Below are 70,144 nucleotides of genomic sequence, written 5' to 3'. Positions count from 1 at the left end.
GAGCTGAGCCATGACCGATGAGCTAGGAAGCCGTGGTCTGAGCCGTGTCCCGCAAGCTAAGAGGCCTCAAACATTGCTGAAATCGTAGTCTAAAGCATCCAACAATTTGTCATCCTCTCCTGCCATCTGTAGCCAGACCCAGTCAATATCGGACACTAATAAATATTTTCTCGAAATAAAAGACTCCTCGGACTCCTTTTTAAGAAAGCGATATTTAGAGAATTTTGTGCCTAGAAACCCAGCTAAAATAAAATAATACAATCTCTGGAGGGCAATTTTTTCCGCCATCAGATCACTCGAGGAAGGCGTGAGGTAGGAGGCTGTGAACAGCGCTGCGTGGCATGAGCTGGAAGACCACGAGCCGAGCCGCGTGGCGTGAGTAATGAGGCTCTGAGCTGAGCCGCGTGGCGCGAGCGAGGAGGCCGCAGGCTGAGCTGCATGTCGCGAGCTAGGAAGCCGTGAGCTGAGAGGCCACGAGCTGAGCCGCGTTCCGTAAGCTGGGATGCCCCAAGCTGAGCCGCGTCCTGTGAGCTAGGAGGCAGCGAGCTGAGCCATGACCGATGAGCTAGGAAGCCGTGGTCTGAGCCGTGTCCCGCAAGCTAAGAGGCCTCAAACATTGCTGAAATCGTAGTCTAAAGCATCCAACAATTTGTCATCCTCTCCTGCCATCTGTAGCCAGACCCAGTCAATATCGGACACTAATAAATATTTTCTCGAAATAAAAGACTCCTCGGACTCCTTTTTAAGAAAGCGATATTTAGAGAATTTTGTTCCGAGAAACCCAGCTAAAATAAAATAATACAATCTCTGGAGGGCAATTTTTTCCGCCATCAGATCACTCGAGGAAGGCGTGAGGTAGGAGGCTGTGAACAGAGCTGCGTGGCATGAGCTGGAAGACCACGAGCTGAGCCGCGTGGCGTGAGCAATGAGGCTCTGAGCTGAGCCACGTGGCGCGAGCGAGGAGGCCGCAGGCTGAGCTGCGTGTCGCGAGCTAGGAAGCCGTGAGCTGAGAGGCCACGAGCTGAGCCGCGTTCCGCAAGCTGGGATGCCCCAAGCTGAGCCGCGTCCTGTGAGCTAGGAGGCAGCGAGCTGAGCCATGACCGATGAGCTAGGAAGCCGTGGTCTGAGCCGTGTCCCGCAAGCTGAGGCCTCAAACATTGCTGAAATCGTAGTCTAAAGCATCCAACAATTTGTCATCCTCTCCTGCCATCTGTAGCCAGACCCAGTCAATATCGGACACTAATAAATATTTTCTCGAAATAAAAGACTCCTCGGACTCCTTTTTAAGAAAGCGATATTTAGAGAATTTTGTTCCGAGAAACCCAGCTAAAATAAAATAATGCAATCTCTGGAGGGCAATTTTTTCCGCCATCAGATCACTCGAGGAAGGCGTGAGATAGGAGGCTGTGAACAGAGCTGCGTGGCATGAGCTGGAAGACCACGAGCTGAGCCGCGTGGCGTGAGCAATGAGGCTCTGAGCTGAGCCGCGTGGCGCGAGCGAGGAGGCCGCAGGCTGAGCTGCGTGTCGCGAGCTAGGAAGCCGTGAGCTGAGAGGCCACGAGCTGAGCCGCGTTCCGCAAGCTGGGATGCCCCAAGCTGAGCCGCGTCCTGTGAGCTAGGAGGCAGCGAGCTGAGCCATGACCGATGAGCTAGGAAGCCGTGGTCTGAGCCGTGTCCCGCAAGCTGAAGCCTCAAACATTGCTGAAATCGTAGTCTAAAGCATCCAACAATTTGTCATCCTCTCCTGCCATCTGTAGCCAGACCCAGTGAATATCGGACACTACTAAATATTTTCTCGAAATAAGACTCCTCGGACTCCTTTTTAAGAAAGCGATATTTAGAGAATTTTGTGCCTAGAAACCCAGCTAAAATAAAATAATACAATCTCTGGAGGGCAATTTTTTCCGGCATCAGATCACACGAGGAAGGCGTGAGGTAGGAGGCTGTGAACAGCGCTGCGTGGCATGAGCTGGAAGACCACGAGCTGAGCCGCGTGGCGTGAGCAATGAGGCTCTAAGCTGAGCCGCGTGGCGCGAGCGAGGAGGCCGCAGGCTGAGCTGCGTGTCGCGAGCTAGGAAGCAGTGAGCTGAGAGGCCACGAGCTGAGCCGCGTTCCGCAAGCTAGGATGCCCCAAGCTGAGCCGTGTCCTGTGAGCTAGGAGGCAGCGAGCTGAGCCATGACCGATGAGCTAGGAAGCCGTGGTCTGAGCCGTGTCCCGCAAGCTAAGAGGCCTCAAACATTGCTGAAATCATAGTCTAAAGCATCCAACAATTTGTCATCATCTCCTGCCATCTGTAGCCAGACCCAGTCAATATCGGACACTAATAAATATTTTCTCGAAATAAAAGACTCCTCGGACTCCTTTTTAAGAAAGCGATATTTAGAGAATTTTGTTCCGAGAAACCCAGCTAAAATAAAATAATACAATCTCTGGAGGGCAATTTTTTCCGCCATCAGATCACTCGAGGAAGGCGTGAGGTAGGAGGCTGTGAACAGAGCTGCGTGCATGAGCTGGAAGACCACGAACTGAGCCGCGTGGCGTGAGCAATGAGGCTCTGAGCTGAGCCGCGTGGCGCGAGCGAGGAGGCCGCAGGCTGAGCTGCGTGTCGCGAGCTAGGAAGCCGTGAGCTGAGAGGCCACGAGCTGAGCCGCGTTCCGCAAGCTGGGATGCCCCAAGCTGAGCCGCGTCCTGTGAGCTAGGAGGCAGCGAGCTGAGCCATGACCGATGAGCTAGGAAGCCGTGGTCTGAGCCATGTCCCGCAAGCTAAGAGGCCTCAAACATTGCTGAAATCGTAGTCTAAAGCATCCAACAATTTGTCATCCTCTCCTGCCATCTGTAGCCAGACCCAGTCAATATCGGACACTAATAAATATTTTCTCGAAATAAAAGACTCCTCGGACTCCTTTTTAAGAAAGCCATATTTAGAGAATTTTGTGCCTAGAAGCCCAGCTAAAATAAAATAATACAATCTCTGGAGGGCAATTTTTTCCGCCATCAGATCACTCGAGGAAGGCGTGAGGTACGAGGCTGTGAACAGAGCTGCGTGGCATGAGCTGGAAGACCACGAGCTGAGCCGCGTGGCGTGAGCAATGAGGCTCTGAGCTGAGCCGCGTGTCGCGAGCGAGGAGGCCGCAGGCTGAGCTGCGTGTCGCGAGCTAGGAAGCTGTGAGCTGAGAGGCCACGAGCTGAGCCGCGTTCTGCAAGCTGGGATGCCCCAAGCTGAGCCGCGTCCTGTGAGCTAGGAGGCAGCGAGCTGAGCCATGACCGATGAGCTAGGAAGCCGTGGTCTGAGCCGTGTCCCGCAAGCTGAGGCCTCAAACATTGCTGAAATCGTAGTCTAAAGCATCCAACAATTTGTCATCCTCTCCTGCCATCTGTAGCCAGACCCAGTCAATATCAGACACTAATAAATATTTTCTCGAAATAAAAGACTCCTCGGACTCCTTTTTAAGAAAGCGATATTTAGAGAATTTTGTGCCTAGAAGCCCAGCTAAAATAAAAAAATACAATCTCTGAAGGGCAATTTTTTCCGCCATCAGATCACTCGAGGAAGGCGTGAGGTACGAGGCTGTGAACAGAGCTGCGTGGCATGAGCTGGAAGACCACGAGCTGAGCCGCGTGGCGTGAGCAATGAGGCTCTGAGCTGAGCCGCGTGGGGCGAGCGAGGAGGCCGCAGGCTGAGCTGCGTGTCGCGAGCTAGGAAGCCATGAGCTGAGAGGCCACGAGCTGAGCCGCGTTCCGCAAGCTGGGATGCCCCAAGCTGAGCCGCGTCCTGTGAGCTAGGAGGCAGCGAGCTGAGCCATGACCGATGAGCTAGGAAGCCGTGGTCTGAGCCGTGTCCCGCAAGCTGAGGCCTCAAACATTGCTGAAATCGTAGTCTAAAGCATCCAACAATTTGTCATCCTCTCCTGCCATCTGTAGCCAGACCCAGTGAATATCGGACACTACTAAATATTTTCTCGAAATAAAAGACTCCTCGGACTCCTTTTTAAGAAAGCGATATTTAGAGAATTTTGTGCCTAGAAACCCAGCTAAAATAAAATAATACAATCTCTGGAGGGCAATTTTTTCCAGCATCAGATCACTCGAGGAAGGCGTGAGGTAGGAGGCTGTGAACAGCGCTGCGTGGCGTGAGCAATGAGGCTCTGAGCTGAGCCGCGTGGCGCGAGCGAGGAGGCCGCAGGCTGAGCTGCGTGTCGCGAGCTAGGAAGCAGTGAGCTGAGAGGCCACGAGCTGAGCCGCGTTCCGCAAGCTAGGATGCCCCAAGCTGAGCCGCGTCCTGTGAGCTAGGAGGCAGCGAGCTGAGCCATGACCGATGAGCTAGGAAGCCGTGGTCTGAGCCGTGTCCCGCAAGCTGAGGCCTCAAACATTGCTGAAATCGTAGTCTAAAGCATCCAACAATTTGTCATCCTCTCCTGCCATCTGTAGCCAGACCCAGTGAATATCGGACACTACTAAATATTTTCTCGAAATAAAAGACTCCTCGGACTCCTTTTTAAGAAAGCGATATTTAGAGAATTTTGTGCCTAGAAACCCAGCTAAAATAAAATAATACAATCTCTGGAGGGCAATTTTTTCCGGCATCAGATCACTCGAGGAAGGCGTGAGGTAGGAGGCTGTGAACAGAGCTGCGTGGCATGAGCTGGAAGACCACGAGCTGAGCCGCGTGGCGTGAGCAATGAGGCTCTGAGCTGAGCCGCGTGGCGCGAGCGAGGAGGCCGCAGGCTGAGCTGCGTGTCGCGAGCTAGGAAGCCGTGAGCTGAGAGGCCACGAGCTGAGCCGCGTTCTGCAAGCTGGGATGCCCCAAGCTGAGCCGCGTCCTGTGAGCTAGGAGGCAGCGAGCTGAGCCATGACCGATGAGCTAGGAAGCCGTGGTCTGAGCCGTGTCCCGCAAGCTGAGGCCTCAAACATTGCTGAAATCGTAGTCTAAAGCATCCAACAATTTGTCATCCTCTCCTGCCATCTGTAGCCAGACCCAGTGAATATCGGACACTACTAAATATTTTCTCGAAATAAAAGACTCCTCGGACTCCTTTTTAAGAAAGCGATATTTAGAGAATTTTGTGCCTAGAAACCCAGCTAAAATAAAATAATACAATCTCTGGAGGGCAATTTTTTCCGGCATCAGATCACTCGAGGAAGGCGTGAGGTAGGAGGCTGTGAACAGCGCTGCGTGGCATGAGCTGGAAGACCACGAGCTGAGCCGCGTGGCGTGAGCAATGAGGCTCTGAGCTGAGCCGCGTGGCGCGAGCGAGGAGGCCGCAGGCTGAGCTGCATGTCGCGAGCTAGGAAGCAGTGAGCTGAGAGGCCACGAGCTGAGCCGCGTTCCGCAAGCTAGGATGCCCCAAGCTGAGCCGCGTCCTGTGAGCTAGGACGCAGCGAGCTGAGCCATGACCGATGAGCTAGGAAGCCGTGGTCTGAGCCGTGTCCCGCAAGCTGAGGCCTCAAACATTGCTGAAATCGTAGTCTAAAGCATCCAACAATTTGTCATCCTCTCCTGCCATCTGTAGCCAGACCCAGTGAATATCGGACACTACTAAATATTTTCTCGAAATAAAAGACTCCTCGGACTCCTTTTTAAGAAAGCGATATTTAGAGAATTTTGTGCCTAGAAACCCAGCTAAAATAAAATAATACAATCTCTGGAGGGCAATTTTTTCCGGCATCAGATCACTCGAGGAAGGCGTGAGGTAGGAGGCTGTGAACAGCGCTGCGTGGCATGAGCTGGAAGACCACGAGCTGAGCCGCGTGGCGTGAGCAATGAGGCTCTGAGCTGAGCCGCGTGGCGCGAGCGAGGAGGCCGCAGGCTGAGCTGCGTGTCGCGAGCTAGGAAGCAGTGAGCTGAGAGGCCACGAGCTGAGCCGCGTTCCGCAAGCTAGGATGCCCCAAGCTGAGCCGCGTCCTGTGAGCTAGGAGGCAGCGAGCTGAGCCATGACCGATGAGCTAGGAAGCCGTGGTCTGAGCCGTGTCCCGCAAGCTAAGAGGCCTCAAACATTGCTGAAATCATAGTCTAAAGCATCCAACAATTTGTCATCCTCTCCTGCCATCTGTAGCCAGACCCAGTCAATATCGGACACTAATAAATATTTTCTCGAAATAAAAGACTCCTCGGACTCCTTTTTAAGAAAGCGATATTTAGAGAATTTTGTTCCGAGAAACCCAGCTAAAATAAAATAATACAATCTCTGGAGGGCAATTTTTTCCGCCATCAGATCACTCGAGGAAGGCGTGAGGTAGGAGGCTGTGAACAGAGCTGCGTGGCATGAGCTGGAAGACCACGAGCTGAGCCGCGTGGCGTGAGCAATGAGGCTCTGAGCTGAGCCGCGTGTCGCGAGCGAGGAGGCCGCAGGCTGAGCTGCGTGTCGCGAGCTAGGAAGCCGTGAGCTGAGAGGCCACGAGCTGAGCCGCGTTCTGCAAGCTGGGATGCCCCAAGCTGAGCCGCGTCCTGTGAGCTAGGAGGCAGCGAGCTGAGCCATGACCGATGAGCTAGGAAGCCGTGGTCTGAGCCGTGTCCCGCAAGCTGAGGCCTCAAACATTGCTGAAATCGTAGTCTAAAGCATCCAACAATTTGTCATCCTCTCCTGCCATCTGTAGCCAGACCCAGTCAATATCGGACACTAATAAATATTTTCTCGAAATAAAAAACTCCTCGGACTCCTTTTTAAGAAAGCGATATTTAGAGAATTTTGTTCCGAGAAACCCAGCTAAAATAAAATAATACAATCTCTGGAGGGCAATTTTTTCCGCCATCAGATCACTCGAGGAAGGCGTGAGGTAGGAGGCTGTGAACAGAGCTGCGTGGCATGAGCTGGAAGACCACGAGCTGAGCCGTGTGGCGTGAGCAATGAGGCTCTGAGCTGAGCCGCGTGGCGCGAGCGAGGAGGCCGCAGGCTGAGCTGCGTGTCGCGAGCTAGGAAGCCGTGAGCTGAGAGGCCACGAGCTGAGCCGCGTTCCGCAAGCTGGGATGCCCCAAGCTGAGCCGCGTCCTGTGAGCTAGGAGGCAGCGAGCTGAGCCATGACCGATGAGCTAGGAAGCCGTGGTCTGAGCCGTGTCCCGCAAGCTAAGAGGCCTCAAACATTGCTGAAATCGTAGTCTAAAGCATCCAACAATTTGTCATCCTCTCCTGCCATCTGTAGCCAGACCCAGTCAATATCGGACACTAATAAATATTTTCTCGAAATAAAAGACTCCTCGGACTCCTTTTTAAGAAAGCGATATTTAGAGAATTTTGTTCCGAGAAACCCAGCTAAAATAAAATAATACAATCTCTGGAGGGCAATTTTTTCCGCCATCAGATCACTCGAGGAAGGCGTGAGGTAGGAGGCTGTGAACAGAGCTGCGTGGCATGAGCTGGAAGACCACGAGCTGAGCCGCGTGGCGTGAGCAATGAGGCTCTGAGCTGAGCCGCGTGGCGCGAGCGAGGAGGCCGCAGGCTGAGCTGCGTGTCGCGAGCTAGGAAGCCGTGAGCTGAGAGGCCACGAGCTGAGCCGCGTTCCGCAAGCTGGGATGCCCCAAGCTGAGCCGCGTCCTGTGAGCTAGGAGGCAGCGAGCTGAGCCATGACCGATGAGCTAGGAAGCCGTGGTCTGAGCCGTGTCCCGCAAGCTGAGGCCTCAAACATTGCCGAAATCGTAGTCTAAAGCATCCAACAATTTGTCATCCTCTCCTGCCATCTGTAGCCAGACCCAGTCAATATCGGACACTAATAAATATTTTCTCGAAATAAAAGACTCCTCGGACTCCTTTTTAAGAAAGCGATATTTAGAGAATTTTGTTCCGAGAAACCCAGCTAAAATAAAATAATGCAATCTCTGGAGGGCAATTGTTTCCGCCATCAGATCACTCGAGGAAGGCTTGAGATAGGAGGCTGTGAACAGAGCTGCGTGGCATGAGCTGGAAGACCACGAGCTGAGCCGCGTGGCGTGAGCAATGAGGCTCTGAGCTGAGCCGCGAGCGAGGAGGCCGCAGGCTGAGCTGCGTGTCGCGAGCTAGGAAGCCGTGAGCTGAGAGGCCACGAGCTGAGCCGCGTTCCGCAAGCTGGGATGCCCCAAGCTGAGCCGCGTCCTGTGAGCTAGGAGGCAGCGAGCTGAGCCATGACCGATGAGCTAGGAAGCCGTGGTCTGAGCCATGTCCCGCAAGCTGAGGCCTCAAACATTGCTGAAATCGTAGTCTAAAGCATCCAACAATTTGTCATCCTCTCCTGCCATCTGTAGCCAGACCCAGTCAATATCGGACACTAATAAATATTTTCTCGAAATAAAAAACTCCTCGGACTCCTTTTTAAGAAAGCGATATTTAGAGAATTTTGTTCCGAGAAACCCAGCTAAAATAAAATAATACAATCTCTGGAGGGCAATTTTTTCCGCCATCAGATCACTCGAGGAAGGCGTGAGGTAGGAGGCTGTGAACAGAGCTGCGTGGCATGAGCTGGAAGACCACGAGCTGAGCCGTGTGGCGTGAGCAATGAGGCTCTGAGCTGAGCCGCGTGGCGCGAGCGAGGAGGCCGCAGGCTGAGCTGCGTGTCGCGAGCTAGGAAGCCGTGAGCTGAGAGGCCACGAGCTGAGCCGCGTTCCGCAAGCTGGGATGCCCCAAGCTGAGCCGCGTCCTGTGAGCTAGGAGGCAGCGAGCTGAGCCATGACCGATGAGCTAGGAAGCCGTAGTCTGAGCCGTGTCCCGCAAGCTGAGGCCTCAAACATTGCCGAAATCGTAGTCTAAAGCATCCAACATTTTGTCATCCTCTCCTGCCATCTGTAGCCAGACCCAGTCAATATCGGACACTAATAAATATTTTCTCGAAATAAAAGACTCCTCGGACTCCTTTTTAAGAAAGCGATATTTAGAGAATATTGTTCCGAGAAACCCAGCTAAAATAAAATAATGCAATCTCTGGAGGGCAATTGTTTCCGCCATCAGATCACTCGAGGAAGGCGTGAGATAGGAGGCTGTGAACAGAGCTGCGTGGCATGAGCTGGAAGACCACGAGCTGAGCCGCGTGGCGTGAGCAATGAGGCTCTGAGCTGAGCCGCGTGGCGCGAGCGAGGAGGCCGCAGGCTGAGCTGCGTGTCGCGAGCTAGGAAGCCGTGAGCTGAGAGGCCACGAGCTGAGCCGCGTTCCGCAAGCTGGGATGCCCCAAGCTGAGCCGCGTCCTGTGAGCTAGGAGGCAGCGAGCTGAGCCATGACCGATGAGCTAGGAAGCCGTGGTCTGAGCCATGTCCCGCAAGCTGAGGCCTCAAACATTGCTGAAATCGTAGTCTAAAGCATCCAACAATTTGTCATCCTCTCCTGCCATCTGTAGCCAGACCCAGTCAATATCGGACACTAATAAATATTTTCTCGAAATAAAAGACTCCTCGGACTCCTTTTTAAGAAAGCGATATTTAGAGAATTTTGTGCCTAGAAGCCCAGCTAAAATAAAAAAATACAATCTCTGGAGGGCAATTTTTTCCGCCATCAGATCACTCGAGGAAGGCGTGAGGTAGGAGGCTGTGAACAGAGCTGCGTGGCATGAGCTGGAAGACCACGAGCTGAGCCGTGTGGCGTGAGCAATGAGGCTCTGAGCTGAGCCGCGTAACGCGAGCGAGGAGGCCGCAGGCTGAGCTGCGTGTCGCGAGCTAGGAAGCCGTGAGCTGAGAGGCCACGAGCTGAGCCGCGTTCCGCAAGCTGGGATGCCCCAAGCTGAGCCGCGTCCTGTGAGCTAGGAGGCAGCGAGCTGAGCCATGACCAATGAGCTAGGAAGCCGTGGTCTGAGCCGTGTCCCGCAAGCTAAGAGGCCTCAAACATTGCTGAAATCGTAGTCTAAAGCATCCAACAATTTGTCATCCTCTCCTGCCATCTGTAGCCAGACCCAGTCAATATCGGACGCTAATAAATATTTTCTCGAAATAAAAGACTCCTCGGACTCCTTTTTAAGAAAGCGATATTTAGAGAATTTTGTTCCGAGAAACCCAGCTAAAATAAAATAATACAATCTCTGGAGGGCAATTTTTTCCGCCATCAGATCACTCGAGGAAGGCGTGAGGTACGAGGCTGTGAACAGAGCTGCGTGGCATGAGCTGGAAGACCACGAGCTGAGCCGCGTGGCGTGAGCAATGAGGCTCTGAGCTGAGCCGCGTGTCGCGAGCGAGGAGGCCGCAGGCTGAGCTGCGTGTCGCGAGCTAGGAAGCCGTGAGCTGAGAGGCCACGAGCTGAGCCGCGTTCTGCAAGCTGGGATGCCCCAAGCTGAGCCGCGTCCTGTGAGCTAGGAGGCAGCGAGCTGAGCCATGACCGATGAGCTAGGAAGCCGTGGTCTGAGCCGTGTCCCGCAAGCTGAGGCCTCAAACATTGCTGAAATCGTAGTCTAAAGCATCCAACAATTTGTCATCCTCTCCTGCCATCTGTAGCCAGACCCAGTCAATATCGGACACTAATAAATATTTTCTCGAAATAAAAAACTCCTCGGACTCCTTTTTAAGAAAGCGATATTTAGAGAATTTTGTTCCGAGAAACCCAGCTAAAATAAAATAATACAATCTCTGGAGGGCAATTTTTTCCGCCATCAGATCACTCGAGGAAGGCGTGAGGTAGGAGGCTGTGAACAGAGCTGCGTGGCATGAGCTGGAAGACCACGAGCTGAGCCGTGTGGCGTGAGCAATGAGGCTCTGAGCTGAGCCACGTGGCGCGAGCGAGGAGGCCGCAGGCTGAGCTGCGTGTCGCGAGCTAGGAAGCCGTGAGCTGAGAGGCCACGAGCTGAGCCGCGTTCCGCAAGCTGGGATGCCCCAAGCTGAGCCGCGTCCTGTGAGCTAGGAGGCAGCGAGCTGAGCCATGACCGATGAGCTAGGAAGCCGTGGTCTGAGCCATGTCCCGCAAGCTAAGAGGCCTCAAACATTGCTGAAATCGTAGTCTAAAGCATCCAACAATTTGTCATCCTCTCCTGCCATCTGTAGCCAGACCCAGTCAATATCGGACACTAATAAATATTTTCTCGAAATAAAAGACTCCTCGGACTCCTTTTTAAGAAAGCGATATTTAGAGAATTTTGTGCCTAGAAACCCAGCTAAAATAAAATAATACAATCTCTGGAGGGCAATTTTTTCCGCCATCAGATCACTCGAGGAAGGCGTGAGGTAGGAGGCTGTGAACAGAGCTGCGTGGCATGAGCTGGAAGACCACGAGCTGAGCCGCGTGGCGTGAGCAATGAGGCTCTGAGCTGAGCCGCGTGGCGCGAGCGAGGAGGCCGCAGGCTGAGCTGCGTGTCGCGAGCTAGGAAGCCGTGAGCTGAGAGGCCACGAGCTGAGCCGCGTTCCGCAAGCTGGGATGCCCCAAGCTGAGCCGCGTCCTGTGAGCTAGGAGGCAGCGAGCTGAGCCATGACCGATGAGCTAGGAAGCCGTGGTCTGAGCCATGTCCCGCAAGCTGAGGCCTCAAACATTGCTGAAATCGTAGTCTAAAGCATCCAACAATTTGTCATCCTCTCCTGCCATCTGTAGCCAGACCCAGTCAATATCGGACACTAATAAATATTTTCTCGAAATAAAAGACTCCTCGGACTCCTTTTTAAGAAAGCGATATTTAGAGAATTTTGTGCCTAGAAGCCCAGCTAAAATAAAAAAATACAATCTCTGGAGGGCAATTTTTTCCGCCATCAGATCACTCGAGGAAGGCGTGAGGTAGGAGGCTGTGAACAGAGCTGCGTGGCATGAGCTGGAAGACCACGAGCTGAGCCGTGTGGCGTGAGCAATGAGGCTCTGAGCTGAGCCGCGTAACGCGAGCGAGGAGGCCGCAGGCTGAGCTGCGTGTCGCGAGCTAGGAAGCCGTGAGCTGAGAGGCCACGAGCTGAGCCGCGTTCCGCAAGCTGGGATGCCCCAAGCTGAGCCGCATCCTGTGAGCTAGGAGGCAGCGAGCTGAGCCATGACCAATGAGCTAGGAAGCCGTGGTCTGAGCCGTGTCCCGCAAGCTAAGAGGCCTCAAACATTGCTGAAATCGTAGTCTAAAGCATCCAACAATTTGTCATCCTCTCCTGCCATCTGTAGCCAGACCCAGTCAATATCGGACGCTAATAAATATTTTCTCGAAATAAAAGACTCCTCGGACTCCTTTTTAAGAAAGCGATATTTAGAGAATTTTGTTCCGAGAAACCCAGCTAAAATAAAATAATACAATCTCTGGAGGGCAATTTTTTCCGCCATCAGATCACTCGAGGAAGGCGTGAGGTACGAGGCTGTGAACAGAGCTGCGTGGCATGAGCTGGAAGACCACGAGCTGAGCCGCGTGGCGTGAGCAATGAGGCTCTGAGCTGAGCCGCGTGTCGCGAGCGAGGAGGCCGCAGGCTGAGCTGCGTGTCGCGAGCTAGGAAGCCGTGAGCTGAGAGGCCACGAGCTGAGCCGCGTTCTGCAAGCTGGGATGCCCCAAGCTGAGCCGCGTCCTGTGAGCTAGGAGGCAGCGAGCTGAGCCATGACCGATGAGCTAGGAAGCCGTGGTCTGAGCCGTGTCCCGCAAGCTGAGGCCTCAAACATTGCTGAAATCGTAGTCTAAAGCATCCAACAATTTGTCATCCTCTCCTGCCATCTGTAGCCAGACCCAGTCAATATCGGACACTAATAAATATTTTCTCGAAATAAAAAACTCCTCGGACTCCTTTTTAAGAAAGCGATATTTAGAGAATTTTGTTCCGAGAAACCCAGCTAAAATAAAATAATACAATCTCTGGAGGGCAATTTTTTCCGCCATCAGATCACTCGAGGAAGGCGTGAGGTAGGAGGCTGTGAACAGAGCTGCGTGGCATGAGCTGGAAGACCACGAGCTGAGCCGTGTGGCGTGAGCAATGAGGCTCTGAGCTGAGCCGCGTGGCGCGAGCGAGGAGGCCGCAGGCTGAGCTGCGTGTCGCGAGCTAGGAAGCCGTGAGCTGAGAGGCCACGAGCTGAGCCGCGTTCCGCAAGCTGGGATGCCCCAAGCTGAGCCGCGTCCTGTGAGCTAGGAGGCAGCGAGCTGAGCCATGACCGATGAGCTAAGAAGCCGTGGTCTGAGCCGTGTCCCGCAAGCTAAGAGGCCTCAAACATTGCTGAAATCGTAGTCTAAAGCATCCAACAATTTGTCATCCTCTCCTGCCATCTGTAGCCAGACCCAGTCAATATCGGACACTAATAAATATTTTCTCGAAATAAAAGACTCCTCGGACTCCTTTTTAAGAAAGCGATATTTAGAGAATTTTGTTCCGAGAAACCCAGCTAAAATAAAATAATACAATCTCTGGAGGGCAATTTTTTCCGCCATCAGATCACTCGAGGAAGGCGTGAGGTAGGAGGCTGTGAACAGAGCTGCGTGGCATGAGCTGGAAGACCACGAGCTGAGCCGCGTGGCGTGAGCAATGAGGCTCTGAGCTGAGCCGCGTGGCGCGAGCGAGGAGGCCGCAGGCTGAGCTGCGTGTCGCGAGCTAGGAAGCCGTGAGCTGAGAGGCCACGAGCTGAGCCGCGTTCCGCAAGCTGGGATGCCCCAAGCTGAGCCGCGTCCTGTGAGCTAGGAGGCAGCGAGCTGAGCCATGACCGATGAGCTAGGAAGCCGTGGTCTGAGCCGTGTCCCGCAAGCTGATGCCTCAAACATTGCCGAAATCGTAGTCTAAAGCATCCAACAATTTGTCATCCTCTCCTGCCATCTGTAGCCAGACCCAGTCAATATCGGACACTAATAAATATTTTCTCGAAATAAAAGACTCCTCGGACTCCTTTTTAAGAAAGCGATATTTAGAGAATTTTGTTCCGAGAAACCAAGCTAAAATAAAATAATGCAATCTCTGGAGGGCAATTGTTTCCGCCATCAGATCACTCGAGGAAGGCGTGAGATAGGAGGCTGTGAACAGAGCTGCGTGGCATGAGCTGGAAGACCACGAGCTGAGCCGCGTGGCGTGAGCAATGAGGCTCTGAGCTGAGCCGCGAGCGAGGAGGCCGCAGGCTGAGCTGCGTGTCGCGAGCTAGGAAGCCGTGAGCTGAGAGGCCACGAGCTGAGCCGCGTTCCGCAAGCTGGGATGCCCCAAGCTGAGCCGCGTCCTGTGAGCTAGGAGGCAGCGAGCTGAGCCATGACCGATGAGCTAGGAAGCCGTGGTCTGAGCCATGTCCCGCAAGCTGAGGCCTCAAACATTGCTGAAATCGTAGTCTAAAGCATCCAACAATTTGTCATCCTCTCCTGCCATCTGTAGCCAGACCCAGTCAATATCGGACACTAATAAATATTTTCTCGAAATAAAAAACTCCTCGGACTCCTTTTTAAGAAAGCGATATTTAGAGAATTTTGTTCCGAGAAACCCAGCTAAAATAAAATAATACAATCTCTGGAGGGCAATTTTTTCCGCCATCAGATCACTCGAGGAAGGCGTGAGGTAGGAGGCTGTGAACAGAGCTGCGTGGCATGAGCTGGAAGACCACGAGCTGAGCCGTGTGGCGTGAGCAATGAGGCTCTGAGCTGAGCCGCGTGGCGCGAGCGAGGAGGCCGCAGGCTGAGCTGCGTGTCGCGAGCTAGGAAGCCGTGAGCTGAGAGGCCACGAGCTGAGCCGCGTTCCGCAAGCTGGGATGCCCCAAGCTGAGCCGCGTCCTGTGAGCTAGGAGGCAGCGAGCTGAGCCATGACCGATGAGCTAGGAAGCCGTGGTCTGAGCCGTGTCCCGCAAGCTAAGAGGCCTCAAACATTGCTGAAATCGTAGTCTAAAGCATCCAACAATTTGTCATCCTCTCCTGCCATCTGTAGCCAGACCCAGTCAATATCGGACACTAATAAATATTTTCTCGAAATAAAAGACTCCTCGGACTCCTTTTTAAGAAAGCGATATTTAGAGAATTTTGTTCCGAGAAACCCAGCTAAAATAAAATAATACAATCTCTGGAGGGCAATTTTTTCCGCCATCAGATCACTCGAGGAAGGCGTGAGGTAGGAGGCTGTGAACAGAGCTGCGTGGCATGAGCTGGAAAACCACGAGCTGAGCCGCGTGGCGTGAGCAATGAGGCTCTGAGCTGAGCCGCGTGGCGCGAGCGAGGAGGCCGCAGGCTGAGCTGCGTGTCGCGAGCTAGGAAGCTGTGAGCTGAGAGGCCACGAGCTGAGCCGCGTTCCGCAAGCTGGGATGCCCCAAGCTGAGCCGCGTCCTGTGAGCTAGGAGGCAGCGAGCTGAGCCATGACCGATGAGCTAGGAAGCCGTAGTCTGAGCCGTGTCCCGCAAGCTGAGGCCTCAAACATTGCCGAAATCGTAGTCTAAAGCATCCAACAATTTGTCATCCTCTCCTGCCATCTGTAGCCAGACCCAGTCAATATCGGACATTAATAAATATTTTCTCGAAATAAAAGACTCCTCGGACTCCTTTTTAAGAAAGCGATATTTAGAGAATATTGTTCCGAGAAACCCAGCTAAAATAAAATAATGCAATCTCTGGAGGGCAATTGTTTCCGCCATCAGATCACTCGAGGAAGGCGTGAGATAGGAGGCTGTGAACAGAGCTGCGTGGCATGAGCTGGAAGACCACGAGCTGAGCCGCGTGGCGTGAGCAATGAGGCTCTGAGCTGAGCCGCGTGGCGCGAGCGAGGAGGCCGCAGGCTGAGCTGCGTGTCGCGAGCTAGGAAGCCGTGAGCTGAGAGGCCACGAGCTGAGCCGCGTTCCGCAAGCTGGGATGCCCCAAGCTGAGCCGCGTCCTGTGAGCTAGGAGGCAGCGAGCTGAGCCATGACCGATGAGCTAGGAAGCCGTGGTCTGAGCCATGTCCCGCAAGCTGAGGCCTCAAACATTGCTGAAATCGTAGTCTAAAGCATCCAACAATTTGTCATCCTCTCCTGCCATCTGTAGCCAGACCCAGTCAATATCGGACACTAATAAATATTTTCTCGAAATAAAAGACTCCTCGGACTCCTTTTTAAGAAAGCGATATTTAGAGAATTTTGTTCCGAGAAACCCAGCTAAAATAAAATAATACAATCTCTGGAGGGCAATTTTTTCCGCCATCAGATCACTCGAGGAAGGCGTGAGGTAGGAGGCTGTGAACAGAGCTGCGTGGCATGAGCTGGAAAACCACGAGCTGAGCCGCGTGGCGTGAGCAATGAGGCTCTGAGCTGAGCCGCGTGGCGCGAGCGAGGAGGCCGCAGGCTGAGCTGCGTGTCGCGAGCTAGGAAGCTGTGAGCTGAGAGGCCACGAGCTGAGCCGCGTTCCGCAAGCTGGGATGCCCCAAGCTGAGCCGCGTCCTGTGAGCTAGGAGGCAGCGAGCTGAGCCATGACCGATGAGCTAGGAAGCCGTAGTCTGAGCCGTGTCCCGCAAGCTGAGGCCTCAAACATTGCCGAAATCGTAGTCTAAAGCATCCAACAATTTGTCATCCTCTCCTGCCATCTGTAGCCAGACCCAGTCAATATCGGACATTAATAAATATTTTCTCGAAATAAAAGACTCCTCGGACTCCTTTTTAAGAAAGCGATATTTAGAGAATATTGTTCCGAGAAACCCAGCTAAAATAAAATAATGCAATCTCTGGAGGGCAATTGTTTCCGCCATCAGATCACTCGAGGAAGGCGTGAGATAGGAGGCTGTGAACAGAGCTGCGTGGCATGAGCTGGAAGACCACGAGCTGAGCCGCGTGGCGTGAGCAATGAGGCTCTGAGCTGAGCCGCGTGGCGCGAGCGAGGAGGCCGCAGGCTGAGCTGCGTGTCGCGAGCTAGGAAGCCGTGAGCTGAGAGGCCACGAGCTGAGCCGCGTTCCGCAAGCTGGGATGCCCCAAGCTGAGCCGCGTCCTGTGAGCTAGGAGGCAGCGAGCTGAGCCATGACCGATGAGCTAGGAAGCCGTGGTCTGAGCCATGTCCCGCAAGCTGAGGCCTCAAACATTGCTGAAATCGTAGTCTAAAGCATCCAACAATTTGTCATCCTCTCCTGCCATCTGTAGCCAGACCCAGTCAATATCGGACACTAATAAATATTTTCTCGAAATAAAAGACTCCTCGGACTCCTTTTCAAGAAAGCGATATTTAGAGAATTTTGTGCCTAGAAGCCCAGCTAAAATAAAAAAATACAATCTCTGGAGGGCAATTTTTTCCGCCATCAGATCACTCGAGGAAGGCGTGAGGTACGAGGCTGTGAACAGAGCTGCGTGGCATGAGCTGGAAGACCACGAGCTGAGCCGCGTGGCGTGAGCAATGAGGCTCTGAGCTGAGCCGCGTGGCGCGAGCGAGGAGGCCGCAGGCTGAGCTGCATGTCGCGAGCTAGGAAGCCGTGAGCTGAGAGGCCACGAGCTGAGCCGCGTTCCGCAAGCTAGGATGCCCCAAGCTGAGCCGCGTCCTGTGAGCTAGGAGGCAGCGAGCTGAGCCATGACCGATGAGCTAGGAAGCCGTGGTCTGAGCCGTGTCCCGCAAGCTAAGAGGCCTCAAACATTGCTGAAATCATAGTCTAACGCATCCAACAATTTGTCATCCTCTCCTGCCATCTGTAGCCAGACCCAGTCAATATCGGACACTAATAAATATTTTCTCGAAATAAAAGACTCCTCGGACTCCTTTTTAAGAAAGCGATATTTAGAGAATTTTGTGCCTAGAAGCCCAGCTAAAATAAAAAAATACAATCTCTGGAGGGCAATTTCTTCCGCCATCAGATCACTCGAGGAAGGCGTGAGGTACGAGGCTGTGAACAGAGCTGCGTGGCATGAGCTGGAAGACCACGAGCTGAGCCGCGTGGCGTGAGCAATGAGGCTCTGAGCTGAGCCGCGTGGCGCGAGCGAGGAGGCCGCAGGCTGAGCTGCGTGTCGCGAGCTAGGAAGCCGTGAGCTGAGAGGCCACGAGCTGAGCCGCGTTCCGCAAGCTGGGATGCCCCAAGCTGAGCCGCGTCCTGTGAGCTAGGAGGCAGCGAGCTGAGCCATGACCGATGAGCTAGGAAGCCGTGGTCTGAGCCGTGTCCCGCAAGCTAAGAGGCCTCAAACATTGCTGAAATCGTAGTCTAAAGCATCCAACAATTTGTCATCCTCTCCTGCCATCTGTAGCCAGACCCAGTACTGAATAACAAGGGGAGAATCGATACCCGGTACTGAATAACAAGGGGAGTACGACACCCTGTACTGAATAACAAGGGGAGTACGACACCCGGTACTGAATAACAAGGGGAGTACGACACCCGGTACTGAATAACAAGGGGAGAATCGACACCCGGTACTGAATAACAAGGGGAGTACGACACCCGGTACTGAATAACAAGTGGAGAACCAACACCCGGTACTGAATAACAAGGGGAGTACGACACCCGGTACTGAATAACAAGGGGAGATCCGACACCCGGTACTGAATAACAAGGGGAGTACGACACCCGGTACTGAATAACAAGGGGAGAATCGACACCCGGTACTGAATAACAAGGGGAGAATCGACACCCGGTACTGAATAACAAGGGGAGTACGACACCCGGTACTGAATAACAAGGGGAGTACGACACCCGGTACTGAATAACAAGGGGAGACCACCAAGCAGACCAAGACATTGAGAGAGCAGCAAAGAACAAAAAGACTTGCTTGTCGGGGTAGAACACGCTCTTTATTTGCAGTCTTTAGCAGGAAAATAAGAAGCACCCAACAAGCATCAGATCTAACACAGTATGAAAACACAGGAAGGTCAGACGCTGGACCGTCAGGTACGCAAACGGTGGGTGTCGCGTTTTAAGGAAGACACGAGACAGGTCCCCTTAATATTCCCCAAACGTAACGTATTTCTTGTGCGAGTACATAACCTCTACTCCCCCCCCCCCCCCCCCCCAGAAAACAAAATCAATCATGATAATTCAGCAAACTGCACTCACCCAGTTGTTTGGGATGCCCTAAAATGTTTCAGATAAACAATATATTAACACAATTTGGCATGGAAAAGCACAATAGTACTTAGCGTACCCAGCACATTAAATGAACTGCACAGAGAGCCAGGTGCAAGGTCAACATATCAGAATTCAGTCAAAGTTCCTTGGGTAACCTGGGCGAGACTGGATGCGAGCTGATCTTCGAGGGGACTCCAATGTAGACTCGAATGGATGTGCGGCTGGGCATTGAGTGTGCTGCACTATGGGTTCAGATGTGAGCACACCTCGTTCCATAGGTAAGTTCTAATCACCTTCTGATGAAGGGGAGCCAGCATGAACATGAGTGCTGGCCATTTCCGGAGCTGCCACCTTGCGGAGGCGGCCAGCGTGCCATCGAGACCCATCAGAAAGAGAAAAGGTAGCTGGCCCTAGCTTCCCCGCCACCTGAATAGGAGGGGACCAGAATGAGACCAGCTTGTGGTCACGATGAGCGCGGCGGATTCTGACCCAATCCGAAACGGCAATAGTGGGGTTCCTCGTCCCCCAAGACCGATGAAACCGCAGCTTCATCTTGTGCTGCTGGGCGGACACCCTGTGGCAGCATGTAGGGGGAGGGGCCACTGGCCTTGAGTCGATCCAGTGGAAGCTGCAGTTCGCAGCCCAACATAAGTGACGCTGGCGAGCAGCCTGTTGTGCTGTGCTTGGTGGCCCTGTAATGGAGCAGTGTGTGAAGGAGCACCGCTGAAAGGGGTAACCTTCAGCTAAGTGGGCTCAGATGCCATACTTAAGGGTCTGATTGAGACGCTCCGCTCCGCCATCGGCCTGGGGGTGATATGAAGCTGTGCAGATGTGACGGATGCCTGGATCCGTCAGAAAGGCTTCGAACTCAGCAGACACAAATTGGGGCCCATTATCCATAGTAATAGCCAGAGGAACTTCCCATCGAGCAAAGAGGGCGTCTAAAAAGTCAGTGAGTACCCGTGCCGTGACAGTGCCAGTGGAGACCACCTCAGGCCACTTAGAGTGGAGATCATACACCACAAGGAGGAACCGCTGCTGTTGTGGAACTCCATGTAGTTCCCCACAGATATCCAGTTGGATGTTCCCAAGGATGGGCCAAACCGGAGGCTGCAGAGGGGGTGGTGCAGGTTGGCCCATTTTCCTGCTCATAAGGCAGGCTGCACAATCCCTAACTAGATTTTCTATGTCCCTATCAATGCCGGGCCACCACACTAGGTCCCTACAACGTGGTTTGACATGTACAATGCCCAAATGGCCTTCATGTGCCATGCTAAGAACACGGGCCTGAAGGCTGCTTGGCACCACTGTGACAGCTCCACGAGCTACGCAGTGCTCATTCCAACATGAAAGCTCATCCCTGACCCTGTGGTAAGGGGTCACCTCAGCAGAGACTTCAGTCGGCCAGCCTGTGCGAATGTATGTACGAAGCTGAGGAAGGACTGGGTCTGGTTCTGAGGCCAGCCGGAGTTCATCAAAGGAGACAGCTGCCTTCAGTGGTGTGTGCATCATCTGGCTGAGGTCTGGTTCCTGAGAGATGGAGTCAGGTGCTGCAGGATACTGGGTGTAGCGGGACAGCAGGTCTGCCACAACGTTATCACAACCTGGGGTAAAACAGGATGATATTGTACTGCTGCAGTTGCTCAGACCACCGGTCATTGTGGTTTGCATCCTGTACTAGCTGTTGCAAGCAAGGCTGTCAGGGCCTAGTGGTCAGTGCGCAGTGTAAATGCCCTGCCATAAAGATACATGTGCCACCGCTCACAGGCCCAGACACAGGCTAGAGCCTCACGTTCGCCCACGGAATATTTTCGTTCGGTGGGGGTGAGAGCACGGGAGGCAGAGCCAATGGGCCAGTCCACTCCATCCTGCAGCTGTGACAGTACAGCTCCAACTGCCACAGCTGAGGCATCACAGGTGACAGAGGTGGGGCATGAGAGGGAACAGTTTGCCAGGATAGGAGGTGATGTGAGATGGGACTTTCGGAGCTGGAAAGCCTCAAAGCAGGCTGGCATCCAAATGCATCTTTCTGCAGCAGCTGATGTAATGGAGCTGTGGTAGCAGAGTAGTGAGGCAAAAAACACAGGTAATAAGCTGTCATGCCCAGGAAAGAGACAACCTGGTTAGCATTCGTGGGTCCAGAAATACGCTGAATGGCCTCAATATTAGGTTGAAGTGGAATGAGGCCCTCAGTCGTGAGGCAGAATCCATGGACCATGATGTCATCGAGGTAGATAATCACCCCAGGTATGCCAGTGAAGATGGTAGTCATAATCTTCTGGAAGCAGCTGGGGGCAGAGCTAAGCCCAAATGAGACCCATGTGCACTGAAACACTCCAGCATGTGTCACAAAAGCCGTGAGATTCTGGCTGTCAGGCTGGAGAGGGATCTGCAGATAGCTCCGACGAAGGCCCAGTTTTGTGAAGACCATCGAGCCATGAAAGTGGGAAGTGACTTCTACTATGGAAGGGAGGGGGTACTTGTCAGGGACGACGGCCTTGTTTACAGCCCGGAGGTCGACACAGAGACACAGACTCAGGCATTTCTACTTAGCTATCACCAGATTTGAGATCCACTGAGAAGCATCAACTAGCTCAATAATGTCTGCCTCCAGCAGGTGGCGCAGCTCAGCAGTAACACCATCATGAAGGGCCAGGGGACTCAACATGGGAGCTGAAGTACTGAAGTTATAGATGGGAAGAGTGGGGATTGGTGATTAAATGTAGAGAGACAGCCGGCCCCAGTAACACGGCGTCATGATATGGTAAGCTCGGACTGGGAAAACAGGCGAAGGACAAAAAGGGATTTAATAGGGAGCCGGATCGGCATACGGAACAAAAATCACCATAACAATACAATGACAGAACTAGGGAAACATTCTCTGACCTGGACATAAATACACAAAACTAATGAAGACACTTCGAAACAGCTGGTAAACATGGGGATTCCACGGCATCCAGGAGGATCGGACGGGCGGGTCGACACATTGGAGAATGAGCCACAATTCCCACAGCGTCGTCGTTGTTGCTTTCGCGGTGTATAATGCACGTCTGAACCAACTTCAGATAGTCCTGACGAAGGTGGCTGTGATGCAGATACTTATTGTGCAGGGAGCGAGGTGACAGCAGGGTAAGGTAATTTAGACGTAAACTCCGCTGCTGTTTCAATTTGAAATGCGACTTGTATAGCGCTAGCGAGGTCATGTGCTGCCATCAACAGTCGCTCTCTAATTTTAGGGTGGTTAGAGTGTTCAGCCAGCTGACCACGAATGAATTCATCCTGCATGCCACCAAATTTACAAAGACTGGCTAAACCACGCAGATTAGCCACGTACTGATGTACGGACTCACCCGGCTGCTGTCGCCTTCGGCGAAAAAGAATCTGCCACAGGATGACACTTTGTGGAGCTGCGAAGTGAGAACCCAGGAGCGAAACAGCGTCTTCATACATCTCCGCAGGTCCGAGCGTCCGAAAGATCTGCCGTCCTTCCGTGCCTAAGCAGTGAATAAGTATGGCTTTCTTCCGAGCGTCGCTGACTTCATGCTGTCCCAGGACATCCGAGTATGTCTGGAATGATTCCAGCCAGCGAGTCCAAGGGACAGGAGGTTCGCCGGGAAGTGCAAGAGAAGGTGAAGGTGGTGGAAGTGCAAGCTCTATTCTCGTCGCCAAAATGTCGCGTTTTAAGGAAGACCGAAGCTGTTCATTTATTTTTTTCCAAAAAAATTGCTCTCCTCATCCCATATACTGTCCCCTTAATATTCCCCAGACGTGACGTGTTTTTTGTGCGTGTACATAAAAGTGAGTAATTTACATGATGCTAAAGACATGCGAGGGTTGTACAGGGTGCATACAAGACACGGGCAACCATATATGCCACGATCGGGAAAACAAGGGATTTATTAGGGGATGACACCATCGGGAACTCAAGGACCACCAGTAACATTAAGATGTTAATGACCCTGGGTAGCATTTGTGGGTTCGGAAATACGCTGAATGGGGAAACATACTCTGAGGCGGACTTAAATACACAGGACTAATTAGATGTAACAAAAAGCAGATGATAACACGAGGATTCAACATGAGGTAGGTGAGGGGGCGTGGCACACAAGAGGATCGGCACGATCGGAGCATGACAGATTTTCTTCCCATATGAAACATGAACTTACTGTCCTTCCTAGATTTTGGCTCCCAGCCACATTTTTCTCTACAAGGAAAAAAATAGAAAATTATTCTGCTGACACCATTGTCTCTGTCCTTAACCGACACAGATGACTTGCTTTGTAACAAACACATTCACTTTTAATCAGCATGTACATACATCTGAAAATATTATCAAGTCTAATTAATGAGTAAAACTATTTACTGAATAGGGGCAATAGTTTTCTTATTTCTATGACAACTGATTACCAGTCTGAGCTTGCTGGTAACCAATCAGTGAATCCCAGCCGGCCCTGGTTAGAATAACTAATTCAGGGAGGTTTTTATAAGCTCAGCTGGGTGGACACAGACTCAGGGGGTCAGAGGAAAGTCTGCAGGATCATGGAGGAAAGGGTTCGGGTTAGAAAGGCTCCTTCAGGGCTGCTGTCCTCTGATGTCCTGTTTGTACTATAGTGGATTTTAGCTCTGCACTGTTATTCCTTTTCCAAAGGGTTGTGACCACGTTTTATGTTTTAATTTCACTGCATAGACCTGTGTGTCTGAATGCTGCTGTCTGTGTCCCTGTCAAGCAATCTTTGGAAAAGGATAAAAGCATGAAGTTGCCACTCACTGTGTTTGTCCCGCACTTTCCATGTGATGATGATGACCAACAGCAGCACCAATAAGCTCAGTCCTACATACAGAGCCAGCTGGACCAAAGAGCTGAATAAGAGGGTGGATGTGTACAGTAAAGCCTTACATGCTTTATAGAAACACGGTACAGTCACATGTGTACTATTACACAGGACACATGTGAGGAACAGGAGACATTAACAAAGAGCATGAAAATAGCTAGAGATTATCACACAACATGTTACACTATTTTGTAAAAACAGGCCTGCAGTCGTTCCCCAGCAGCACAGGGCACAAGGCAAGGGCTCACCCTGGATGGGATGGGATCTCAAGTTTATTATTAAGAAAATAAAATAAAAAACAATATCTTTTTTTCTTAAAATTAAAATGACAGTTTCCCATCACTGTGTGATCAGGTAAATGCTGCTAGCAGGACCCCCACACTACTGTAAATGCTGCTGAATGCTTACCTCCGTTTTTCATTATTAATCCCCTCCTTCTTCATCATGTGCAGAGAAAAGGAGAGCAGTGGAAACAGGAGAAAGGATAGTTAATAAAAACAGTGTTCTGTTAGTCAATAAAGACTAAGAAAATGTCACTCTTGAAACTGAAATATAAATTATGAAAGATATTCTACAGAGAAAATGATTAGATGCAGAACAATGAATTAGTGTCATGACCAAAGTGTTAATATCCCAGGGCACTGATAGTGAACAGGTGAGATTAATTATTTTATGAAAATATTATAATATATTTATTGTAGCTTTAAACAAAATGTACTATTTTATATCGGTAAAACACAGCCATCCTGTTTTGGGGTGGGGATTTATGCGTATTGCATGTCTAGGCATGTCGGTCAGCTAATGTCCGCGACAGTGGGTAACGGGGCGTCAGCACAAGAGCTTTTGGAGTCGTGAGCGATAAGCCCATGAGAAGGAAGCAAACAATGAAACAAAATGGCCACCGGTTGACAAATTGTTGCAGGGTGACTGCAGAGTGACTGTAACATCTCGTTTAACCGCTGGTCCTGGATGTAAGAAGCAGACAGCCAGCAGTCCCATCCTGGCAGAAAGCACATTACCTCTATTTATTAATCTGTCTTATTTGTGAATAGTATAAAATAATATATTTCTAATTTAAATAAAAGTCGATCTCTAGCACCACAGCTCTGGGGCTCTGGCATAGGCCCGGACGCCCCGCTGCAGGCCTCGGGTGTTGGGTAAAGTATCTGTCACGATCGGGGTGGTGCAGGCAGGCAGCTGGGTACGATCGGGAAAGAACACGTGGGTAAGCAGGGGGCGTGGCACACATGAGGAGCCGACGAGCAGGTCATGACAGAACCCCCCCCAAAGGCGCGCTTCACCGGGCGTGCCAGGGAGGAGGCGACAGACGGGACACGGGAACCGGGACCTGGAGCAAAAGAAACAGAACCATCAACGAGAGACGGGAAACAGGACCGATGCACAAAACAGGGCAAGAGACAGGACGCGAGACAGGAGCTGACAAAGGACAGGGAAGGCAGAAAGACAAAGCAGGAAAGGGGACATAGCAGGCGACCGACCAGGCACCGGAGGTGGGAGCGAGGCAGGGCGACGAGGCCGCGGAGGGGGACCCGCAGGCGACAGCCGACCCAGAGGGCCAGGACCCGCAGGTGCCAACCGAGCCCTAGCGCAGGCGAGGGAGGGCGAGCCAGGGGGCAGGGCGGGTGGGACCCCAGTCCGACGTCTGTGTCCCCTTCCCTTGCGGGACACAGACAAAACGGCCCTCGATCGGGGTCAAGGATGACGGGGCGAGGACAGAGCAGTCACTGGGGGCAAAGTCACTAGGGCAGGCAGTGGAAGGGGCGCCTGCCCGGGAGCTGCAGGTTGCTGCAGGGGGGGGCGCCTGCCCGGGAGCTGCAGGCTGTAGGAGCGGCAGAGAGGGCGCCTTGGGCGTGGGTGTGGTCTCCGCAGGCAGTGGCGGCTGCACGGGATCGGGGTCCGCAGGCAGCGGCAGCTGCACGGGAGTGGGGTCCGCAGGCAGCGGCGGCTGCTCGGACTGGCAAGCCGCAGGTGGAGGAAGCTGCGCAGACGTAGCGGACAGCGGTGATGGCTGCTCCGGCTGCGCAGGTTGCAGAGGCGGGAGCTGCGCTGACAGCGCAGGCAGAACTGGCAAGTCCTGGGAGGGGGAGACGGGTGCGATCCTCTTCGGGACCCGGGGCACTCGGGGGATCGAGTCCCTTACAGCCCTAAAACCTCCCCAATTTGCCAGTCGTTCGGGCCGGTAACTGTACCGGTCCAGGGGCGGTAGCTGCTCCGGGGGGATAGGGTCCAGCACAGGGAACGTGAAGGGCTCATCCTCCTCGTCGTCGTCGCTGGGAGCCCAGAGCCTCGCTAGGGAGTAGGCTCCCAGATAGAGCGGTTCTGGGTCAGAGCCCAGGACGAGCTCCTCTCTCTCGCCCTCCGCGAGAGGCCAGGTGTTGGCGAGGGAGCAGGCGCCCAGACTGATCGGCTCCTCCAGGTGCTTCCTTCTCCTCTGCTTCCTCCTTTTCTTACGGTCTGTCATTCTGTCACGATCGGGGTGGTGCAGGCAGGTGATCGTGCGGGTTAGCTGGTACGAAGCAGGCAAACAGGCAGGTAACCATCACCAATACTACAGCTAACAACAATGACAGACAAAGGACTCAGGTAAGACTGAAATACACAGGACTGATTGAAAATAATCAGACACAGCTGGGTACGATCGGTAAAGAACACGTGGGTAAGCAGGGGGCGTGGTACACATGAGGAGCCGACAAGCAGGTCATGACAGTATTAGTATCTGATGAGGTTATCAGAGCTGAATTACAGGATGTCTCTCTAAGAATTAAGGCTGATGTGTAAGTCAATATTCCAATACATTCATAGACACATAAAACTACAGCCATCCACCCATCTATCTTCTACCCCTTTCTCCTGGTCAGGGATGTGGGGCCTGGAGCCTATCCCAGGTAGGACAGGGCACAGGGATGGAGTATATCCTGGACAGGATGCCAGTCAGTCATAGGGTACATAGACACACACTCTCTATTAGAGACGCCATTTAGCCTGACTTCATGTCTTTGGACTGCGGGAGGAAACCCACACAGCACATGGAGAACATGCAAACTCCACACACACAGAGCAGAAGCCAGATTCAAACCCCTAAACATGGAGGTGTTAAGTAACAGCGCCGCCTACTGGACCACCGTGCCACTAGCATAGAAACTATAATCCCAATAAATTACCTTATTTCACAATATCTGAAAATAGGGGACTATCCCCACAAAGAAGCACAGACCCCCTTCATGAAGGAAACTGTAGGGTTAATTAGTTTTTATCTATTTATATTCAAGCATAAATGATTCACATGCAGATTTAAATGAATTACTTACGTTTAACAGTAATATGAACTGGGATCTGCAGGATTCCAGCAGCACACCAATACCAGCCAGTGTCCTTCCTCTCCAGCCCACTCATTGTCACACTGAAGACTTTATTTACTGTGTCATCCCTGATCAGGACAGGCCTCCCATCCAAACTCACTGATCTCTCTGATGCACAGGAGCCCCCAATCTTACACCACATCCTATGTCTTCTGTTGTTTCCATAGTAACACTGAACACTGACACTGTCTCCATCCACACCCGTCACCTCCTGTTTCTCCACTGACAGCCCTGGAGGACCTGAACACACAGATAAAACACTCAAAGATTTGCATAGCAATGAAATGTTTATGAATATCAGCCCATTACAACATGCATATGTAAATGTTTGTCAAATAAACTGACATTTCTTAACATATTACTTATCATATTTAACCCCATGTAGTCGTCCATTTAAACTGTCACTTGTTACTTCTTCCAAGTCTCGTTTATCACATTGAATGAAAATAAAATGCAGATTTTTATAATATTAAAGCATCTTTTCCTTTAATATTTCTGTTAATGTCCTTCCTTTCTGGCTAAATGACATGTTACATACTGTGCATTTCATTGGCTACAGTCTGCAGTACAGACATCTTACCATCAATGACTGACAGGTTAACCCGATCTCCAACATCTGAGGCTCCACTATGCTTCACACCACACCAGTACCTATCAGAGTCCTCAGCTGTCAGATTGTTGATGGTCACAGTGAAGACTCGCTGGTCAGGATCATCTCTGACTGACACTTTACCTTCCTGTGGAGAGTCAGTGTGTACTATGGGTGTACATGAACTTACATTAAACCCTCTGCACCAGTATTTCACATGAGTTTTATATCTGTCATCACAGAAACATGGGATGGTGACAGATCCTCCTCTCTGTACAGTCACCCATCCAACTGTGAACACACTGTCAGCACCTGCAGGGAGAACAACCAACTGAATTCACATTTTCCACATCGCAGTATCTCTAAGTAACTGTATAATGTTTGTATAATGCTTGGATTAGGGTCACATTCGTTTATTAGAACCACGGGGATGTTTAAAAGACAAAGACTGTCATTTTGTCACAAGAACAAGGGAGAGACACAGGAAAACAAAACAGGTGTCGGATCTTGGGAAGGGCTACAGCGGGATGTGGGATCGGGAATCTGAGTCTGGGAGTGTGTTCTAGGGTCTGAGAGGAAAACCAGGACCTTAAATCCCTAGTAAAAGGCCTAGATGAGGTGAATGAATGGGCTTGTCACTGTGGGACGACCACACCCCTGTGACACTAAGGCTTCATTTGTAAACTTAATTCTGTGGTATTTGACTTAAGAATGAGATACAGAAAGTATTTAAATGTATTTTAGTTCAGCCATCCATCTTCCACATGCTTATCCAGTACAGGGTCAGTACAGTACAGCGAGTGTGGAGCTGATCTGAGGCAGCACAGAGCACAAGGCAGGGGAACACCCAGGACAGGATGCCAGTCTGTCACAGGGCAAACACTCACACACAGTCACTATGGGCACTTTTAGAGGCACCAATTCACCTGAACCACGTGTCTTTGGACTGTGGGAGGAAACCGGAGAACTGAGAGGAAACCAGCATAGATACAGGAAGAACATGCAAACTGCCCACAGAGAGCTAGGCCAGATATCAAAACCACAAGCTTGGGGGTGTGAGGCCCCCACACTGCCCCTAGTCTCTACCAGCTAGAGGTTAATTAGCTCTCCAAACCCACTGTAGAGTGAAAGACAAGCAGGTCTAATCTCGATCCCTGAGGTTGATCTTGAGCCCTGATAAACACAGACCTGCTCCAGTAGCACATGAAGCTGGGTGTTTAGACCCCACTGACTGTACACACAGAAATGACAGATGGCATCCCGGCTGTCTGCTCACATAACCACCTGTACTGCTGAAATGACCCCAGTCAGCCTAACAGAAAATCACAGGGTACAAGAGACGAGGGCATCTTATCTGCAGTAACAGTGTCTTTTTACTGATTGATCACTAAAAGGGAGAGATGACATCATCACACAGTATATTTAGATATTATACTTAATATCAATAATCTGATTCACGATAGATTGATCATTCCTTAAATATCACTGTTCCTGAAATAGTTTGCAAAAGACTTTAAAAAGCAAATGAAATCTGCTTTTTAAAAAAAACAAAATTAGAAATTCATGAGGTATAATTTTCTCTTTTGAAATTACAGTGGAAACTGTTCATATCACGTCTGTCTGGGCAAAATTGATCACTATAAGCGGATGATCATTACAACAGATTTTATTCTTCTTCTTTATGCCTCAGGCAGATTACTATCTAATTGAGGTTTGTATATTTTTACATGAATATAAGGTAATAAACTGCACAGCGTAACTATTCACTGAATTTTATTGACGATGTCAAAACACAGTACAGCTGTTTCAAACGCTTTTCAAATTACAGTACTGTACAAATTAAATTACTGAACTGTGCATAATTCAAATACGCTATAATACAGTACAGTACTGTACATAAATATTCAGTTCAATACATTTGTATTTTCACAGCACATTTTCATGTTTTCTGTGCACGCAGCATTAGCCTTAGGTAACTAGCCAGAAGCAGGCAGGTTACCGCAAGGCAAAGTTACAGGACGATCAAAGTGAAATTACATTATATATAAAAAAAGAATTACTACCTCCGTTTTCATTTTTTCTATAGGTCGTCATGTCGAAAAAGACCCAAAATGATCAGTGTTAGCAGACTGCTTGATTACTATAACTGAATTATCTAAACAGTATTTGTACAGGAATGGCTTTGTGCCAAGCATTTGATCCATATTACCGTGATCACAATAAGTGGCTTCCACTGTATGCAAGAATGTGTCATTTGTTAAATATCAAAAAGTACTCAAAATATCCAGGACCACATTATTATAACTAGCAGCAGATCTCCATCATGATCTCCAAACTGCAGCTGAGAGTGTGGGGAGGAGCAGGAGAGAGATCTCTACTCAGTTCCACTGTAATGAGTGACACTCACCTGTGAGCCCAGCAATGAGAAGAAACAGGAGCATCAGAGGATCCATACGTGTGTGTGTCACTGAGCCCAGATCTGTGGAGACTGACACTCACTTCCTCATCCTCTGTACCTTCACTGTCTCTGTCGTTTCTATTCTCACACACAGCAGGCAGAGTGAAGGGGGAGTGGACACTTTACACAGGAAGTGATAAAATCATAAGGCTGAATGTCTAGCGCTTCATCAAGTCATAACATTACTGTTACTCAAGAACATAAACTATCAATGCATAGACTCCTTCAGTAATAAAATTAAAATTTCAGCCGGAGTAAAGAAGACTTCATGAACGACAGTATCCAGTTTATATCCATTAATATTATCCATCCATGCATGCATCCATCTTCTATACCCACTTGTCCTGTGCAGGGTCACGAGGGTCCACAGCCTATCTGGGAAGCTATGGCCATAAGGCAGGGAATAACCCAGGATGGGGCACCAACCCATTGCAGGGCAAACACACCATTCACACACATGCACACCTACAGACAATATGGTAACTCCAACTCACCTCAGCATGTTTTTGGACTGTGGGGTGAAACAGGAGAACCCAGAGGAAACCCCACACCGACATGGGGCGAACATGCCAGAGCAGGGGGAATATTTAAGAAATTTAAGTCAGTTTGCTTGGTTTCCTGTGTCATTCATGTGACTCACAGCTATTTTCTGCAGATACAAAAATAAAGTGTGAAATGAAGAGCTGAGAGGGAGAGACACTGCAGAAAACAGTGAGGGCCAGTACATACTGTCAGAGGTTATAATCTTTACGATGTGTGTTTGTCCACTGATGCATTTTCTGTGTATTTCTTATCAGTTAAAAGGAAAACATTGTTGATGTTGTCTTTGTTCTGTTGTTTACAGGAACAGATATTTTAAGAATATTTGAAATCTTATTTTAGCAACATAAAATAAATGATAGTTGGTCTTTACAAAGTATCATTTTAGCTCACAGGGTAGCTTCATTAGTTGTAGTCAGTATGGTTTGAAACTACCACAGCACTTTTGATGCCGCAAATTTTAAGTTCATAATGGAATAATATAGACTTGTCTTAAGATCTCTTGCATGCATAATTAAAAAAAAGTAAAAAAAATAATAAAAAGAAAGATCTCTGGCATGAGTGCGAGAGTCAGAGAGCGTGTGTCACGTCACATACGTTAGAATTGGCAGCCCTGCATATTTCTCTTATGCACGAGTATAAAGTAGCTGACATATTTTCAGTTACTTGAGGTGAGACTGTGCTGCATACAGAGGGTCTATCCTCAGGCCTTTGTTTCAGTCCTTATTATGCATTATACAGTTTTTAAAGTGCCACTGCATTAGGTCCTTTTAATTTCTGTGGATCAATACGAAAACAAGAGGCCCAGTAGGATCGCCTCTGTGGGTGTACTCACTGTGGCTTAGTATGACTGCCTCTCAGATCAGCGCACACATTGCACTTAAAGTTTCAGGCCTGAACACGCTTTCGTTATCACCGTGCTACTTTCTGTGTTGTGCTTTTCTGTTTCATGCGTTGTCTTTTGTGTTGAAGAACAGCACTACTGCACAGAATATCGGAGCTCATGATTGTCCTTATTTTGCGATTTATCTGGGGTTGTCTTGCGTGCATTGACACACAGCCCTCATAGATTTATCCAGTAAGCAACTAAGCGAATACAATTGAATCGTGCTGCACATATAAGAAGGTAGCCCCGTATTTTAACAAATATCTCGGACTTCTTGTGTTTTGCATCTAGTTGTTCCTGGACACTGTAGTCCGTAAAAATTTCCAGCAAACTCTGCACCTCTGCCGTACACCAAAGTATTTCATTTGCCGTAATATTTGTTACGTTTGTCGCTACTAGTCAGTACGAGCTGCAGCACGCGCACTCTCTGTCATTTGCACGCTCTGCCTCTGACGTCACGCGCACCCTGCAAACGACCCGGAAGACGAGGATCCGGGAGGCTGCAGCGAATATGGTGTTGTTAAGGTTATTATTTACCGTATTGGCGTGTATATTTCAAATTTTATTATGTGGTTTACATTTGTAATGGCTCGTACTAAATGTTGCAATGTCAAGTATGCTAGTAACTGATTTTCTTGACATCTCAGTTAAACTTTGGAGTTATGGTAGCTGTTACCTAGTTAGCTAATGGTAGCTTAAACGGCGTAAATTAGACACGTTTCCCCTTATTGCAGAGCTTCTCCGGTGAGCCAGCTAACGTTAGCTTGTAATGTTTAAAGTTTCTCATTTGTACAATTTGTAGGTGTCCGAACGCTAAAGCGTGTGGGTTTGAATCCCCTTGCAGAGACCGTTGCTGAACGTGTTCCTTTTTTGTGCTTTTACAGACGCTCCCCTCCAAATACTGAGCAGGTTCTGTGCCCATACCGATTTCTTAAAGAAATGATTGACCACAGAAAGTTTGTCATGTCCTGCTGTTTGTTTGCTTTTCATTTTGTCTCTTGTGAATTTTTGTTTTTTTATAGGCCAGCATATTTTATTTTATTATGAACCCCTTTGCTACTTGTGTAAAACAATAAACATTTGAAAAATTATTTGAGGTTCTTTGTTGCTTTTTCTCATCCAGCTTTAAGTACTGTTTGGTACATCATGACATTTGTAAGTTGTATTACATATAAAAGTTCACACAGTCATAGGGATATTAATAATCCATCCATCCATTTAACCGCTTATCCTACTGGGTTGCGGGGAGCCTATCCTGGAAGCCATGGGCACAAGGCAGGGAACAACCCAGGATGGGGGACCAGCCTATCGCAGGGCACACTCGCACACCATTCACTCGCACACACACACATATGGGCAATTTAGCAACGCCAATTAGCCTTAGCATGTTTTTGGACAATGGGGGAAACCGGAGTACCCAGAGGAAGCCCCACGACGACATGGTGAGAACATGCAAACTCCACACATGTGACCCAGGTGGAGACTCGAACCCGGGTCCCAGAGGCATGAGGCAACAATGCTAACCACTGCACCACCATGCTGCCCCTTATTAGTAATATATGGCAGTCAATGTTGTCCATAAAACCACATTGTAAAAATGTGTGTCAGTGTATAAAAACACAAATGATTTTCTCACTGTCACTGTTTTGATTACAGGTACAGATATGGTGGTACTGCAATATGTCAGAATATCTGCAGACTTTGTCAGTCCATCATGCAGGTGTAATGATAGATTTAGAACATTTCTGTGTACTGCTACCACATAGTGGACAAATAAAATATTGCAATCAATTCTAAAATCAGTCAGTCAGCCCAGATGTCTTTACAGGCAGTCCCCGAGTTAAGGAGGCCGACTTATGGACAGCTCATACTTACGATCGGACTGCCATGAAGCCTTTTATATTAAAAATTTGGGCTAAATGCAATGGTTTGTAATAACAAACAGACACGACATTAGTGACGCTCCTGAAATCATTGCACGGCTTCAGCGGCTTGCTGGCTGGAAGTACAGTACTGTATGTTTGTTTTTTACTGTATAGCAGTAATAATAATGATAATTATTATCATGTACTGCATTTACTTTTCTGACTTTCCTACAAATTCACCTTAAAGACTAACTTTGGGAACCGATCTGGTTTGTAACCTGACGACTGCCTGTACTCTGAATATAACCTCCTACCCGACATTAATCCATATGATGTCCGTCCATTGAAGGGCTCATACGCAGTTAAGGGTTGAACTACATGCTGTCAAGTTATAGTTAATTTATACATTTTCCTGGGATATCTGCTGTTAGTCATTATAAACACGAAGTGAAGAAATAACCATCCTGAAGTAAGTGATTCTCACCTGGAGGCCCATCAGAGGATGAAGAGGAGCATTATGTGTGTCTCACTGACCTCAGATCTGTGGAGACTGACACTCACTTGCTGATTGATCAGTCCAATGAAAAATCCACTTTCTCCTCTCTGATTGGCTGATACGAGTTCTGCTGTCTTCTGTGTCACCTACTGACAGACCACAGCCCACCTGACCAACGTCGTCCTTTACAGCAGTGACTGGCTGTGGCATGTGTGGCCCTATAAGGGCAGCCCTGCATGTGCTGAGGAGGCCAGCAGCACTGCCATGGGGTGTGTGTCACTGGGGGAGGGAGGGTTTCTGGGGGCAGGGGGGGAGGAAGAGCAGGAGGAAGAGCAGGAGGAAGAGCAGTGCCCAGGGCTCTACATCAGCAAGAAACTGTCAGCGAGAGAGACAAACTATAGCACCACTGAGAAACAGTGACTGATAATTAAGTGAGCTGTCCTCACCCTCCGCTTCTACTTCCTGGGGGGGGGGGGTACTTCCCCCTCTGTTGTGACCGTGCTCCCCCCATTACTCAGATCACTCAGCACTGTCTAGCTGGAACACCCTTCAGCTTCCAGGGAGCCTATTAGCTGGGGGGCGGGACCTGGTCTGGACTGACTCCCTCCCCCAAGAAGGTGGGGGTCAGTGCAGCAGTGGATAGTTCAGGTCCAGAAAGTAAAAATCCAGACCAAGATTTAGTTTCAACCAAACAGCTGAGTACTCTGTGTCTGTGGCACTTTACACAACTAGTTGTTTGAAACAACATCTAAAACTGGATTTTTACTCTCTGGACCTAAACTATCCACTTCTGGATCAGTGTCATTCTTAAAGTCGTGTTTCAACTTCTGGCAAAGTTCTCCCAGGAACCTATCTCTGTTGTATGTACAGTCGGCATGTAATTCATTCCTGCCCAGGTCCCTGACAAACAGTTGGAGGCAGAATTACTTGTTATCAGAGTATGTGAATTTTTACACACACCAGCAGCTGTGACAGAATAAGATATTTCCTTTATACTGCTGCCACATAGTGGACACAAAGAAGACTGCAGTCAATTCTAAAATCAGTCAGTCAACATGCTACCACCACAGACCATTATCGGGAAGTGATAAAACTTCATGGAACAATATTAATATGAACATACAGATGTAGTAACTATATTGTGCAAAATTTATCTTCATCTTAACTACGCTGAATGGTGGAGTCCCAGAGTAAGTGATCCTCACCTGGAGGCCCATCAGTGAAGAAGAGGATGAAGAGGAGCATCAGAGGAGCCTTATGTGTGTCTCACTGCCCTCAGATCTGTGGAGACTGACACTCACTTCCTGACTCTCCTTAACATCACTGCCTCCCTTTTTAGTGTGTTTTAAATGTTTAAAAATCATCCATCTATCTTTGATTTTCATAAACTGTTTGTCCACTGATGCATTTTCTGTCTATTTCTTGTCTGTAAAAAGGAAAACAGTTTGATGCGGCTTTTGTCCTGCTCTTACCAGGAATAAATATATTAATTACATCTGGAACCTTATCATTTTAGAAACATGATTTTATAGCAAAATTATTGATAGCTGGTCTTCACAGTGAATCATTCATGCTCACAGAGCTACAAACAAATTAATCAAATAAGTCTAGTTCTTTTCTAAACTGTTACTTCCTCATATTGCAAATGAGCAAAGAGCAGTGAAATCAGACTTATTCTGAAAAGCAGAAATGTCGTTATACAGGATGTGAGTGTGAGACTCTGCAGAAACACTGTGTGCTACATGCAGAGGGTCTGACCTCAGGCCTTTGTTTCAGTCTTTATTATGTTTTATACAGTTTTAAAATGTCACTGCAGTAGGTCCTTTTAATACCTGTGGATCAGTACAAATCAAGAGGTCCGTTAGGAAGGTGTCTGTATGACAGGGGTGGGGGTGTCCTGGGGGGGCAAAGTCAGGTGATTCACTTCATGTGGGTCTTATCAGCAGTCCTATCAGACTGAGAGCTGTTTGTGTTTCTCTCAGCACCACAATAGTGTTTCACACATAATGGGGTCCGTGGGCCTCCTCAGTTATATTCAGGCTTTCAAAGTTCATCAATCATAAAAACTCACATGGATCTGACACTCTGACACTGTTATATTTATTTGTTTAAATTCAATTGAAATACTACATATTACAGCTAGTTGGTGGATCCGTCTGCTCTTTATCCGTTCCTCACTGGCATACCTGGGTCTCTGTACAGTGCTTTCCTGAAGCATCAGAACCATTCATAAGGGAATCTATGTGTGGCTGCCCTCTAGTGGATACACAAAATTCAGCTACTTAAGTAGCTTGACTATATTTCCCTCCTAGTTTAGTTTAGTTCCTAATTTAATCTAACCGATGAAGCTGAAGGCAAAGCTGGAAATTAGTTTAGTCATGACTTCAGAAGTTACCCTGACAAGGGATTCTGTACAATCAGAGATGAAGCTGCTGGATGGGATGGTCATCGCCTGCTTTTTCTGACTGATGTAGGTCTGGATGTAAAGTTACAAACTGCTTAATGTGTATCAATCTGTTTTATAATGTTCACACAAAAAAGTGCTTTTAATGTGTCTGCACCTTGTATCTCCCACAATGTGCTTCTGCATTTGATATCTTCTTGACTTGGGGGTAAAGAGATTTAACTGGATGGATTTTACTTTTGTGAAGCACTATAGTCCAAAGTTGAACTGATTGTTCAAATCTTTTTGGTTTTTAAGTAAAACTACTTAAATTAAATTATCTGTAACCCTCTTTGCGCGTTTCTAGACTCAACAAAGCATCATTGCCAACAAAATAAGTGAGTTACAGTTAAATCAGGTAAAGTTTCATTTTAAAGTTTCATTTGGAATTTACTGATCCAGGTTTTCAGCACCACGGACAGCAACTAGACTTACTGTCATTTAATGGGAGTGAAAGCAGAAACCAATAGATCACACAGGGATATTTTCATTTGATGGTGTCTTTCTTTTTACTTTTGATATGCCGTCTTCCTCCTTAGCTGATATGTGAGGCTGCTGTCAGCTGAGACAAGCTGGTGTGATTTTACGCAGAGTGATAAGTGGGCGGTCCTGTTTTCGTGTGTTACATTTTCATTTGATGTTGGCCAATATATATGTGATACTGTTTCCTCCTTATCTGATATGTACAGGCTGTTGTTAGCAGACACAAGCTGGTGTATTTGTACAGCAGATTGAAAAGTGGGTGGTCCTGATTACATCACTCTCTAAAAGAGTCCCTGATTGCTGGGCTCTGACGAGGAGGCGTGACCTAAAAACCCCAAACCATTTAAGTTTGTGAAATTCGTTTTTAATAATTACCAATTTCAGAAAAATACTAAATGTTTTGTAAAGTAGCAATTTATTAATCATGTATTAAAGCAAATAATGACCAGTATAAAAGACATATACAAAACTGTGCAAAAGTCTTGGGCTGTCAAAGAAAATGATGTTCAAATGATCTTCATCTTGATCTAGAATTATAATATTTTGTCCATCAAAGTGTGGCAGCCCAGTCATTTCAAAATCTCTTCTAAAGTCACTACAGTATTTTTCACCAACCATCCAATAGACCCATATATTTTTGACTTGACCATTAACACACCTCCTATGGCTAATCAATGCATTATTAACATTTGTTTAATAATTAAATTAATTAATTGAGCTGGTGGTGAAATTTTACAAATACATGGAATTGCTGAGGTGCCCCTGAGGAGAGGTTTAGGAACCAAAGCGTGGTTCATCTAGCGATCCAAGAAGGCATCAGTAACTTTTTGGAGAAAAGAAGAAATTCTTGTTAGTTTTTATTGTTACTTTTAATTTGCATATATTTTTATGATAATTGTGTTTTTGTTCTGAGCAAATATATACAACCCAGATAAATAGCATTAAACATTTTCTTTGATGGCCCAAGACGTTTGCATAGTACTGTATTTTTTCAGAATTAAGAGACAATTTAATAAAATCCAGTCTTACCTTCACTAGATAACTATTATGAAACATTAACCAGTAGGTGGCAGCAAAGCACTTGTGAATAAGTGGCCAATACATGGTTGTACAGGTTCCCAGCAAATAATCAACCCCTCTGTGTTTAACTGACTCTCATGCTATGACTGTACAGACTGAGCAGGGCCTAGTGAGAGAGGCCTCACTGCAGTTAGCATAACCATTTATTTTACAGCTCCTCTGACTCATTCTGCTCTATGAAGGTCATCTCCTCTGCCACCTTCCTCTGATCCAGGGAGACCCTCTGCTTCTCTCTGATTGGTTCCCTCTTTTTACAGGAGGTCCAGTGCAGCTGAATGGCGATGATGGTGCAAATCAGATAAAACACACCAGTCCCAGCTTTCAGTACAGCATCCAGAACCTGCTCCCACCTGTCAGACATATAATACACCAGTGTGTCTGTCAGTCACACATATCACATTTAAACCTGAAGAACAAAACAGTGAATCTATTCTGACTGAAGTAAAACCACCTTGATAATCAACAGCAGCACCGATCAGCTCAGTCCTACATACAGAGCCAGCTGGACCAAAGAGCTGAATAAGAGGGTGGATGTGAACAGTAAAGTCTTACATGCTTTATAGAAACACGGTACAGTCACATCTGTACTATTACACAGGACACAAGGCAAGGGCTCACCCTGGATGGGATGGGATCTCAAGTTTATTATTAAGAAAATAAAATAACATCTCTCAGCACAGTCAGAGCATACACTAAGACAACAGACAAAACACCAAAGGACTGCCTTAGCCTGAGTCTCATAATATGGTCGTTGAAAGGGGTGATATCATACACCATCGGGAGGAGCCGATCCGCCACAGCAATAGCTACTCCGAGTATGGCAGCTGTCAGAGCGACCAGACCAAAAGTAGTTATATCCAGCTACAGAGATTTGGCTACCCTAGAGAATGTCACCACTGAAATGCAGAGTTTCTAATGCTTCCCCGACAGCAGAGGAAGATGGTCATCTTGTCAGAGAGACAAGACATTCCACAGGCCTACCCGGATGGGTCAGCTCAAGTTGGGACCCAAGTGTCACAATGTGGCGGGCGGCGCCTCAGCACCACACCAGCCCTGATGCCCAACGGGCCCAACCCTATTTTTTTGATTGTGTAATACTTGGATTAGGGTCACATTTGTTTATCAGAGTTTGGGAGTGTGTGGGAAGGCCTGAGAGGAAAACCAGAACCTTAAATCACTGGTAATAAGGCACAGGAGAGGTGAATGAATGGGCTCATCATTTTGTGTGATGACCACACTAAGACTGTATTTATAAATACACCTATTTCTGTGATATTTGACTTGTGAATGATATGTAAAAAATGTTCAATATTTTAGTTCAGCCATCCATCTTCCACATGCTTACCCAGTAAAGGGTCAATACAGTACAGGGAGCGTGGAGCTGATCTGAGGCAGCACAGGACACAAGGCAGGGGAACACCCAGGACAGGATGCCAGTCTGTCACAGAGCAAACACTTACACACAGTCACTGTGGGCACTTTTAGAGGCACCAATTCACCTGAACCACGTGTCTTTGTACTGTGGGAGGAAACCAGAGAACTGAGAGGAAACCAATGTAACCACAGGGAGACCATGCAAACTGAAATGACCCCAGTCAGATCAGTTGTCACCCTCACAGAAAATCACAGGGTACAAAAGACAAGGGCATTTTATGAGCACTAACAGAGTATTTATACTGCTTGATCACTAAAAGGAAGACATGACAACATCACACAGAATATTTAAATGTTATACTAAACAATATCAATAAATCGATTCATGATAAATTGGTCATGTCTTAAATATCACTGTTCCATAAATAGTTTGCAAACACTTCACAAAGATAATTTCTTTTGGAATTATAGTGGAAGACGCCTATAGTGATCACATCTCTCTGGGCGAAATTAATCACTATACTGTAAGCGGATTATCATTATAACACATGTTTTCTCTTTATGTCTTAAGAAGATTATCATCTAATTGAGATTTGTATATTTTTACATGAATATAAGGTAATAAAACTGACGCTATACAGTCACTATTCACTGAATTTTATTGACGATGTCAAAATACAGTACAGCTCTTTCAAACGCTTTTCGAATTACTGTACCGTACAAATTAAATTACTGATCTGTGCATAATTCGAATATGCTATAATACTGTACATAAATATTCAGCCATCCATCTATCCATCCATCCATTTTCCAAACCGCTTATCCTATTGGGTCGCGGGGGGTCCGGAGCCTATCCCGGAAGCAATGGGCACGAGGCAGGGAACAACCCAGGATGGGGGGCCAGCCCATCGCAGGGCACACTCACACACCATTCACTCACACATGCACACCTATGGGCAATTTAGCGACTCCAATTAGCCTCAGCATGTTTTTGGACTGTGGGGGGAAACCGGAGTACCCGGAGGAAACCCCACGATGACATGGGGAGAACATGCAAACTCCACACACATGTGACCCAGGCGGAGACTCAAACCCGGGTCCCAGAGGTGCGAGGCAACAGTGCTAACCATTGCACCACCATGCCGCCCCTCGTAAATATTCAATTCAATAGAATTTTTTTACACAGTGTCATGACCTGCTCGTACGATACTCCTGTATGCCACACCCCCTTATCATCCTCGTGTGAATTCCTGATTGTTCTCAGCCGTTCTGCGTTTCCGTCCCTTTAGTTCTGTGTATTTAGTCTGTGTGCTAGGCTGTCTCCCCTAGGTCTGTCATTGACGTTCTCATGCTCCCTGTCCTGAGTCTGTCTCTCGTCAATAAGGCTTCCATTGCCTGCTTGCCTGCCCCGACGCAACACACAGCACAAATTTCAGAATGTTACATTGTTTCAAACCGCTCACTGTAGTTTTGCTGCTGCATCTCCGTGGCCTTGTTTTTGGTGGTTTATCATAAGTTTTGATTATTCTATATTTGTTATTGAAAGAAAATGACTTTCTTTTTCCAGTCTTGTTTTCTGTGCTAGCCTCAAGTAGCTAGCCAGAAGCAGATGGGTTACCGCAGGGCAAAGTAGGATGATCAAAGTAAAGTAAACAAAGAAAATAACTACTGCAGTAAAAAAGACCCAAAATGAACAGTGAAAGCTGACTACTTGATTACGACAGACAAATTATCAAAACAATATTTGTACAAGAATTAATCTGTCCCAAGTATTTGATCCATATAAGTGATTCATCGTGATAACCACTGTATGCAAAAATGTGAAATTTGTTAAAATTGAAAAAGTATTCATTATTTCCAAGAACACATCAATTGCATCATCATGTAACTAGCAACAGATCTCCATCATCATCTCCAACCTGTAGCTGACAGTGTGTGGAGGAGCAGGAGAGAGATCTCTACTCAGTACCACTGTAATGAGAGACACTCACCTGTGCGCCCAGCAATGAGAAGAAACAGGAGCATCAGAGGATCCATATGTGTGTGTGTCACTGAGCCCAGATCTGTGGAGACTGACACTCACTTCCTCATCCTCTGTACCTTCACTGTCTGTCGTTTCTATTCTCACACACAGCAGGCAGAGTGAAGGGGGAGTGGACACTTTAAACAGGAAGTGACAAAACCACAAGGCTGAAAGTTTATCACTTCAGCATGTCATTCTATTATTATTTGTCTATTGAGCAGAAAATAAACTATTGGAAGATAGACTCCTTTATTAATGAAATTAAAATATCAGCATGAATACAGATGATGCATGAATTAGTGTTGATGTGTACTTATACTATGTTTTTGCTTATATGAAAAGTATATTTGTTTGATCCCCCTGTTGCGTCGAAGATTCGTCTGTTTTCATCATTAGAATAATTATGTAGAATCTAGATCGGATCAAGACAGATTCTAGACCCTAATGCAGGAAGCACACAGTGTAAAGTGAGGTAAACCTTCAACAGCACGTCAGTCCATTGCAGGGCACTGGAAGGTGGAGAAATGCCATGTGAACAGAGGAAGCCTGCAAACTGCACACAGACACAGTTATGGCCACATTCAAAACCAGCACTCAGCAGTGCTGGGATGGCAGATGTATGAGTCAGATATCTAATTCCAGCATACATCAAAGACACAGAGGGACATTGATGAACCACAGCAAGACCAACAGAAGACGGGCTTCTGACAGTAAGGCATCCAAATCCGTCACTGTTTACTGTCGATGTCTCATTGTTCTTAAATGAACTGCAGGTGCAGCCAAAGCGGATTTTTAAAAATTCTTTATCTTGCTTGGTTTCCTGTCATACATGTGAGTCACTGGTATTTTTGGTAACATCAAAAGTTAAAGCATGAAATGAAGAACTGTGAGCCCCTGTACATTCTATCAAAGGATATCATCTTTGAGAGAGCTTGTTTGTGCAGTGATACATTTTCTGTGTATTTGTTGTCTGTAAAAAAGAAAACAGTTTGAGCATCAAAGTTTTTGTCCTGCTGTTACCAGGAATAAATATTTGGAATCTTATAATTTTAGAAACATAATTTCATAGTAAAATAATTGATTGTTGGTCTTCATGGTGAATCATTCCTGCTCACAGAGTTTAAAATACAAGCAAATGAAGCAAATAAGTCTAGTTTTTTTCTGAACTGCTATATCCTCATTTTTCTCTTGCAGATGAGCATAGAGCAGCTAAATCATTAGCATGATGTAGAAGATAATTTCAGACAGACACTCATTCTGAAAAGCAGAAATGCCGTCCTACAGGATGTGAGGGTGAGTGTCACAGATCCACCCAACTCCCCTGCTGCTATGGCTCCTGGCCAGGGTGAGCGCCTCTGTCATGACTCCGCCTACCCTCCTCGTTGCCATGGCTCCTGGCCAGGGTGAGCGCCTCTGTCATGACTCCGCCTACCCTCCTCATAGCCATGGCTCCTGGCCAGGGTGAGCGCCTCTGTCATGACTCCGCCTACCCTCCTCATTGCCATGGCTCCTGGCCAGGGTGAGCGCCTCTGTCATGACTCCGCCTACCCTCCTCATTGCCATGACTCCTGGCCAGGATGAGCGCCTCTGTCATGACTCCGCCTACCCTCCTCGTTGCCATGACTCCTGGCCAGGATGAGCGCCTCTGTCATGACTCCGCCTACCCTCCTCGTTGCCATGACTCCTGGCCAGGATGAGCGCCTCTGTCATGACTCCGCCTACCCTCCTCGTTGCCATGGCTCCTGGTCAGGGTGAGCACCTCTGTCATGACTCCGCCTACCCTCCTCGTTGCCATGACTCCTGGCCAGGATGAACGCCTCTTCCCTGACTCCGCCCACCTTCCTTTTGATTCAAACAGGTGCAACGGAGGGTGAGCTACGCGGATGAAGAGATCTGTGTATCCAGGGATGGAGAAAGCCGTTCATGGCCTTGTGATGGCTACAGCCACACAGTAAGAACTTAGTTCAGTATTTGTATGCATTTTCTAATTAAATTGCTTTACAGTAGTAATTCATAGGTTTTAGTTGTGTTTTGTCTTTGGTGTTAGGTGTAGTGCGTGTGTGTATATATATTTTGATATTGTAGGGTTGTGTGCAGTGATTGTTTAATCTCTTTGGTTTGTAGTTACTTTGTTTGTAGGGGATGGTCTTTTATTCAGCGTAAAGGTGTGGCTGAGGGCGGAGGTGTCTCAAAAGACAACCCCTGGAGTAGGAGCGAACCATGTGCTGCCATGGCAAGAGGGGGGAGTTGGGGTTTAGCTGTGTTTTGCTTTGTTTAGTTATATGTAGTGCTTATTTGTTTTATCCCTTTTGTGTGTTAATTGGTTTGGCCAAACCGCTATATATGTTCCCTCATGTTACCATATTAGAAAGGTCAGTTTGCTTCAGTTACTGTTTTGCTTTGTAAAATTATGCCATGTTTGTTTTTGTTGGCCTCTTTTATGGGCCCAGTTATTAAGGTTTTGAGTTTGTTATTGTTTGCATTTCGGGGGTCAATAAAGCTCTGTTTCTTTAATTACGTTACTGCTTGGTCCCTCACAGCCTGGATCATGTGTCTCGTGTCGGGATGGTGGCAGCTGACTCGGGTGTGGCATGCCCCTGGGTTTGCCGCAGCTGCTGCCCAATTCTCCGGGAAGTGTATGGTGTGCATGAAATTCAGTGTGGGAAAGGGCACTCCAACCGACCCTGCAGTGACCCCGAGTCCCCAAAGCCCATTCGATCACCTGCAGATAGATTACAATGAGCTAACGCCGTGCAGGGGATATAAGTATTGCTTGATGATTGTAGATCTGTTTTCCAGATGGGTGGAGGCATTCTCTTGCCGTCGCCCTGATGCTCTGAGCGTGGCTAAATGTCTGCTAAAGGAGGTGATTCTGCGATGGGGCATTCCATCTAAAATCACCACAGACAACGGTCCTGCGTTCATCGCAGAGACCCTGGCTAAATTGGATGCAAATTGATTTGAAGCATTATTGTGCCTATCACCCCTATCACGCGCGGGACAGTCCTGAAACATTTCAGCGGTGCAGGCCAATGGTGAGCCGTTACAGGTGAAACAATTGTTTCACTTAAAGCCGAAGATCGTCCGACCGGAGGCGCGATAAGGCGTTTCTATTGTTTCCTCTTTGGGTCACGTGTTTAGAGGCGCGGAGCTTCCATACGGTCCAGCGATTCCCGATTCATCCACAGGGTGGCGACCTTGCACGCATTTGGCGTGACACTCACGCTTTCCGACTTTCATGCTGTTGCAAGAAGTGTTATGGTAAATATATATTCTTCTACTTTAAGCCCCAAATTAGCTACATCAAAAGCACTGGGGCAGTTTTCAAACCCAACAGACTGTTTACAAGGTAATAAAACTCTTACATGCATGTAAAGCATTGTGCAGATTTATCCGCAATGAAAATCGCATGTCAGCCAGCTGACGAAAGTAGACATCCCTGTAGCCTGGCGGGCCGGGTTCCGCTCCCGGTATGGCAAAGGCAGGTTTTCACGTCTGCAGCCTGGTAGTTTCCAACATGCCTTAAATGAGAAAACATAAAACTCTTCCTGAAAAGTTTTGCTAATTTTCTCATTTAGTGTCAATCATAATTTTAGTTTTAGTTGACTAAATATCATAATTACAGTGAACTAAAACTTCAGTTGATTTAGTCGTCTAAAATTAAAAGTGCTAAGTATAATGTTTAAAGTTCCCCTTCGATTTCTGAAAGTCACTATATTCACCATATGCTCCGGACCCCCCGCGACCCATTAGGATAAGCGGTTTGGAAAATGGATGGGTGGTTGCACTATATTCACCAAGATGAAATGAAAGCAATGTTAACGGATGGTATTAAGGTCTGACTGTGCAGTAAACAAATACACAGATTTCTCTCCTATTTGAAACACAAACTTGTGTTTGTTTACCCCAGAAACTGAGAACTGTAAAATCTCTAGTGCCATTAGTGCAAAATTAAATCACTTCAAAATGCGTAGGCTATAATGCCACCAGGCCTGTTCTCTCTGAATATTAAAACAGAAATATTTAAATAAATATTTGAAGATGGAGGCGGCATGGTGGTTAGCACTGTTGCCTCACACCTCTGGGACCCGGGTTCGTGTCCTCCTGGGTCGCATGTGTGTGGAATTTGCATGTTCTCCCCATGTCGTCTTGGGGTTTCCGTGGCTAATTGGAGTTTCTAAATTGCCCGTGAGTGTGCATGCGTGTGTGTGAATGGTGTGTGAGTGTGCCCTGTGATGGGCTGGCCCCCTATCCAGGGTTGTTCTCTGCCTCGTGTCCATTGCTTCCGGGATAGGCTGCGGACCCCTGCGACCAAGTAAGACAAGCGGTTTGGAAAATGGATGGATATTTGAAGACGTAGTTTATTGGTGCTTTCATGTTCGTTGAAGTTTCTGCTTTTTAACAACTGTATAAAGTGATGTTATTTGTTATATAAATCAACTCAGGTGAAATAAAAAAATGTACGTTTTCAGGGTTGCCAAATCTCAAGCATCTGGCATTACACTCACGCATTCAGATTCACGCAGGAAATCTTACGGTCAACTGGTAATGTTCCATTATAAACCAAAAATTTGCTACGTCAAATGGGAATTTACACGGTTAAATACAGACTATTTACAAGGTAAGAACTGTTACATTTGTGTGCAGACAACTCGAACTGAAAACCTCACTCCAGCCACCTGGCTGAAGTTGGTAACCCCACGTTTTATTTGGAATAAAAAGTAAAATCCGCTGTTTTGTAAGCTGGCTTACCTTGTTTTAATAGTAGTTTTTCCGATTAATTCCATCCCTGGCTTTGTATCCGAAGTGTTAAAAGTAATTCCCCGCATACCCCCCCGCTGAGTAGCCACTTATCCTCCCTGGCGCCATGAAGATGTTGCGCAGCAAAAGTTTAAAACAAGGTGGAGCCTGTTATACTGTTAACGTTTGTTTTCTTGTTTAAGGAGCTGCTGGTCCCCGTGTTTAGAAGATGGTTAGCTGAAAAAGCCTTGCCATTCAGGGTGCGCCGATCATACTGTCCCCACACCACCTTATTTTATTATTCTGGCCCCGAGTTGATTCGCGTGGACGCGCATTGCACGTGCTGAAAACCTACTGTTGACTGATCCATCGGAGGTGAGGCGGGCCTATAACTAAATAACCTGTAACTTAGATCATTTTGAATAACTGAGTGACCTGTAGTCGGCATTTTGTTGCTTATCACAAGCGAGACGATTAATGAAATTATCTTGAATACCTATGAAAACATAAATTTGTATTTTTTTACTGATGTAACAGGCCTGTAATGGTTTAATCCAACTCCTGAATGATTAAGATCCTAGCTAGTGCAGTAACACTAATACAGCATGTGGCGAATAGAAATGTATTTTTTCTCTCTGTTTCTGGCTGTTCTAGTAATGAATATAAAATTTGAACAACATGAAGATATTCCTGTGCTGTACACACGCATTTCCCTGTTCTGCACACACACATGTCCCTGTTCTGCACACACACATGTCCCTGTGCTGTACACACACATGTCCCTGTGCTATACACACGCATGTCCCTGTGCTGCACACACACATGTCCCTGTTCTGGACACACACACATGTCCCTGTTCTGCACACACACATGTCCCTGTGCTATACACACACATGTCCCTGTGCTGTACACACACATGTCCCTGTGCTATACACACGCATGTCCCTGTGCTGTACACACGCATGTCCCTGTGCTGTACACACGCATGTTCCTGTTCTGCACACACACATGTCCCTGTTCTGCACACACACATGTCCCTGTTCTGCACACACACATGTCCCTGTGCTATACACACGCATGTCCCTGTGCTGCACACACACATGTCCCTGTTCGGCACACACGCATGTCCCTGTTCTGCACACACGCATGTCCCTGTGCTGCACACACACGCATGTCCCTGTGCTGTACACACGCATGTCCCTGTTCTGCACACACACATGTCCCTGTTCGGCACACACGCATGTCCCTGTTCTGCACACACGCATGTCCCTGTGCTGCACACACACGCATGTCCCTGTGCTGTACACACGCATGTCCCTGTTCTGCACACACACATGTCCCTGTTCGGCACACACGCATGTCCCTGTGCTGCACACACGCATGTCCCTCTGCTGCACACATGCACATATTAAGTAAATCCAGCTAACTGAGAACACCTGCTTCATGGAATACCCCCCTTCTTCCCCTGTCTCTCTTATTACATAATTGACTACAAATGCTTGATTTCCTCAAAGACCATATTTAGCAGTGATTTCTCTAAAAATGCTTTGCAATATATTGATAATTCCTGACCTGTTCAGGAAAAATTAGACTCATGTCCTATCCCTGTCATAATTATGATGCACACATCACTGAAACAGAAGGAAACCGTACTAGGAGTAAGACTTATCTTCATGGTATAACCGAAATCATTAATATAAAAACAATCAATAGAAAGTCAACTAACACAAATCTGTGAAGGACTTGGAAAATTGAAAACACTTTGCAAATATGCCTTATCATAATCTCTGCACTGTCCCGGTTTTGTCCAGTGCGGGGCTCAACAAGTGACACAAAGAGAAAAGGATTAAACGCATTTGCATTTGGCTGTTTCAACACGGGTAAGATATTTATTTTCCGTATGAATTGCATTTCGTAACCAACAAAAGTTATAAAGATCAGTTGCAGGGGTGCAGTCAACGATAAATACAATTCCCATACCGGGAGTCGAACCCGGGCCGCCTGGGTGAAAACCAGGAATCCTAACCGCTAGACCATATGGGAGACCATGCAGCCTGCCTCTTGTGAGCTCCCTGTCTGCAGCTGATGCGAGGAAGCCAAGACGTTGGTAGCATGGAGCAGCTAAAGCAGAAGGCATTATAGTAAAGGAAAGAAATGTCCGAGCCAGCCAGGAGTCGAACCTAGAATCTTCTGATCCGTAGTCAGACGCGTTATCCATTGCGCCACTGGCCCACAGCATGGAAGGACAAACAAGTAACGCAAAGAGAAAAGGATTAAATGCATTTGCATCCAGATCTTTCTTGTGTCGATTTCACACTTCAGATGACTTTCAAGTATTTCTTAAAAACAGATTCTTCCTCTCAGTATCAAATAATGTCACAAGAAATTTCATCTTTTTAAGTAGCAATAATGCTTATGAGAATGACAGATGGAAAATCAACTAAAAGTAAATGCTACAGTCTGAAAATACGGAATGCTTCCCAAATCTGTCTGTCATCTATGTTCCTTTTTCCAGCCTCCTTTCGGCTTTAGAGCAACAAATGTTTCAGCCCCCTATTGGCCAGTTGAAGAAGTGTTTCAACTAAATGTTTTACAACGGTCTCGACCAATTGGCCAAGCGAGGTGACTGGCCCCGTGTGGTTGGCCAGTGAAACAAGGACCCGCCCGCCCCGCTTACGCGCGGGTGTTGCAGCACGGACATTCTCTTCGCATCGGTGACGGTTTTGGCTTCGCATCCAGCATCCTAGACAATGCACACATTTATGGCCGAAAAACTGCTAAATTTGAGCAAAATCTCTCGTATTTTTTGTGTTTTCTTTTTGACTGTTTCACCACGGGTAAGATATTTTTTTTCTGTACAAATTGCATTTCGTAAACAACAAAAGTTATTTTATGGTAAAAGTTCATTTTCTCAAGTAATTCATTTCATTTTGTGTGTCTGATCTGAATTGTCGGGGACAGTGTTTTTCAGGGGTAACCTGGCACGGCACCACAACCTACGACTGGAGGAAATGGGCGCTGAGATTATTCTTTAGCTTGGCTTAAAAATATTAAAAATGTAATAAATATTGTGACACCAAAGTATGGCAAAATCGCATGCAAGGTGACAGCTCCACCTGAGTTGTATGTAATGGCTGGTCAGTATTTCCAGCAAGATTGTTAGACTTCCCAGGAAGAGCATTTTTGCTGCCTTGGCTCAAGGACACGATTAGTTGCAAGGCTGCAGACAACGATAAGTACAATTCCCATACCGGGAGTCGAACCCGGGCCGCCTGGGTGAAAACCAGGAATCCTAACTGCTAGACCATATGGGAGACCATGCAGCCAGCCTCTTGTGAGCTCCCTGTCTGCAGCTGATGCGAGGAAGCCAAGACGTTGGTAGCATGGAGCGGCTAAAGCAGAAGGCATTCTGGAAAGGAAAGAAATATCCGAGCCAGCCAGGTGTCGAACCTAGAATCTTCTGAGCCGTAGTCAGACGCGTTATCCATTGCGCCACTGGCCCACAGCATGGAAGGGCAAACAAGTAACGCAAAGAGAAAAGGATTAAATGCATTTGCATCCAGATCTATCTTGTGTCGATTTCACACTTCAGATGACTTTCAAGTATTTCTTAAAAACAGATTCTTCCTCTCAGTATCAAATAATGTCACAAGAAATTTCATCTTTTTAAGTAGCAATAATGCTTATGAGAATGACGGATGGAAAATCAACTAAAAGTAAATGCTACAGTCTGAAAATACGGAATGCTTCCCACATCTGTCTGTCATCTATGTTCCTTTTGCCAGCCTCCTTTCGGCTTTAGTGCAACAAATGTTTCAGCCCTCTATTGGCCAGTTGAAGAAGTGTTTCAACTAAATGTTTTACAACGGTCTCGACCGATTGGCCAAGCGAGGCGACTGGCCCCGTGTGGTTGGACAGTGAAACAAGGACCCGCCCGCCCCGCTGACACGCTGGTGTTACAGCACGGACATTCTCTTCGCATCGGTGACGTTTTTGGCTTCGCATCCAGCATCCTAGACAATGCACACATTTATGGCCGAAAAACTGCGTAATTTGAGCAAAACCTCTCGTATTTTTTGTGTTTTCTTTTTGGCTGTTTCACCACGGGTAAGATATTTTTTTTCTGTACAAATTGCATTTCTTAACCAACAAAAGTTATTTTATGGTAAAAGTTCATTTTCTCAAGTAATTCATTTCATTTTGTGTGTCTGATCTGAAGTGTCGGGGACAGTGTTTTTCAGGGGTAACCTGGCATGTGTAACCGGTCTCGTTTGGGTCTTTGTTTACGGCCCGATCGCGCCAAGCGAGTCCAGTTAAAACATAGTCCCGGTTAAAGTTCGAGAGCTGATGCTCTTACTCTGCGTTGTGTATTTTTTTTGTTGTGTGTGGTGTGTGGGTGCGGGAGAGGGAGAGACGACACCGCGTGGCTTCCTCTGGACTCGGGATCCGACGTCCCTTTATTGGCACGTGTCTTTTCCTCTCTCTGGTAATGAAGAGCAAAGTATTAATTCCCCAGCAGCATGTAGCAGCTCAACATTCTCTTCCTCGAAGAGACAGGGAAAGAGCAAAATGAAAAAAAAAATATACATCAATATATAAAAAAAATAAAACAAACAAAACATACCTGGTAATGAAGAGCAAAGTATTAATTCCCCAGCAGCATGTAGCAGCTCAACATTCTGCCCATGTGCACCCCAACAATAAAAAGAAAAACACAAACCAAAGTAAGTTCATACATTAAAATATTGCTTGATATATATTAATAATGATATGTTTAAACTTTTGTTACAGGAATTTTGTATAATAATAAAAGGATTATTTTCTATTTAATTGGGTTAATGAGAGAGCCATGTTACCTCTTCCTCGAAGAGACAGGGAAAGAGGAAGAGGAAACACGTCACGCCCCCTTTTTACCAGTGGGAGGCACCATGAAGCAGGGCCTTCTGGGAATTCTCCTTACTCCCTCTCCTATTCATTTTACCAGGATTTTAATAAATAAGGAATTTTGAGTAATTATACATACCAAAACAACTTTGTTACATTCACCCCCCTAGAATTACACAAAATTCTTACATAGGGCGGGAGAGAGAAAAAAAAACAGACCAGGAAAGAGCATTATACAAACACAGTATAACCCAGTGAATCAACTACCCCAAAGTAGGGTCAAGGAGCACTTGAAGCATGCATGGCGCCTTGCAAAACCTCAAAGAACATCCTCGGGAAACCATAGTGCCATATACACTACACAGCTCAGTCCAATGACTGTTAACACCCATGACAGCAACATCATGGTACATACTGGACTTAATAGAAAAAAAAAAAAGAAGAGGAAAAACACCATTCATTGTGCCAAATAACAAAAAGAAACAAAGAAAAAACAAGCACTAATGTGTCTCCAATCTATCTACTCTGAAAGGAGGAAGTAACATGTGACATAGACTCAAGCAACCGTCGAACAGGTTTAATCATCCTCCCAAACCGTGAAACACGAGAGCCCTCACCTACATTAACTTGAGGCTGGCTAAACCCAGGGTGGGAAAGGATGTGGGGTAAAGGAGATACAACTACAGCACCTTCACTAGGAGAACCCCTAGAGTCTACCAAATTATGACATGTCGGACTAGAGGTATCAACTGCAGTCTCTGTACAAGGGGTATCTGGCTGTGCAGCCGCCGTCTGACTACTGACTGGAGAGGTATCACAACCTTCAGATCCAACGTGATCAACACTAGCAGAGAGATCCTGTAAGGAGCCAGCTGGAGAAAGCACAGATGAGGGTACATCAGAATCAACTACTGACAAATTGTCATTACTCACAACTGAAGAGAGCACATTATTACCTTCAGTCCTCTGGGAGACAGGCCCATCAGAAAGGCATTCCCCCAGTGGCAGAAACCCAGCGTGGAGAAGTAAATTGCGATGGACAACTCTTACATTGCCATTGCCATCCTTGACCCGATAGACGTGAGTGGAGGGATTTGACTCTACCACTGTATACAATACAGGTTCCCACTTATCAGCTAATTTGTGTTTCCCCCTTACACCTTTGTTAGCTACCAGTACAGCATCACCAATGCACAAGGCATAACCTTTGGCTCTCTTATTGTATTGTTGAGCCTGGTGTCGCTGCTCAGCAGTGGAATTCTTTTGAGCAAGAAGCATTGCTGAACGAAGGTTATCCACTAAGGACTTCACATACTTATCATAATCACACACCGAGGGATCGCGAAGGACATTTCTGAAAACTAAATCGACTGGCAGTCTGGGAACCCGACCAAACATGAGGACATGTCATGGACAGTGCAATTATAAACAAAAGTCATACTTTGTACCAACTGTGGCCACTTGTGCTTTGCTGCTGGAGGCAGCGATCGCAGCATGTTACCCAGTGTACGATTGAACCTCTCAGTTCCACCATTACCCATCGGATGGTACGGTGTGGTCCGTGACTTCTCAATATTGGTCAACTCTAGAAGCTCAGCAAGTAACTCACTGCCAAAACTCGTGCCCTGATCAGAGTGCAGTCTTTCAGGAAAGCCATAAACACAAAAGAACCCATCCCAAAGTTTCTTTGCCACGGTCTTTGCTGTTTGGTCCCGACAAGGAAAAGCATGTGCCAGCTTAGTAAAATGGTCAGTAATCACCAACACATCTACAGACTTATCATTATGTTCTGCTGACCAAAAGTCAATACAGACCAGCTCAAGTGGAGCTGAGGTCTTAATATTCTCCAAGGGAGCTCTCGCTGAAGGTTCAGGAGTCTTACTGACAACACATCGCCTACATGTTTTCACGTGGGCACGAACATCTTTCTCCATGTCACACCAGAAGAAGCGCTGCCGAGCAAGAGACAGAGTACGGGGAAAGCCCTGATGACCAGCACTATCGTGAATACCAGTTAGTGCAAGTGATCTCAAGGACTTAGGAACCACAAATTGGAATCGCTTATGTTTGGTCATAGGATCTTTCGTGACACGATACAGGACACCATTCAATATTGTCAACTTATCCCACTGCTTTAGAAGTTTTAATGTCTGAACAGTCACATGGGCTCGTTCCCGCCTCGAAGGCCTACGCTTCCTCACCACGTAAGGTACCACACTGGCGATTACCTGATCTTGGCTCTGATGGGACTGTAAGTCAGACAGGGAAAGGGTTTGAAACACCTCGTTAGCAGGAGGGACCACATCACTCAGGCTTCCAGCCAAAGTCAATGCACGCTGGGCTGAGGCTGATTCCCAACCATCATGTGCGGACAATAAAGAAGAGACCACCTCAGATGACAACGGGGCAGATGCAGCGTCTGAATGCACAAGCGAGTGAGGCATGCAAGAAAGCCGAAAAGCATCCTGAAGAAGCTCATGCCTCACACCTTGCGTCTGGTCAAGCAACACAGAGTATGATTCCGACATTAGCCGACGGTAAAGTGGTTTCACAAAGGGCTCCCTGCTCAATGCATCAGCCACCACATTCTGTCTGCCAGGAATATACTTGATGTCGAAAGAATAAGCAGCTAGTTTTGACACCCATCGCTGCTCGCAAGCGTCCAGCTTCGGCTTGGTTAAAATATAAGACAGTGGATTGTTGTCTGTCCATACCGTAAACTCATGACCCTTGAGCCAATGACTAAACTTGTCGCACACTGCCCACTTTAAGGCAAGAAACTCCAACTTGTATGCAGGATAATTAACCTGACTACGTGTAAGGGATTTACTGGCAAAGGCTACCGGCCTAGCTTTCTCCTCCCCCTCCGGGACCTGCGAAAGTACAGCTCCGAGACCATCAAGCGAAGCATCAGTGGACAGAACAAACGGACAACTGAAGTCAGGATGTGCTAGGACAGTGCTGCCCAACAGAGCAGATTTAAGATCAGCAAAAGACTTATCGCAAGCTGAAGACCAATCACTTGGTGTTAGCACACGGAATGTTCCTGGTTTCTTTCGCATTGATCGGCCCTTTTGCACACGTTTCTGACCTGCAGTCAAACCAAACAGCGGTTTAGCCAGAGATGAACAATCTGGAATAAAGTGCTGGTAAAACATGACCATGCCGAGAAAGGATCGAACCTTCTTCTGAGATGGAGTGCAGCCGTCTGCTTCCATCAAGTCCTCCTTCTTGAATTTTGTTATGACATTAACTTTCTCCTGATCGACCGAAACTCCACTTTCACCCACCACATGCCCTAAGAACCGGACAGACCTTCGGAGGAAATGACACTTCTTCTGGGATAACTTCAAATTGTTAGCTCTAAGACGCGAGAACACCATCTCCAGACGCTCCAGAGCTTCACCCTCCGATGGTGCAAAAACAAGTAGGTCATCTAAGTAACAAAGGAGATTGGAGAAATTAAGATCCCCAAAAATACTGAGCATCATACGCATGAATGAAGCAGGACTGTTGCAAAGGCCCTGAGGCAACCGGTTATATTCGTACAACCCAAGAGGAGTCGTAAAGGCTGTATAATGTTTGTCTTTTTCATGCAGAGGAATGTTGTAAAACCCTGAAGTCAAATCCATTGTACTAAAGAAAACATTACCACCAAGAGCCGCAAGACAGTCTGCCGGGTTCGGTAAAGGATGCGCATCCTTGAATGTTCTTGCATTCAGCATCCGAAAGTCTGTACAAATACGCAAGCCTCCATCTTTTTTCCACACCATCACCAAAGGTGAAGCATACTCACTCACTGACTTGCTGATGATATTCTTCATTTCCATTTCAGTCAGAACCTCTCTTAACTTATGGTAGTGAGCTGGTGGAACCCTGCGGTAAGGCAATCTAAATGGCTTCTCATCAGAGAGTCTAATACGGTGTACGAAATCTCTCACTTCACCACAATCTAGATTCCCACGAGAAAAGACATCCTGGTACGAAAGAAGAAGCTCTGCCAACTTATTTTTCCACTCGCCGGACACCTCACACCCTTCGATGTTAATGTCACCTAATCCACACCCCGCAAGACTACGTACAGGATCAGGAACTGCTTGTGGAGACGAAGCATCAGTCACTCGAGAAGAATTAGCTAGCCCTTGCATGAAGGTCAGATCTTCTAGAGCAAGACAAGGGAATACATCCGCCAATTTCGCATTGCGACGCATGGTTACAGGGTGCTGAGAAGCATTCAGGATCTTCATGGGCACCCATCTGTCACCCCACATAGGTGTAACAACCCGGCCCACCATAATGTTCTTAGGTGTAGCACGGGAGGATGTTGGTTCCACAACAACAGTACTCCCTGGTGACATTGGAGCCTCACTGGGCAACTTTCCCCACACTACATACTCGCTGCGTGGAAGCAGTGTGATTGCCTGTCTGAGTTTTACTGTTCCAATTTTATTGGGCACAGTGGAACTAGACCAGCGGGAGACACAACTAATAAGCTGGAGAAACTGTTCACAGTCAGAATTAGCTGAACGAGAAGAAATAAGATCCCAATACTTCTCAGAAGATTTCATGGAACTAATGACTGACCGCAAGACATTACTACCTACGATGAAATCATCTAGTTGACCAGGCACAACCAGTGTAGGTACTGAAAATTTTAGACCATAGACATCAATGTTCAGTTCGTAAATGCATTTTGGCTTTGTGGTCAGTCCACCACATCCGACGAGGACTACTGACTCTGGGACAGGCTGAGCAGCCAAAGGAACATTAGCTGCCTTAAGAAGTGCTTCAGCCGTTTCACTGAGAGTGCAAGACATACTCCCTGAATCAAGCATACCTCTTAAAGTACACAAACCACTGACTGAAACTGGAGTGTAAAACAACTCATTTGCTCCTTCAAGAGCCTGGGGTTCGACTGGGGTGGCGGACTGGCTGTTAGTGAGACCACAAGAACCACCATCATCAGAGCGGTCGAGGGAAGTCCCAACATAGCTCATGCTATCCCTCATTTCACATGAGCTAGTTAGTTTAAAGCCGGCGTAGACGAAGAAAGACCCACCGAACGAGACTGTGAAGGAAGTAACGACGGGCACTGACTCCTGAAGTGACCAGGCTTCAAGCAATGGCGACACAACTTATCACGCTTACAGTGTGCATAGGTGGAATGATCTCTAGCACTACAGACTGTACATGTTGTACTTGTCACATCCTTCTGACATCAAGAACGGTGAAAACCCATAGCAGGCAACGACTGAGACTCTGCAGAACATATAGTCAAGGCTTTGTCAAGGACAGCAACCAGCTGGCTCAGACCAGAGTCAGAGGAATAAGCATTAGGGGACTGGACAGCTGAATGAGGAACCACTGGGGCCATTGCAGCTAGCGGCCTGGCAGAAGAGGACACCGGCTGCACCGAACTGCTCACATGGGTGTTGGGACTATTAAAATATGTGCCACCCGTGTTAGAAGGCGTCGGCCCCAACTCACATTCATGACTCGGCGGAACAGGTACAACCACACACTGACCATAAACAGACATGCTCTGAGAACGGTGCGCTTTAGCATTAGCACCCTTCAGATAACTCACGTGGCTGTCCAATCGCTCCTGCACCTCAGCAGCAGTCCACTTTTCAGCTGGCTTGAACTTGAAAGACATCGCAAGCTCGGGATCAGGACAGTGAGAAATAAACATGAGCACAACTTCAGCGTTTGGATCCTCAATATGTTTCCCTCGTCTGCGCAAACATTCCCCAACCGCATCAATCATTTTGTTAAGCCTTATCCAATAATCTAAGGCCGACTCACCTGGCTTTGGAACTGTACTGTAAAAGTCTCTCATAGGCATATTAGAATAAGCAATATCACTGAAATTTCGTACAAGGATGTCAAAGACAGTTGCAGCAAGCTCTTCTGGCTCTAAATCGGCACTGCTCCGTAAAGACACTTTAACCACATCCCTAGCTTTACAGGTTAATCTGCTCATTACAAAATCATACATTTCACCATGAGTGTCATACGTCATTTTGGCAGCATACCGCTCCATCATCTCCTTCCATTCATGGATGGTAAACTTATCTGAACCATCACCTCTGTAGAAGGGAGGCAGATCTGAGCTTGGCTGAACCACTACCCTTAGCTCTGAAGCATCATGGCGTCCAGGAGTTTGTGAAACACCCAGGGACTTTGACAGGCCACTGCTGTGGTGATTCAGGGTGGACAAGTTAGCAGTAACACTCTCCCCAATTTGCTTGGCTAAATCGGCTATGATACTGCCCATAGCATCAACAGTAATCACTTGAACTGGATTATAGGAAGAGTCTGAAGCAGGGGTAGAATTAGCCACAGGAACTGGCTCAGGCTGTCTAGCTATGGGTGTAGTCTCACTTCTACCTGCATGGTTTAAAAACCAACCCCGTCCCCTACCAAGACTGCAAGGTGAAACTTCCCTATTAGTGTCTGGCAAACCCAGCATACTAAACATACCTACCTTTGACATGGCTAGAAGAATAAATCACAAGCAGTGATATGAAAGTCAGTACTCACTTAAAAGAAAGTTGAAAGGGGAAAAAAAAAAATCCTCTGTGATTATTACCAGCTTTAACTGATTAAACAACTACTCAAGGTAATACACTGTTAGACTAAACACTCACACTTAACTAGCATGACTACAATAATAAAACTGCACAACACGTGCAACTCCATACAATTGTACTACAGCCCACAATGTGGTCAGCAGTCTAAACATTCTGGTAATATACAGGAAATGTAAACAATCAGAGAGGGAAAGAAAAAAAAAAAGATTCATTAAATAACATGAAGTCACCCAAAAAAAAAAGGACAAATTTCAACACTGAGTTGAACGACACTTTTTTTCGGTCATTAACAGCTGTTAGTCCGGAGAGCGCGACGGGGAAAAGCAGCGTCCTCGCGGTGATCCTCTGCGCGGTTTCAGCACACACACACACACCATCCGGGTCACGGCACCAAATGTAACCGGTCTCGTTTGGGTCTTTGTTTACGGCCCGATCGCGCCAAGCGAGTCCAGTTAAAACATAGTCCCGGTTAAAGTTCGAGAGCTGATGCTCTCACTCTGCGTTGTGTATTTTTTTTGTTGTGTGTGGTGTGTGGGTGCGGGAGAGGGAGAGACGACACCGCGTGGCTTCCTCTGGACTCGGGATCCGACGTCCCTTTATTGGCACGTGTCTTTTCCTCTCTCTGGTAATGAAGAGCAAAGTATTAATTCCCCAGCAGCATGTAGCAGCTCAACATTCTCTTCCTCGAAGAGACAGGGAAAGAGCAAAATGAAAAAAAAAATATACATCAATATATAAAAAAAATAAAACAAACAAAACATACCTGGTAATGAAGAGCAAAGTATTAATTCCCCAGCAGCATGTAGCAGCTCAACATTCTGCCCATGTGCACCCCAACAATAAAAAGAAAAACACAAACCAAAGTAAGTTCATACATTAAAATATTGCTTGATATATATTAATAATGATATGTTTAAACTTTTGTTACAGGAATTTTGTATAATAATAAAAGGATTATTTTCTATTTAATTGGGTTAATGAGAGAGCCATGTTACCTCTTCCTCGAAGAGACAGGGAAAGAGGAAGAGGAAACACGTCACGCCCCCTTTTTACCAGTGGGAGGCACCATGAAGCAGGGCCTTCTGGGAATTCTCCTTACTCCCTCTCCTATTCATTTTACCAGGATTTTAATAAATAAGGAATTTTGAGTAATTATACATACCAAAACAACTTTGTTACACATGGCACCACTACCTACGACTGGAGGAAATCTGCGCTGAGATTATTCTTTAGCTTGGCTTAAAAATAATAAAAATGTAATAAATATTGTGACACCAAAGTATGGCAAAATCACGTGCAAGGTGACAGCTCCACCTGAGCTGTATGTAATGACTGGTCAGTATTTCCAGCAAGATAGTTAGACTTCCCAGGAAGAGCATTTTTGCTGCCTTAGCACAAGGACATGATTAGTTGCAAGGCTGAAGACAACGATAAATACAATTCCCATACCGGGAGTAGAACCCGGGCCGCCTGGGTGAAAACCAGGAATCCTAACCGCTAGACCATATGGGAGACCATGCAGCCTGCCTCTTGTGAGCTCCCTGTCTGCAGCTGATGCGAGGAAGCCAAGACGTTGGTAGCATGGAGCGGCTAAAGCAGAAGGCATTAGAGTAAAGGAAAGAAATGGCCGAGCCAGCCAGGAGTCGAACCTAGAATCTTCTGATCCGTAGTCAGACGCGTTATCCATTGCGCCACTGGCCCACAGCATGGACGGACAAACAAGTAACGCAAAGAGAAAAGGATTAAATGCATTTGCATCCAGATCTATCTTGTGTCGATTTCACACTTCAGATGACTTTCAAGTATTTCTTAAAAACAGATTCTTCCTCTCAGTATCAAATAATGTCACAAGAAATTTCATCTTTTTAAGTAGCAATAATGCTTATGAGAATGACAGATGGAATATCAACTAAAAGTAAATGCTACAGTCTGAAAATACGGAATGCTTCCCAAATCTGTCTGTCATCTATGTTCCTTTTTCCAGCCTCCTTTCGGCTTTAGAGCAACAAATGTTTCAGCCCCCTATTGGCCAGTTGAAGAAGTGTTTCAACTAAATGTTTTACAACGGTCTCGACCAATTGGCCAAGCGAGGTGACTGGCCCCGTGTGGTTGGCCAGTGAAACAAGGACCCGCCCGCCCCGCTGACGCGCTGGTGTTGCAGCACGGACATTCTCTTCGCATCGGTGACGGTTTTGGCTTCGCATCCAGCATCCTAGACAATGCACACATTTATGGCCGAAAAATTGCTAAATTTGAGCAAAATCTCTCGTATTTTTTGTGTTTTCTTTTTGGCTGTTTCACCACGGGTAAGATATTTTTTTTCTGTACAAATTGCATTTCGTAACCAACAAAAGTTATTTTATGGTAAAAGTTCATTTTCTCAAGTAATTCATTTCATTTTGTGTGTCTGATCTGAAGTGTCGGGGACAGTGTTTTTCAGGGGTAACCTGGCACAGCACCACTACCTACGACTGGAGGAAATCTGCGCTGAGATTATTCTTTAGCTTGGCTTCAAAATATTAAAAATGTAATAAATATTGTGACACCAAAGTATGGCAAAATCACATGCAAGGTGACAGCTCCACCTGAGTTGTATGTAATGGCTGGTCAGTATTTCCAGCAAGATTGTTAGACTTCCCAGGAAGAGCATTTTTGCTGCCTTGGCTCAAGGATATGATTAGTTGCAAGGCTGAAGACAACAATAAATACAATTCCCATACCGGGAGTCGAACCCAGGCCGCCTGGGTGAAAACCAGGAATCCTAACCGCTAGACCATATGGGACACCATGCAGCCTGCCTCTTGTGAGCTCCCTGTCTGCAGGCCTCTTGTGAGCTCCCTGTCTGCAGCTGTTGCGAGGAAGCCAAGACGTTGGTAGCATGGAGCGGCTAAAGCAGAAGGCATTAGAGTAAAGGAAAGAAATGGCCGAGCCAGGCAGGAGTCGAACCTAGAATCTTCTGATCCGTAGTCAGATGCTTTATCCATTGCGCCACTGGCCCACATCATAGAAGCACAAACAAATAACACAAAGAGAAAAGGATTAAATGCATTTGCATCCAGATCTTTCTTGTGTCGATTTCACACTTCAGATGACTTTCAAGTATTTCTTAAAAACAGATTCTTCCTCTCAGTATCAAATAATGTCACAATAAATTTCATCTTTTTAAGTAGCAATAATGCTTATGAGAATTACAGATGGAAAATCAACTAAAAGTAAATGCTACAAAATGAAAATACGGAATGCTTCCCAAATCTGTCTGTCATCTATGTTCCTTTTGCCAGCCTCCTTTCGGCTTTAGTGCAACAAATGTTTCAGCCCTCTATTGGCCAGTTGAAGAAGTGTTTCAACTAAATGTTTTACAACGGTCTCGACCGATTGGCCAAGCGAGGCGACTGGCCCCGTGTGGTTGGCCAGTGAAACAAGGACCCGCCCGCCCCGCTGACACGCTGGTGTTACAGCACGGACATTCTCTTCGCATCGGTGACGTTTTTGGCTTCGCATCCAGCATGCTAGACAATGCACACATTTATGGCCGAAAAACTGCGTAATTTGAGCAAAACCTCTCGTATTTTTTGTGTTTTCTTTTTGGCTGTTTCACCACGGGTAAGATATTTTTTTTCTGTACAAATTGCATTTCGTAACCAACAAAAGTTATTTTATGGTAAAAGTTCATTTTCTCAAGTAATTCATTTCATTTTGTGTGTCTGATCTGAAGTGTCGGGGACAGTGTTTTTCAGGGGTAACCTGGCACGGCACCACTACCTACGACTGGAGGAAATCTGCGCTGAGATTATTCTTTAGCTTGGCTTAAAAATAATAAAAATGTAATAAATATTGTGACACCAAAGTATGGCAAAATCACGTGCAAGGTGACAGCTCCACCTGAGTTGTATGTAATGACTGGTCAGTATTTCCAGCAAGATAGTTAGACTTCCCAGGAAGAGCATTTTTGCTGCCTTAGCACAAGGACATGATTAGTTGCAAGGCTGAAGACAACGATAAATACAATTCCCATACCGGGAGTAGAATCCGGGCCGCCTGGGTGAAAACCAGGAATCCTAACCGCTAGACCATATGGGAGACCATGCAGCCTGCCTCTTGTGAGCTCCCTGTCTGCAGCTGATGCGAGGAAGCCAAGACGTTGGTAGCATGGAGCGGCTAAAGCAGAAGGCATTAGAGTAAAGGAAAGAAATGCCCGAGCCAGCCAGGAGTCGAACCTAGAATCTTCTGATCCGTAGTCAGACGCGTTATCCATTGCGCCACTGGCCCACAGCATGGACGGACAAACAAGTAACACAAAGAGAAAAGGATTAAATGCATTTGCATCCAGATCTTTCTTGTGTCGATTTCACACTTCAGATGACTTTCAAGTATTTCTTAAAAACAGATTCTTCCTCTCAGTATCAAATAATGTCACAAGAAATTTAATCTTTTGAAGTAGCAATAATGCTTATGAGAATGACAGATGGAAAATCAACTAAAAGTAAATGCTACAGTCTGAAAATACGGAATGCTTCCCAAATCTGTCTGTCATCTATGTTCCTTTTTCCAGCCTCCTTTCGGCTTTAGTGCAACAAATGTTTCAGCCCTCTGTTGGCCAGTTGAAGAAGTGTTTCAACTAAATGTTTTACAACGGTCTCGACCGATTGGCCAAGCGAGGCGACTGGCCCCGTGTGGTTGGCCAGTGAAACAAGGACCCGCCCGCCCCGCTGACACGCTGGTGTTGTAGCACAGACATTCCCTTCGCATCGGTGACGTTTTTGGCTTCGCATCCAGCATCCTAGACAATGCGCACATTTAAGGCCGAAAAACTGCTAAATTTGAGCAAAATCTCTCGTATTTTTTGTGTTTTCTTTTTGGCTGTTTCACCACGGGTAAGATATTTTTTTTCTGTACAAATTGCATTTCGTAACCAACAAAAGTTATTTTATGGTAAAAGTTCATTTTCTCAAGTAATTCATTTCATTTTGTGTGTCTGATCTGAATTGTCAGGGAGAGTGTTTTTCAGGGGTAACCTGGCACGGCACCACAACCTACGACTGGAGGGAATCCGCGCTGAGATTATTCTTTAGCTTGGCTTAAAAATACTAAAAATGTAATTAATATTGTGACACCAAAGTATGGCAAAATCACGTACAAGGTGACAGCTCCACCTGAGTTGTATGTAATGACTGGTCAGTATTTCCAGCCAAATAGTTAGACTTCCCAGGAAGAGCATTTTTGCTGCCTTAGCACAAGGACATGATTAGTTGCAAGGCTGAAGACAACGATAAATACAATTCCCATACCGGGAGTCGAACCCGGGCCGCCTGGGTGAAAACCAGGAATCCTAACCGCTAGACCATATGGGAGACCATGCAGCCTGCCTCTTGTGAGCTCCCTGTCTGCAGCTGATGCGAGGAAGCCAAGACGTTGGTAGCATGGAGCGGCTAAAGCAGAAGGCATTAGAGTAAAGGAAAGAAATGTCCGAGCCAGCCAGGAGTCGAACCTAGAATCTTCTGATCCGTAGTCAGACGCGTTATCCATTGCGCCACTGGCCCACAGCATGGAAGGACAAACAAGTAACGCAAAGAGAAAAGGATTAAATGCATTTGCATCCAGATCTTTCTTGTGTCGATTTCACACTTCAGATGACTTTCAAGTATTTCTTAAAAACAGATTCTTCCTCTCAGTATCAAATAATGTCACAAGAAATTTCATCTTTTTAAGTAGCAATAATGCTTATGAGAATTACAGATGGAAAATCAACTAAAAGTAAATGCTACAGTCTGAAAATACGGAATGCTTCCCAAATCTGTCTGTCATCTATGTTCCTTTTTCCAGCCTCCTTTCGGCTTTAGTGCAACAAATGTTTCAGCCCCCTATTGGCCAGTTGAAGAAGTGTTTCAACTAAATGTTTTACAACGGTCTCGACCAATTGGCCAAGCGAGGCGACTGGCCCCGTGTGGTTGGGCAGTGAAACAAGGACCCGCCTGCCCCGCTGACGCGCTGGTGTTGCAGCACGGACATTCTCTTCGCATCGGTGACGGTTTTGGCTTCGCATCCAGCATCCTAGACAATGCACACATTTATGGCCGAAAAACTGCTAAATTTGAGCAAAATCTCTCGTATTTTTTGTGTTTTCTTTTTGACTGTTTCACCACGGGTAAGATATTTTTTTTCTGTACAAATTGCATTTCGTAACCAACAAAAGTAATTTTATGGTAAAAGTTCATTTTCTCAAGTAATTCATTTCATTTTGTGTGTCTGATCTGAATTGTCGGGGACAGTGTTTTTCAGGGGTAACCTGGCACGGCACCACAACCTACGACTGGAGGAAATGGGCGCTGAGATTATTCTTTAGCTTGGCTTAAAAATATTAAAAATGTAATAAATATTGTGACACCAAAGTATGGCAAAATCACATGCAAGGTGACAGCTCCACCTGAGTTGTATGTAATGGCTGGTCAGTATTTCCAGCAAGATTGTTAGACTTCCCAGGAAGAGCATTTTTGCTGCCTTGGCTCAAGGATATGATTAGTTGCAAGGCTGAAGACAACGATAAGTACAATTCCCATACCGGGAGTCCAACCCGGGCCGCCTGGTTGAAAACCAGGAATCCTAACCGCTAGACCATATGGGACACCATGCAGCCTGCCTCTTGTGAGCTCCCTGTCTGCAGCTGATGCGAGGAAGCCAAGATGTTGGTAGCATGGAGCGGCTAAAGCAGAAGGCATTAGAGTAAAGGAAAGAAATGTCCGAGCCAGCCAGGAGTCGAACCCAGAATCTTCTGATCTGTAGGTAGACGCGTTATCCATTGCGCCACTGGCCCACAGCATGGAAGAACAAACAAGTAACACAAAGAGAAAAGGATTAAATGCATTTGTATCCAGATCTTTCTTGTGTCGATTTCACACTTCAGATGACTTTCAAGTATTTCTTAAAAACAGATTCTTCCTCTCAGTATCAAATAATGTCACAAGAAATTTCATCTTTTTAAGTAGCAATAATGCTTATGAGAATTACAGATGGAAAATCAACTAAAAGTAAATGCTACAGTCTGAAAATACGGAATGCTTCCCAAATCTGTCTGTCATCTATGTTCCTTTTTCCAGCCTCCTTTCGGCTTTAGTGCAACAAATGTTTCAGCCCTCTATTGGCCAGCTGAAGAAGTGTTTCAACTAAATGTTTTACAACGGTCTCGACCGATTGGCCAAGCGAGGCGACTGGCCCCGTGTGGTTGGCCAGTGAAACAAGGACCCGCCCGCCCCGCTGACACGCTGGTGTTACAGCACGGACATTCCCTTCGCATCGGTGACGTTTTTGGCTTCGCATCCAGCATCCTAGACAATGCACGCATTTATGGCCGAAAAACTGCTTTAATTTGAGCAAAATCTCTCGTATTCTTGGTGTTTTCTTTTTGGCTGTGTGGTAGAAAATTCTTGATTATGCTAATCAGTAATCAATAATGGAATATAGACGATTATGCAAAATGCATTACCTAATCAGTAATTAACAATTGAGTTTATAATGTGTTGTTGATTTACCTATAATGACTGAAACAATATAACCTCACTTGAATCAGTCTGATGTATCAAGCACAATGTACTAATGCAAGCTTGCTTACTGTAAGTAAAGGGATTTCTATTTTCTATGAAGGAACTAATGTTTGCCATAATGTAGCTGCTCAGCAAGGGCCCGGGTCAGCATGACCTGGAAGTGAGATAAAAGTAATTGGGTAATTGGATAAATTTAATTCGACTCAGTATGAAACTGCAGAGGAATTTCTGTGCTGATAAGCAAGCCTCAATAAGCAGAAGTGCCGGGTGTCTACAGACACCTGATCCTTTTCTTTGAACTATCTGATGACGGCATTTTTGGCTATAAGAAATGTATGCACTTGTTGTTCGGGGAGCAGAACACGAGACGCATGATTGCTGAGTGTCTGTTCCCTTTGAGCTCATCCAATAATAAAGTTCTGTCAAACACTTAAACATCGGACTTCGAGAAATTTCTTCCACAGATTTGGGGGCTCGTCCGGGATCGGAGAAAGGGAACAGCCAGAGCGCACGGACGGCGAGGAACGAGGTGTCCTGTTAGAAGGGAGCGGTGAAGCGCTACCGTCAGCCAAGGAGCGAGGAAAAAAGTTACTCCATCCGGCTCAGCATCCCATCCTCGTCGGACGGACGCCTGGACGTCCCAATCCGATCAACGGACCAAAATTAAAGGGAAAAATTGTAAGTTGATTTATTTAATCGCAAGTCGATGTTTAAGTCTATATAGTATCTATATGTGCTGTTTGACAAACTTTGGGAAAAGCGCTAGTGTATTGTGATCCACAGGAGGATCCTCGTATTCACAGGAAGGTGAATACAGGTATTTGCAAGGAAGCAAATACGGGTGTCTGTAGAGACACAGGTCTTTGACAGGGAGGGAGTATAAATAAGGTTGTGTGTGTGGAAACTGTCCCGTCGGGCAGCTAACACGGCTCTGCCGGGGGCAGCCTGGTAGCGGACTGAGTCCTGCCAGGGAAGTGAACCGCGCAGTGATTCGTGTCCTGCCGGAGGAAATTGTATGAATGTGTGAAGCATGTAAATATCCTGGTTGTGATGAATGTGAATGTGCCTAGTGCAAAATATCAGATAAACGAATTAATAAGTGTCCAGAAAATTAGACAGAGATACCGGTGTAAAAAGCGCCGGAGGCCAAGTGGCCGTGCCCAAACTAAATTTGTCTCATTTATGAGGACAGAGACACAAGTCAAAATTTATATTGCTGGAATGTGTATCTGGTGCGCATAATAAAATATTAATTATATTATCCTCCAATCCTGCTAAAAACAAAATATTTGCTTATGCTCTCTAGCGAAGGAGCGCTAGGGCTTTGTGTTTATAATAAATAGCTTGCTCTATCGCAAGGAAGGAATTTGCTTTTGTTTTCTCGCAAGGAAGGAATTTGCTTTTGCTTTCTCGCAAATTCTATTGCAACGAAGAAACTTGCTTCTGCTTTCGCAACGAAGTAAACTGCTTAATTTCCTGAAGTGCATTGTTGAGGGTAACTGGTGAACAGATAGGAAAAGTCATGGGCAGTTCAAATAGCAAAGAAAACAAATGGGCTCCAGATCCTGCGTATGACCCAGAGGGTATGACAAAATTTGAAAAACAAATGAGAAAACGCAGTTGTCGAAAGCCAGGCGAGAAACGTATGTGTCGCGATGTGGTCGAGACTGAGATGGGAGAGAGTTTTAGCAAAGAATGTGCCAAATGGAGTAAAATGGCAAGCGGGCGCTGGCCCGTGGACGGCACGTTCGATCCAACAATAATGCAACATACAAAGCGTGTAATACAAAGCAAAAAGGGATGTTGTGGAAAATATGGGGATATTCATAAGTTTGAAAAGCGGATATATGTGGCTAAATTGAAAGAGTTAGAGAAGGAAAAGGCAAATAATAAGGGACTGCGGGACAAACTGGCCAGGGAGACAGCGGAGTTAAACGCTGAAAGGGCTAAAAATGAGGCTCAGGCCCAATCCCTCAGCATGGTGTTACAGAATACTAAGAAGAAAAAGGAAGAGATACATCTGTACCCTCCTCTGCCGAATGTGCCCCCTCCCCCTGCTTATCATCCTCAGCTAGGAGCAGCTGCAGCAGCACCGGCGTCTGTGGAGGCCACTGCCCCTCCCTCAGAGAAGAAGGAGGAAGATGACACAGTGGGGGGAGCAGGAGCCCTGCCGCTGAGACAGAGCCAGAGACTGCTGCAAAGGGGGGGAGACTCAGCCTCACAGTTGTAGGATCACACATGCACATATCACAAAGCTTAAATTCCAGGTGGCCTGAGACAAGGCCTACCCTGGTACGAGAAGGCACACATCGACCTAGGCCTCAAAAGGGGGGTTCGTGACCCCACACACATAGATAACCAGGGAGGCCAGCACTCCAACTTTTATTGCCCAAAGCTTTAACGACCTACAGATAGCAGAGTGGATCCCCAGGGACAGGGGCCCCTCGACTTGGCCCACAACCCCATCACCCGACATCCTGCCTTGCATACCACTCTCCCAACACCCCACAGAAAGTTTCCTTTAAGTTTGGTTTTTGTATACCCTGTATAGTATGTTGCTTATGTCTCAATATGCAAGTCATGTTTATGTGAGTGTCCTTAGACAGTCTTAGGTTTGTGTGCCACCCTTATAACCATGTTCACAGCGTGTCTATTATTTTACCCCTCACACCTAAACACTTGTATAAATTTGAATAAATAAATATGTATAGCTACCACTGCATATATGTTAAACCAGAATAATCTTGGAAATTGAATAGTCTAACCAGGGATCTTAGTGTGCCCTAACTTTCGAAGATTCTTTTCCTTTGTCTGACAAACCTTCCCCCCCCCCCTTTATGCTTTGCCACATTCCTCGGCAACCCTTATCTGATCTTTGTATTTCACCATACCTATCCAAGGGTAAGATGTGCTGATGACAAGACAATGTCATATAATGTCTGTATAAAGGGTATACATCTGTTGAAGTGTAACCTATACTGTCTACCATATATACCACATACTGGTGTGAGTAATAGAACATAACATAATAGCATAATATAAGTAATCATTAATTAATCATCACAGATGGGATTTGGTGTGAACCGCTAGGCTGGTATGGCATGTTTGGTATCAAACCGACGGGAAATCACTCCAGTTTCCAAATCTGGTCAATGGTTACCACAAAAGTGGACATATCAAAAGTTACACCAGCCTAATGAAAATCACCATTACCAGAGAAGTCAGTCTGGTCATAAATCCCAAAAGGACTTTTCGGACCCCCTTCCAAAAGCCCGCCAAATGGATGGTCAGCCATTGGTCCAGGACTCGAATTCCTGGTCACTCCTATTCACGAACTTTACACTATAAAACCTGGCACCTCAGAACAAAGCGGGGGAGAGGGAAGAAAAGGAGAGAGAAAGGTGTAGAACATCAGCGGAGCGGAGGAGAGCGGAGCAGAGGAGAGCGGAGGAGAGGAAACAAAGACCATTAGCCCAGGAGAAGAGAAGCCCACAAGCAGGCCTCCAGCCATCAGTTTAGACCCAACTGGACAAAGAACTGAAACTCAGTCCAAGCTTCACCAGGAGAGAGAATCAGAGGGCTCCACTCCAACAACCGCTGTAAACACCGCGCCTCCCTGAGTGCCATCACCCATCAGCTCATCAGCCTCTGCAACCAACTGCCAAGACCCCCCCTTTCCTGCATCCAAGTAAACCAACTTCCTTTCATTTCTAATAACCTAAACTGTCCTATTCACCTGCTATATTCCTTTAGGTTCATATTTCCACAAACTGTTTGCTTTGCAGAACAGTTTTTCCCTTTTTAGGTTAATCCTTTTAAATCTGGTCATTGCATTTTCATGATTACATTGTTTGTGTCTATTCCGTTATTTCATGTTTATTCTTTGTTAGGTGTAATGTCTGTCTTATGTTAGTTGTAGGAATAAATGCATGTCTTTTACACAACTTCAGTCTCCGTCATTGAGTGCTCACAATAGTCCCTGCCTCTGTGCGATCTGGCTACTACGCTCTGAAACCTCAAACTCGCCTGAAATATCGCGAGACTCTCTCTCATTGGCCGTGAGGGGAGCTTCGCTACCGACCATTTACATTACCTGGTGACGCAGCTCGCTGGACGAGCCTACTAACCCAGGTTATTAAGCGATACTCGTTATTAATGAGTACCATTTAAGTCTCACATTAACAGATATCGGGGATTCGCAATTGAGTTTGGAGGAGCCGACCATTCGGCATAACAATTGGTTAATAATCAGCATTAAATAATAATTAATTAAAAGTTAATTAATTTCAAAACATATTGGTGGAGATATTAAAATTTACCTGAGCTAATAATTCCTACACCTCCTTGTCCTTTACGCACTGAAATTCCTTCAGATTCCTTCAATCTTTTAATTATGTTATGCACTGTTGAAGGTAAAATATCCAAATCTCTTCCTGTCGTTCTTTGAGGAACATTGTTTTTAAACATTTCAATAATTTTCCCACGTATTTGTGCTGCTTTTGTACCAAATCATAATTACAATCACCTTTTGACATCACTTGTTTCAAATCACATCATTATTTAACCAATTTACCTCACTACTGGTCCTAAATTGCTCCTGTCCCGACTTTTTTGGAAATGTGTTGCAAGAACCAAAATTGGAATACGTGTTTATTTTGAGAAAAACAATGAAATCCATGAGGAACACATTAAATAATGTGGTGGGGGTAACACAATAAATTCAAGATTTTTATTTGTCATACAAATGTAGTGTATTTCACTGGCAGTGAAATGAAATTGTCGTTACTCCAGTCGGTGTAATAAACACACTAGTAAAAGGACATCAAAATTAAACAACGTGAATTAACAAAAGAAGTACTGAAACTACAGAAAGATAATAAGAAAATATAACAATAAAAGGTATATAAAAAGTAAAGATGAAAATGTATAAAAAATATGTAGAAATGTTTAAAGTACAGATTGTAGTTATAGCATATTTTAGCTTTTAATCTGTGATGTTAATGATCCTACTGGCCTGGGGGTAGACGCTTCTCCTCGGCCTCTCAGTCCCGGCCATAAGGCCCCGGGGACTTATGCAGGGCGGCAGTTCTGTCCTGGTGATTCTCTGGGCGCATCGTATCACCCTCAGCGGGACTCGGTGGCCCTCAGAGCTGGAGCAGCCGTA

The 70,144-nt window shown here is 46.8% G+C and overlaps 1 protein-coding gene, 2 long non-coding RNA genes and 11 other non-coding genes across 21 annotated transcripts; 1 reads left to right on the top strand and 13 right to left on the bottom strand.

The window, feature by feature from the left end:
• Positions 1–21,929: 21,929 nt before the first annotated feature.
• Positions 21,930–41,302, bottom strand: LOC125739747 (uncharacterized). Of its 8 annotated transcripts, XR_007397276.1 has the most exons (7): positions 30,530–31,787; positions 29,985–30,155; positions 27,569–27,725; positions 26,938–27,228; positions 24,017–24,042; positions 23,545–23,636; positions 21,930–22,980 (listed from the first exon to the last, which is right to left on the bottom strand). XR_007397276.1 is itself a non-coding variant. In XM_049010212.1 (6 exons), exon 6 carries the CDS (start codon positions 26,088–26,090, stop codon positions 25,212–25,214), a length of 879 nt encoding a protein of 292 aa, XP_048866169.1. In that variant the 5' UTR covers positions 26,091–26,135; positions 26,938–27,228; positions 27,569–27,639; positions 27,768–27,889; positions 29,985–30,155; positions 30,530–31,787; the 3' UTR covers positions 24,059–25,211. The 8 variants fall into 8 exon arrangements, 6 of the variants coding, with proteins under 6 accessions (XP_048866169.1, XP_048866168.1, XP_048866171.1 ...); XM_049010212.1 differs by lacking the exons at positions 21,930–22,980; positions 23,545–23,636; positions 24,017–24,042 and adding exons at positions 24,059–26,135; positions 27,768–27,889 and having other exon boundaries at positions 27,569–27,639; XM_049010211.1 differs by lacking the exons at positions 21,930–22,980; positions 23,545–23,636; positions 24,017–24,042 and adding an exon at positions 24,059–26,135 and having other exon boundaries at positions 30,530–30,684; positions 31,411–31,787.
• On the top strand, positions 31,913–32,552 carry LOC125739759 (uncharacterized). The gene is made up of 2 exons (XR_007397292.1): positions 31,913–31,986; positions 32,346–32,552. It is a non-coding gene; the product is annotated as an uncharacterized LOC125739759 (long non-coding RNA).
• Positions 41,303–47,936: 6,634 nt separating the features above from the next.
• Positions 47,937–48,008, bottom strand: trnae-uuc (transfer RNA glutamic acid (anticodon UUC)). Its single transcript has one exon. It is a non-coding gene; the product is annotated as a tRNA-Glu (tRNA).
• A 116-nt stretch (positions 48,009–48,124) lies between these two features.
• Positions 48,125–48,197, bottom strand: trnar-acg (transfer RNA arginine (anticodon ACG)). Its single transcript has one exon. It is a non-coding gene; the product is annotated as a tRNA-Arg (tRNA).
• A 1,010-nt stretch (positions 48,198–49,207) lies between these two features.
• On the bottom strand, positions 49,208–49,279 carry trnae-uuc (transfer RNA glutamic acid (anticodon UUC)). The gene has a single exon. It is a non-coding gene; the product is annotated as a tRNA-Glu (tRNA).
• A 115-nt stretch (positions 49,280–49,394) lies between these two features.
• trnar-acg (transfer RNA arginine (anticodon ACG)) lies at positions 49,395–49,467 on the bottom strand. Its single transcript has one exon. It is a non-coding gene; the product is annotated as a tRNA-Arg (tRNA).
• A 926-nt stretch (positions 49,468–50,393) lies between these two features.
• LOC125739763 (uncharacterized) lies at positions 50,394–50,660 on the bottom strand. Its single transcript, XR_007397296.1, has 2 exons — positions 50,590–50,660; positions 50,394–50,446 (listed from the first exon to the last, which is right to left on the bottom strand). It is a non-coding gene; the product is annotated as an uncharacterized LOC125739763 (long non-coding RNA).
• An 8,222-nt stretch (positions 50,661–58,882) lies between these two features.
• trnae-uuc (transfer RNA glutamic acid (anticodon UUC)) lies at positions 58,883–58,954 on the bottom strand. Its single transcript has one exon. It is a non-coding gene; the product is annotated as a tRNA-Glu (tRNA).
• A 116-nt stretch (positions 58,955–59,070) lies between these two features.
• On the bottom strand, positions 59,071–59,143 carry trnar-acg (transfer RNA arginine (anticodon ACG)). The gene has a single exon. It is a non-coding gene; the product is annotated as a tRNA-Arg (tRNA).
• Positions 59,144–60,153: 1,010 nt separating this feature from the next.
• On the bottom strand, positions 60,154–60,225 carry trnae-uuc (transfer RNA glutamic acid (anticodon UUC)). Its single transcript has one exon. It is a non-coding gene; the product is annotated as a tRNA-Glu (tRNA).
• Positions 60,226–61,638: 1,413 nt separating this feature from the next.
• Positions 61,639–61,711, bottom strand: trnar-acg (transfer RNA arginine (anticodon ACG)). The gene has a single exon. It is a non-coding gene; the product is annotated as a tRNA-Arg (tRNA).
• Positions 61,712–62,721: 1,010 nt separating this feature from the next.
• Positions 62,722–62,793, bottom strand: trnae-uuc (transfer RNA glutamic acid (anticodon UUC)). The gene has a single exon. It is a non-coding gene; the product is annotated as a tRNA-Glu (tRNA).
• A 116-nt stretch (positions 62,794–62,909) lies between these two features.
• Positions 62,910–62,982, bottom strand: trnar-acg (transfer RNA arginine (anticodon ACG)). Its single transcript has one exon. It is a non-coding gene; the product is annotated as a tRNA-Arg (tRNA).
• Positions 62,983–63,992: 1,010 nt separating this feature from the next.
• On the bottom strand, positions 63,993–64,064 carry trnae-uuc (transfer RNA glutamic acid (anticodon UUC)). The gene has a single exon. It is a non-coding gene; the product is annotated as a tRNA-Glu (tRNA).
• Positions 64,065–70,144: the final 6,080 nt, after the last annotated feature.

Source organism: Brienomyrus brachyistius, chromosome 4 (genome assembly GCF_023856365.1).
Source record: "Brienomyrus brachyistius isolate T26 chromosome 4, BBRACH_0.4, whole genome shotgun sequence".
In the NCBI taxonomy this organism is placed as follows: Eukaryota; Metazoa; Chordata; class Actinopteri; order Osteoglossiformes; family Mormyridae; genus Brienomyrus; species Brienomyrus brachyistius.
Note: the sequence above shows the minus strand (reverse complement) of the source record. Positions and strands in the feature narration are given on the sequence as shown.

Bases quoted from the DNA above. Each gene is read 5' to 3' on its own strand.
- LOC125739747 (XM_049010214.1), bottom strand. From the start codon at position 26,090: ATGACAGACCGTAAGAAAAGGAGGAAGCAGAGGAGAAGGAAGCACCTG.